We start from the raw sequence: 60,948 nt of genomic DNA, 5'->3' as shown, positions 1-60,948 counted from the left end.
AAGAGGTCGATCTAGTCTCTGATGAAGAGCTAATAAGTTTAGGCAACTGAGTACCACTTGTTGATTGATAGAATACGATTGATGGATAGTTTGGGATTGATAGGTAAGATAGATTATTGGATTGATAGGATATATGATGTGATTGACTTAGACACACTTGGTTGCGAAAAAAGGAGAGATTAGATGTTCTGCAGTGTCGTGAGCAGTTTTCGTCGATGAGACACTTAGTTCTCAAGCTATATGTTGCATCTATTAGCCATATTGATGCATGTGAATTGAGATATCTCCTGTATATGCCTAATATTAGGATAAACAGGGGATTTTTGACAACTCTTGCAGAGAGGTCGCATAGTGACCACAACTCCTTTCACCCACCCACTGGTGAGATCAATGTGACTCTAGAGGATGTATATAGGATTCTTCATATTCCCATTGTTGGAGAGCTTGTACAGTGTGATTATTGAGACATGGGAGGAGTAGCAACATTGAGGATCATTTTTGGAGATGAGTTTGTTGATGGCTCAGAGATCAGATGGGAGGATATGTTGATGTACTATGACACTCTTCCTTCCATTATGGCCAGATTAGTTGGAGGTTTCATTTGCCCAAATAGGAGATCCCGAGAATTGTCAGTTGGATGGGGCATGATTTTGTTTAGCATGATGCAACACAAGATGAGATACACATGGGATGTCTGTGTGTTAGCTCATTTATATCACGATTTACATTAGGTTGTATATGACGGAGCAGCTAGTCTTTCCATAGGAGTGACTCTCTTACAGGTTTGGTGTTGGGAGCATATAGCTATTAGCGGACCTGTTCATGATAGGGTACAGGCAAATGAGCAACCATATATTTATTTGTATAATGGCACACTTACCCAACACAAACTGGGTAAGCTCGAGTATTGGCAATGGGTTCTTGACACTATGGTCTCAGTGATTTGGAGGCCTTATGTTGATTGTGAGCCTTGGTATGATGATGCTAGATCTTTACCTTTTATCATGCAGACTAGATGCTTGACTAGCAGGACCCCTTTTGTTATTGAGAAACAATTGATTTTTTGAGTCCTAAGGCAGTTCGGTAGACCACAAGGGATGCCACAGGTTATTGCCTTGTATGCTCTGACATACAAGGACAGGCGAGACTGGGGTCCTTTTCTTTCATTTCATGCAACTTACGCAGAGTTTATTTCATTACACATGGTTCCATTTGATCTACTACCACATATTTTGGATGCGGGTACCACTGAGGAGTATGCCCAATTTCTAGCAACACATCCTTTCCCTAGGATCGCAGATCCAACAGATCCTCCACCGAGCTCTGGAGATAAGCATGATCCTCGATGAAGGAGGAGACGACGATGATGTTGTGGCAAAGGAGGGGATGGGGAGGAGGGGGATGATGGAAGAGGAGGCAGGAGGGATGGGGGGAGAGGTGTTCATCCATGGGTATGAGGAGGACCATTTGGTTTTCAGGGCAGAAGTGGACCACTACCTTTGGCAAGCAGGGATGGCAGAAAGTATGGAGGTTGGGGAGAGGGGGATAAAGGTTGAGGAGATGGCGATAGAGACCAATTGGGTGGGAGAGATGGAGGCAGACTAGTTGGGAGAGTTAGGGTTTAGGATGAAGGCAAGGAGAGAAGGAGAAGAGGCCGAGGAGGTATTAATTTTGGGCAAGTTCATCCTAATCCTGGTGTATTAGCTTCTCATGGGGGAGTTGATGAGGAGAGCTCAAAGGATGATGTACCACTGATTTGACAGAGAGTTACTCAGATTCCCCAACAGAGGGACAAGCAGGAGTTATGGCACAAGGTGAGGAGGAGGGATCTATACCAGAGGTACCGGTAGGGGGTGATGATATACAGATGCATGATGATGCTCCCGGGATTCTAGATGACATTGCCAGCTTGAGAGCATAGAATGCATAGCTACAGCCACAGGTTTTGGCTCTAACTCTTGAGAGGGATACTGCCATTGAGAGATATGGTCGAGTGGAGAGTACGCTAGAGAAGATTCAACGGTTTGGGTTAGGTACTCTCTCAAGTGATACAATTAGATCTTTGATTCGCGTTGGGAAGGAGATCTCACACTAACGTGGGCTATATGAGAGTGTGGTTCTGATAGGGAGATTGAGTGAGAAGTTGCTCAATAAGCCTAAATTGGTCTAATTTGTCAAGTGGACCCAAGGATATGCTTTTCTATTGTATTCAATTAGTGTTTGGCAACATCAAACTCCAATACCTAGACCTCTCCTCAAACAACAACCCTAATGTGTGTTATGCAACTTTGTTCTAGCTTGCTTCTTCAAGTTACTCAAGCCCTCCACCAGAGGTCCAAACTCCAAAATTATGTCTTAACTGTTGACATATGTGCAGAACTTGGTGACATGATGATATTGTATGTTGCCATTGATGTCAATATGCTGAAGTATGAACTGGTATATTGAAGTAAGCAAACTGGCAAGAGAACTGGTATGATATTGTGAACCGATACATGTGAGAACCTATATGATAATGTGAACCGGTATATGTGAAAAAGTGAAGCGGTATGTTGGAATGAGAACCGGTATATGGGAAGTTTTGTATCGGGGTTTCATTTGGCATGACTACCGGTTGGTAGTCTCAACTTTAGGGTTTCCGATTGATGCATTCCAAGCTTGTGTGATTCAACCAATGACATCTTGTGATGAGTTAGCATTGTAATGAAGACCAGATAGTGTTGTCATGTCAGCCTTGTGCGCGTGAAGGATTTCCTTAAGGATCTTCCAAGGAGATTGATCCTATCTACCTCGGGAATGTGCAAAGTCTTTGTAAACGATGGAGAGCACGTGATGGGTTATCAACTTCTTGAAGCGGCAAAGAATGAACATTCGAGAACATCTTGAGATATGTTCAAGACTATTGTATTCAATGTAGTATGATTAACGGTCAGGATTAAACCGATTGAATTGTTAAACCTAAATGTTTAGGGTTTAGGGTTTAGGGTTTATGCTACCAACCTATCTATTTCCTATAAGGTCGATGATGTTTTTCATTTTGAGGTTGTTGGCAAATGCTATGTGTGTATCCAAGTGAAGAGATACTTGATTCTTGCCAGACCAGAGAAGTGTATTGATACCTATAGAGTGTGATTGCAGAAGCAAAGGAGCTAAAGTGGATCTGCCTTGGCATTGAGTGTTGTTATCAGATTAGTGTTTACCTATTGACTTCTAACCATTTCAGTAGTTGGAAAATCCCTTAACCGGGTAGTTTTAACAGGCTTTTGTGTAAATCCTTTAACAGGGTGACTCAATTCAATGAGTTCTTCAAATCCTCTTGCGAGGTAACCTTTAACAGGGTTCTAACCTTTAACCGAGTATTTAGCCATCCCTTAACCGGGTGATCCCTAGCAGGATCGGTTCCTAGCAAAACCTATTGTAAGTCTTTAACCGGACTAGGCTCCTAACAGAGCGGACTTCAAAAGAGTTCAAAGAACAACTTGTGGGTATTCATCCCCACCGTGGTTTTTCCCAGTTGGGTTTCCACGTGAAAAATCAGTGTGTCATGTGTGATGCTTTTCATGTGATGCTTTAATATTTTCTGTCAAGTGGTAAAGCATGTTGAACTGGCAATCATTATATTTATGATGATATATTACTTGTTTATGCATACGGGTGAATTGGAAATGAGATATTAGATTGTGTAGAGATCTAAGTGTTTACCAGTTTATGTCATCCATACTTTCACTGTGTGTAACCGGTAGTGCCCTGATTTAGACCGGTGTTACTGTTTACCAGTTAAGTGCAGTCTTTGCAGTCAAACTGGTTGAGGGAAAGTTTTTGTCTGTACTGATTCACCCCCCCCCTCTCAGTACCGGTTTGGTACTAACTGTTCATCATTATTCATCAATTGGTATCAGAGCATCTTCTAGGTCCTCTATGTTGAAAGCTCAACTGCTTGAGGAAAAGATCCTACTCTAATGATGAAGAGGGAAGGTCCAAAGTTCAACAGAGATAACTTTAAGATATGGAAGGACAAAATGAAGATCTACATCATAAGCATCGGTGCTCAACACTGGAGCTATGTTGAGAATGCTTATGTTATTCCTACTGGTACTCTCACCAATGATCAAAAAAGAGAGATTCAAGAGAATGGGAAATTCATGGAAGCCCTAATCAACAGTCTATTTGACATTGAGTTTATTGATGTTCAGGACAAAGATAGTCCCAAAGAAGTATGGGATGCTCTGGAGAATATCTATGGCAGTGATGACCATGTGAAACAAGCTAAGGAAGAAAGCCTTAGGGGAAAGTTTGAAGACATGTGGATGGTTGAAGGAGAGACCATTCAACAATATGGAATAAGAATCAAAACTATTGTTGGAGACATCAAGAGTGCAGGAGGTAAAATAGATGATTCCACTGTTGTTAGCAAAGTCTTGAGATCCTTATTACCGGTCTATGCAATAAGGGTTGTTGCTATTCAGGAGTTGAGGTCTATAGACAAGACAAAGGTATCCCTAGACTCCATCATTGCTAAGTTGACTGCATATGAGCTAAACAATTATGATGGCAGTATTCAGAAAGTTGAATTAGCCTTTAGAACATCTGTTGCACCATCTAGAAAGGGAAAAGAAGCTAGTACCAGTTGTGAACCAAGACAAAGCAGAGAAATGGATGATGAAGAGATCCTGATGGAATTTGAAGCTCTTCTTTCCAAGAGACTTCCTAAGGGAACTGGTAAATACAGAGGTAAGCTCCCTTTGAAATGCTTTTCTTGCAATAAGATAGGACACATTGTTGTAAACTATCCTAATGGTGATAATAAGGATAAAACAAAGAAGTTCAAGAAGTTCAAAGGAGGAAACAGGAGAAATTGTTTTGTAGCAGTTGATGAAGGTGTCACTGATGAGGAATCAGAAGATGAAGAAAGTGAAGACATTGTGTTTGTAGTCATTAAGGAAGATGTGTCAGACAAGAAGGCTCTTGTCTCCCGCTTTGACAATTCCAATGAGTGGATTACTGATAGTGGTTGTTCTCACCACATGACTGGTGACCAGAGTAAGTTTCTATCTCTGGAAGAGTACGATGGTGATGTGGTCAGATTTGGTAATGATGCACCATGTATGGTAAAAGGCAGAGGGTCCATATCTCTAAATGGAAAAAGCAGTGCTGATAATGTGTATTGGGTAGAAGGTCTCAGGCACAACCTTTTGAGTGTTGCCCAGTTGAATGATAATGGACTCACTCTGGAATTCAAAGATGGAGTGTGCAAAATAAAAGGAAAGAGTGGTGAACTAATGGCCACCAGTATGCAGACCAAAGGTAACTTATTTCAGCTAAATGCAAATATCAGTACATATCTAATGGCTAAGTTTGATGATAGCTGGATATAGCATAGGAGACTCTGCCATGTAAACTTTGATAATATTGTGAAGGCCAGTAAGATCAAGGTAGTCAGAGGATTGCCTGTGCTGAGGAAACCGGAGAATCCTTTGTGCAGAGAGTGTCAACTGGGGAAAATGTCTTCCTCAACCTTCAAAGGTAAACCTTTCACTGCAAACAATTTGCTTGATCTTGTGCATACTGATTTGTGTGGTCCTATGAAAACTAGGAGTGTGCAGGGAGATAGGTACTTTATGATTCTCACTAATGACTGCTCAAGAATGATGTGGGTCACATTCTTGAAAGATAAGTCTAAAGCTTTTGGAAAGTTCAAAGCTTTCAAAGCACTAGTCGGAAAGTAAAGTGGTAAGAGGATTAAGTGCCTAAGAACTGATCAAGGAGGAGAATTCACTTCCGGTGAATTCAACAAGTACTGTGAAGAGAACGGCATCAAGAGGCAACTGTCTGCCCCCCAGACTCCATAGCAAAATGGCCTAGCAGAGAGGAACAACCGAATTGTAGTTGAAGCAGCCAGAACAATGTTGATTCAAGGGAAGGTTGCTCACACCTTCTGGAGAGAAGCGATGAGCACTGCAGTCTACACTATGAACCGGGTACTCATCAAGAAAGGTAAGGATAAAACACCTTATGAGTATTGGACCGGTAAGACTCCTGTAGTAAGCTACTTTAGAGTGTTTGGTAGCAAATGTTATATCAAGAGGAGTGAACATCAGAGCAAGTTTTATGCAAAATATGATGAAGGAATATTCCTAGGATATTCCACCAAGAGTAAAGCTCTTAAGTGTTTCAACAATAGGACTCAGAAAATTGTTGAAAGTATTAATGTCAGAGTTGATGAAATCTCTGAGAAACCTGAGGAAACCAACAGTGAGTGAGTGGTAGATGAACCAGTTGTAACCTTCTGGGAACCGGTTGCAAAATAGACTAGCACCAGTAATAGTGCTCCTACGCCGGTAGATGCTGATGCTGATGAAGATGAGGATGAAGAAGAAAAGCAAGAAGAAACAACTAAGATCATTCCTAGGTATGTAAAGCTGAATCATGATCCAAAACAAATCATAGGAGACAAGGATGCAGGAATTCTTACAAGAAGAAAGGTCAGAGAAAATTCTTGCATGATCTCTGAATTTGAGCCTAAAACATTTAAAGAGGCACATAACAATGAAGACTGGATCAAGGCAATGGAAGAGGAACTTGACTAGATAGAAAAGAATGGTACATGGTCTTTGGTACCCAGACCTGAGCATAAAAATGTCATTGGCACCAAATGGGTTTTCAGAAATAAGTTGAATGAAGATGGCACAGTGGTAAGAAATATAGCTAGACTGGTGCGTAAGGGATATGCTCAAGAAGAAGGAGAAGACTATGGAGAAACCTTTGCTCCAGTAGCTAGATTGGAAGGAGTTTGTATGCTTCTTGCATATGCAGCCTTCAAGGGATTCAAAGTATATCAAATCGATGTAAAATCTGCATTTCTGAATGGAATACTTGAAGAGGAGGTGTATATAGAGCAACCAGATGGGTTTGCCCTATCAGAAGACAGTGACATGGTGTGTAGGCTACATAAAGCCCTGTATGGATTGAAGCAGGCACCTAGAGCATGGTATGAATGTTTACACTCTCATCTTGTGAAGATTGGATTTGAAAGAACAAGTGAAGATAGCAATATCTATCTAAAGTCAGAAGGAGATCAGATTCTGATCTGTGAGGTATTTGTTGATGACATAATTTTTGGTAGAGATGACAAGATGAGTCATGATTTTGTAGATGAGATGAAGAAGGAATTTGAGATGTCACTTATAGGGGAGATTAAGTTCTTCATTCGACTACAGATTCAACAAATGAAATATGGTATCTTTATCACTCAGTCCAAGTATGTCAAAGAGGTGTTGAAGACCTTTGGCATGGAAGACAACAAACCGGTTGGTACACCGATGGTGACTGGTGTAAATTATCAAAAGAGGATGACTCAGTGTTGGTGAATGAGAAGGAATACCGATCAATGATTGGTAAGTTGCACTATGCAGTACATAGCAGACCGGACATTGCACATGCAGTAGGCATTACTGCACAGTTCTAGAAAAGTCCAAGAGAATCCCACTTAGTAGCAGTCAAGTGGATTCTTAGATATCTGAAGGGAACTATTGACTATGGATTATGGTATCCATACAGTAATGATTTCAACCTGAAAGTGTTTACAGATGTTGATTGGGCTGGTAATGTGGATGACCAGAAAAGCATAACCAGTGGTGCATTCTTTCTTGGTGGTAGATTGGTCTCATGGATGAGTAAGAAGCAGAGTTGTATCTCTCAGTCTACAGCAGAAGCGGAATATGTTGTAACATTTATGAACTGCACCCAGACAATCTGGATGAAGCATGTATTTAGTGGCTTCAAAGTTCTTGTATCTGAACTGGTAAGTATATTTTGTGACAACACAAGTGCAATTAACATTTCCAAGAATCCGGTTTTACATGCTAGAACCAAGCACTTCGAGCTCAAGTATCATTTCCTGAGGGAGAAGGTTCAGAACAAAGAGGTTGTATTGGAACATGTTTCCAGTAAGGAGAAATTAACAAACATATTCACCAAGCCTCTACCGAAGGCCAATTTACCTATTTAAGAGGTGAATTAGGGGTGCTACCCCTTCAAGAGGTGAACTAAAGGTGTGTGCTCCACATCAGTCAGGTATTGCAATTGATAAATCTTTTTCGGGATTGGTGTGTTGAAGGATGCTACTCCTTAGGGGGAGCCGCATAGTGGAACATAGTTGTTTGTGCCTCCACTTTGGCATTATTGTCAAAGGGGGAGAAGATGTGAAGTGGAGAAGATATTTGTAGTATTGGGGAGGAGATGTGAAGCAGAGAGATATATTTGTATATTGTCATCAATGCCAAAGGGGGAGATTGTTGACATATGTGCAAAACTTGGTGACATGATGATATTGTATGTTGTCATTGATGTCAATATGCTGAAGTATGAACTGGTATATTGAAGTAAGCAAACTGGCAAGAGAATTGGTATGATATTGTGAACCAGTATATGTGAGAACTGGTATGATAATATGAACTAGTATATGTGAAAAAGTGAAGTGGTATGTTGGAATGAGAACCGGTATATGGGAAGTTTTGTATCGGGGTTTCATTTGGCATGACTACCGGTTGGTAGTCTCAACTTCAGGGTTTCCGGTTGATGCATTCCAAGCTTGTGTGATTCAACTGATGACATCTTGTGATGAGTTAGAATTGTAATGAAGACCAGATAGTGTTGCCATGTCAGCCTTGTGCGCGTGAAGGATTTCCTTGAGGATCTTGCATGGAGATTGATCCTATCTACCTCGGGAATGTGCGAAGTCTCTATAAACAGTGGAGAGCGTGTGATGGGTTATCAACTTCCTGAAACGACAAAGAATGAATGTTGGTGAACGTCTTGAGATATGTTCAAGACTGTTGTATTCAATGCAGTATGATTAATAGTTAGGATTGAACCGATTGAATTGTTAAACCTAAATGTTTAGGGTTTAGGGTTTATGCTACAGACCTATCTGTTTCCTATAAGGTCGATGAAGTTTTTCATTTTGAGGTTGTTGGCAAATGCTATGTGTGTATCCAAGTGAAGAGATACTTAATTCTTGCTAGATCGAAGAAGTGTATTGATACCTACAGAGTGTGATTGCAGAAGCAAAGGAGCTAAAGTGGATCTGCCTTGGCATTGAGTGTTGTTATCAGATCAGTGTATTACCTGTTGACTTCTAACCATTTCAGCAGTTGGAAAATCCCTTAATCGGGTAGTTTTAACAAACTTTTGTGTAAATCCTTTAACAGGGTGACTCAATTCAATGAGTTCTTCAAATCCTCTTGCGAGGTAACCTTTAACAGGGTTCTAACCTTTAACCGAGTATTTAGCCATCCCTTAACTGGGTGATCCCTAGCAGGATCGGTTCCTAGCAGAACCTATTGTAAAAGTCTTTAACCGGACTAGGCTCCTAACAAAGCGGACTTCAAAAGAGTTCAAAGAGCAGCTTGTGGGTATTCATCCCCACCGTGGTTTTTCCCAGTTGGGTTTCCACGTGAAAAATCAGTGTGTCATGTGTGATGCTTTTCATGTGATGCTTTAATATTTTCTGTCAAGTGGTAAAGCATGTTGAACCGACAATCATTATATTTATGATGATATATTACTTGATTATGCATACAGGTGAAGTGGAAATGAGATATTAGATTGTGTAGAGATATAAGTGTTTACCGGTTTATGTCATTCATACTTTCACTGTGTGTAACCGGTAGTGCCCTGATTTAGACCGGTGTTACTGTTTACCAGTTAAGTGCAGTCTTTGCAATCAAACTGGTTGAGGGAAAGTTTTTGTCTGTACTGATACACCCCCGCCCACCTCTCAATACTGGTTTGGTACTAATTGTTCATCATTATTCATCATTAACTATCAAAATTGATGGGAATAGGTCCATTGTGTCTCTTTCAACTTCTTTTCACAAGTTTGGAAGGTTCTCACACCCTTAGGGCGATCGGGTTCAACTTTTAGTGAAAACGGGGCTAAAAGGCTGCTAGCCCGTGGAGGCCTAATTGAGTGAATTTCTCTTGCATAGGATAATGATGACCATAACCATCATGAAACCTGACTTGGATGGTGTCAACAAGGTGTACAATCAAGGATTTTCATGGTTTTGGCCCCTGAGAAGTTGGTATAATGACTGTCCACATTTTTAGGCAAATAAGTAGGGTTTTGAGAGGGTTTTATCCATGTAACAAAGGAAGTGAATTCTAAACTACAAACCAATTCCCCAAATTATTGTAGCACCTCTGCCACATCATTTGAAAAAACTCTCCATCCCTGCCCTGCATGACATTATGACAAACATTTGCCACACAAACAATTAATTGACTATTTTATGCACTATCACTGCAATTTCACTATTTTTACTGCACTTTCAAAGGTTAGAGTAACATGGAAACCTTCACCAAGGTATGTAGTAAATTCAAAAAAAATTTCAACACCTACCACAAGATTCCAAGGCATGAACATGTCCACAAAGCAAGTTTAGACCCAAAAAGTCATTATATCCCCAAAACTGGGTACTTACTGCCAGCTAAAACTAACACACACTTGCAAGGTGAAAATCTCATTTTTTGGAGCTCCAAATACATCCAAAACTCCTTGAAGACTAGTGTAGACCTATGCCTCAAGTTTTCTCACCCAAATTGGTCTTTGAGCACAAACAAGTTTGGTCTTACTCACATTGCTAGCCAAATCCATCTCCAGTTTGCCTAGCATATGCTCAAAAACACTTCTTTCTCGCAACCCTAGCCAAAATGTGAAATATTTACACTATAAATGTGCAATAAAACTTTTCTAATTCCATCCATGGGAGCCCAAACCTGGATTTAGACAAGTTGATGCATTTTGGAGGCCAAAACCCTTGACAGGGCAGTCAAAGAGCCAAAAATGAAACTAATTTGTACAATCAAATTCAAAATGCAAAACCAATGAAACTAATACATCAAATACCTTGAAATTAAATTTAAATAAATCTCCAGCAAGTACAATATGGAAGGAAACTGTCCAGTACGGACTGTCGCAAGAAAATGAGTTCAAAAACCATTAAAAACCAGATTTTTTTTATATTTCCAATTGAGAATGTCTTCAAATACAATTGCCAACACTATAAAAAGAAGAGGGAGGAATATTTATATCATCATGATTCAGTTATAAGGTCATGTACGGACAACCAATTGTAGGAGGTTTTCTTTTACAACCTTGTCTTAAAAATGACAACTTTTCCAAACAAGAAAACAACTTTTGTTGCTCCAAATGACATTTTTGAGCAACCTAACTTATCTATCCCTCCTAGACACTTAGGAATATTTTAAACCACTCATAAAACATGTTCCAAGACTTTCCCAACCATTTCTAGGCCTATAAGGCAATTTCCCACTTTTTAGCCCTTTTTGGCCTAGAAGCACAAAATTGACAAACTCAAGCCCTAAGAAGCAAAACTTGATCTCTCAAGAACAAAATAAGATCAAACACTTAGAAAAGACTAAAAACAACCTATAACAACATTAAAAACCTTTTACAAGACTCACAAACACTTAAGCATGAAAATACCAAAAATGGAGAGTATAAGCAAAACTAGGTGCTCCTACACCAAGTTCCTCCCAGTCAGAGAGAAGGAAATTATGTCTCTACACAACGATTGGGAAGATAGGGCCAGACAAAGAGTGGTGGAGTTATGGGACCACCTCGTCAAGACAGAGATCCAGATCCTAGGGCAGGACCATCAGGTGGGGCACACCCTACTCAACAGAGACATACAAATTATATTGGCAGTGCCACATGATTTACCTTGAGACTTTATTGTATCTTTATTGTTTCAGGGGACATTGTATACTATTGATGATTTTTTGTTGTTGATATCATTGTATACTTGGACAGTTTTATGATTTATGATGATATGAAAACATTGACAGACTCTATATGATGCTACTCTATGATGGTTACTTTGTTATTCATGCATGATGATGTGATGATGACTTTATTGATTTATCTTGGCGATGATGATTATGTGATGATTCTATATGATGCACCTATGATATTGATGATTATGAGATGATGATGCAGATTAGATCCTTAGATGAGCTACATGATTATGATATATGATGACGTGTATGCATTTATGATGATGATTATGATCTTTATATATTGTTAATGAATGATGCTATGATGACGTATGTATGGATGTTGATGTCACATGATCTATGCATGATGATGCTTTATAATATGCATGTGATGCCTATTGATGATGTATACGTATATAGATGATTTAGATGATGTGTATAGATGATATGATGCTTATAAATGAAATGATTTTGATTTAAATGTTATTTTTTTTAAATGATGAAAATGATACTAAATGCATATAATGATGATATGATGAAATATTGCAAATGCAAATGGTATTTAAATGAAAATGAACCTAAATGATTAATAAAATGAACCTAACAGATTAATGCACCTAATACAATTTACAATGTTGATGATTTAATGAAATGCACTTAATGCAATTAATAATGAGATGATCATTAGAAAATGCAAATGAATCTAAATGAATGAATGCAAATGTTTTTGTTTGTCCAAGTATACTCAATCGTTATTTCAACCGTTAATCTTGAATGCTACTGAATGCTTATAATGCAAATGAAAATACAATGGAAATGCAAAGACCTTTAAATGATATTGCCATATTTTGAGCATTTTTGAAACAATGCTTAAATTCATCATTGAGCTTTTAAAATGTTGTAAGAAAATACAAGCATCTTGATATAAGGATTCAAGATGACCCGAGTCTTTCTTACATGGATTTCGATATAGAAAGTTAATACAAGCATCTGGGTATAAGGAACCAAGATTGCCTGAGTATTTCTTGCATGACTAAGAAGGATTATCCCCTTCCATATATGACTTGGCATGTCCTCGATGATCTTTTGTCGATCATGTCCTTAGACAAGTACATACATTACTAAGAGATAAAACACAAGCAACAGACAAATAAAAAATAACCATGCCCCATCATAGCTCCCTCTAGTCTCAAACATCCTTGAGTGCATAAGGTACATCATTATGAAAATCAAGATACAAACATTGAATCATGCATGTCACATGTGCGTTCTCAAAAGCATATATAATCATCTTGATTAATGATTGTTGATATGTATTGTCACTTGCTTGTTGAATCTCCAAATTTTGAGTTTCACAATTCGATTCGTTGGATATGTCTTGATTTTGTTTAAGCCTTGCTGCTTGTCACATGTTTCAAAATCCAATTGTTTTTTGTTTTTCTAAGTTTTCCGATGTTTTTGGATTTTCTACATTTCAATGTTGCCCCCAACTTAGAACTTTATTATGGGTGTACAATGATGATCCAAACCATGGTGGGATACAATGTAGATAATTGTTTAGATAATAAAGGATAGTGACTATGCTAAGTATGTCATGTTTGATAAGCTTTGTCAGCTGCAAATTTCTATTGATGGCTTAGGTCAAATGGATGTGAAAGAAAAAGGCGAACTCATAGATAGAAGAGTCAACTGTTAGATAGCGCCTGTTGCCAGGTTTTCACCATCTAAATTTATTGCATTTTTCCATATATTTGATTTTTTTCATTGTTTTTGTTGTTTTCCACTGTTTTCATTGTTTTTGTATTTTCCTCTTTTCTGTTTTTAGGGATTTTCTCTTTTGTACTGTTTTGGGGATTTTGTTGCTTTTATACTTTTTATGATCTTTTACTGATATTTTAGGCATATAAATTATTGGTATGTGTGGTGTTGATAGGTTCATTGAACCATTCACCCTCTAGTGTACACAATCTATATGCTCCCGATCCATATGCTGCTACCACGACAAAAGGACCCAGCTAGTTTGGCTCAAATTTGCCCTTTTTCTCTCTATCCTGCTAGTTGCATGGATTTTCTCTCAGAACAAGACCTCCTAGCTGAAATAATATTGTCTTGACCTTGTGATTGTAGCTTCTCTCCATTCTTTGTTGATAGGCCTTCAAGTGATTCGAAGCATTTTGGTGGCGTTCTTATATCAGTTCTAATTCTTGTAGACAAGAGACTCTTTGTTCTTCTTCTGGGATAAGTCCCTTCAATGACACATGTAGAGAAGGTATATCTACTTCAACTGGTAATATTGCTTAGGATCCATACACAACTCAATGTGGAGTTGCCTCCGATGGTGTACAAATGCTAGTGTGGTATGCCCATATAGTAGGGTTTAACTGAACGTGCCAGTCCCTACCAGCCTCATTGACTATCTTCTTCAGAATCTTGAGGATTGTTTTATTTGATGCCTCGGCTTGACCATTTCCTTGTGGATAATATGGTGTTAAGAACCTATGTTGGATCTAGAATCGCTCACATAGTTCTTTCACATCTTAATTTTTGAAAGGTAGTCCATTATCAGTTATACTGGTCATAGGAACACCATAATGACAGATTATGTAGTTCAGGATAAATGATGAGATATGATTTCATGTCACTGTTGTCAAGGGCACTGCTTCAATCCATTTATTAAAGTACTCAGTTGTAGTCATAATGAATTTGTGTCCATTTGAAGATGAAGGATTTATCTTTCCTACTAGCGTTAGGCCCAATATGGAAAGCTAATGTACTAAGAGGGGAGGGGTGAATCAGTACTCCAAAACTTTTCTTCAATAATAACTTTACTGTTATGCAAAAACAGAATAGTGCAGTAACATAAAATAAAGTTAAAACATACAGATAACAATCATGCATGATTCACTCCATAACACATATATTTTGGTTACGCAAACACTCTTGGTTAGAGAGAAAAACTGCGATTGGGATGGCACCCACAACTTCACTACTACAATAGTAAAGAATGCTCGGTTAGAGCTACATTTAGCTACTTCTGATAGCTTACCCTGTTAGGAGTAACAAGATCAGTTAGATCTACCTTGCTAAAGGATTTTACAACATTTAATCTGAATGCTACACCTGGTTAGAGGCTTTACAATTTATAGACTTGGTTAGAGCCTTTTACCCTGTTAAAGGTTTCTCTTTCAACTTCTCAATATTATAATAAAATCATGACAAATATCTGCAACTTTACATCTGAAATGTTATAGCAGATTCTATGTGCTCAGAATAAGATTACCTTGCTTATAGCATACCTCGGTAACCCTTATAGTAACTCGGTAAACCCTTCTGTTTACTCTGTTCTTTGATTGTTCTTTGAAAACCTTCTTGGTGACCTTTGTGTCTCTATAACAGTCTTCCTTCACTCATACATGCACACTCACACCTTGCTCTTTTTCTCATGTTGTATAAATAGATCTCTTAAAATGGTGATCTAATTCATTGCTTCGATCTTACAAACAAAATTCCTCGAATGAATAACTAAACAAAATATTTCATTGGTTAGATTGACCTTGTAATCATACACAATCTTCTAGTGCAATTTCCAATGTAATAACGGTTAGATGTGCCTCGATCTTGTAACACGTTTTCATATGCATGTCCAGGTTCAATGTATCTGGTAACACGTTTCACTCGGTGTGTTATCTTAACTACTCGGTAGTCTCAAAAAGATACTCGGTAGACAGCTCGGTGTATACTGCGTTCTGTGACTGCTTTCTTCTATAACCGACTAGACTGTGCATACCGACTTCTCTGTTTATAGCGACTGCATGATTCGGTAGTGCTAACCAACTATAATATATAGTATGATTTTGAGTATAAAAACTAATGGCAATTTGATAAGTAGTAACAACTAGATCTAGTCCCCATTAAGAGAATGGCCATGATCCTGCCAGAGGATGCAGTTCTTGCACTGGTGCATGAATGAGATTCCCACGAATCTGACATCGTTTACACTTCTTAGCATATTTGAAGGAATCTCTTTCCATAGTAGGCCAATAATACCCCAATTGAACAAGTTTCTTGGCCAGCGTAAGACCACTCGAGTGTGTGCCACAAATACCTTCATGGACTTCATTTAGAAACTTTTTCAGATTCTTCACGTTCGAGACACCTTAGGAGAGTGTTATCTAGACCTCGTCTATATAGGGTATCAACAATGATGGTATAATGGGCTGACTGTCGGATAAAGTTTCACTTCTGGTTGCGGGATGGGTTTTGAGGAAGGATATTCTCTTTTAGGTACAAATAGGTTTGGCCATATATGGAGGCATTAGTTCCAGATATGTTGCAAACGATTTGGGTATTTGGGAAATCAATGGTAGGATAAAATATTTCTTCCACCAAGAACTCGTAATGCTCTTGATTTTCTTGAGTTTGCAAGAGAGATGCTATCATTTCCATGGCATCAACAACTTTATTCTCATTCCTTGGGATCTGAGTAAATGTCATTTCAGTAAAGTGTTCTTTGAAATCTTAAACCAACTTCTTGTAGGGCATCAGTTTGTCATCTTTGGTTTGATATTCATTATTGATCTGGTTGATTATTAGCTACGAATCACCATACATATGTAACTCCTTAACGTTCCATTCAATAGCCATCTTAATCCCAATGACTAGCCCCTCATACTCTGCAGTATTATTTGTACATGGAAACCGCAGTCTATATGATTTTGGAATGGTGTGACCCTGAGGCGTTATGAACAAGATCCATGTTGTGTGTAGGATCCATCAAAATACAACTCCCAAAACTTTGTTTTAATTGTAAGAATATCTGCATCAGGAAACTCAATGTGTAAAGGTGCATCATCGCGTAGGGGCGCTTCAACTAGTTGATTATCAATTACTTGTCCTTTTATAGCTTTTTGATCAACATATTCAATGTCTAACTCACTTAATACCATGACCCATTTAGCCAATTGACCAATTAATATTGCCTTGCTAAGTAAATAGTTTCATGGATCAATCTTTGCAACTAGCTTTACAGAGTGGGTAAGCATATAATATCACAATTTTTGAGTTGCAAATACCACTGCTAAACATGTCTTTTCCACTGTTGTGTAGTTCAACTCATAACCGACCAAAGTTTTGTTGATTTAATATATTGCTCTTTCCTTTCCTTCGGTGTCATGTTGTGCCAGAAGAGCCCCTAATGATACATTTGTTGCCGATATATAGAGTTGTAGACACCTAAAAATGTCTCACTGATCATGTACTAATTATTCCTCTAATTTATTAAATAATTATTTAATTAAGTTAATTAATCTTATTCTTCTAATTTCATATTTCCTCATTATCTTACTAATTATTCAAATTCCAGTTTATCATCATTTAAACCATTTTTTAATTATTAATTAAATATTTATTATTTAATTAATTCTGATTAATCCCTCAATGTAAATAATCTTTATTATTTAAATAAATTCCATTTTCAATTTCTATCTCTATTCATTTAATCATTAACCCTTTTCTAAATATTAATTAAATATCTATTATTTAATTAATTGTGACTTTATTCATTTAATTTGAATAATCTTTCTTATTTAATTAAAGTCCATTTCTAAATAAATAAATAGTTTCTTTAAATTATTTAATTAACTAATTAATTTCATATTTCTTCTAATTTCATATTTTCCAAATCCCCAAATTCTAATTTAATCTAATTTCATTAATTCTTATAATTTCTTCTAATTTCAAATACATGTGCACGATTCAAAGATTAAATTGAAAATCAAAGTCAAGTTCTAAATATATTCAAATACCAAAATTGATTTAAAATAAATTCAATATTTGAATTAAAATCTCATGTAAATATTAAATTGAAAATCAAAGTCAAAGTGCAAGCACATGCTAAATTAATTAATTAAATTATCTCTTCAATCTCTATTTCTATCTTTTAGTTAGCCTTTTTCTAAATAAAGCTCTCAATCAGCTTTCAACCAGTTAACTATCTCCTCCTCTTTATTTCCTCCAATCACCCTTTTCCATCCCTCAGTCGGCTGTTTTCTCAATCAGTTAACTCAATTAATCTACTCAATCAATTATGTTTCACCTCGTCCAAGGGGTTGAGCTTAACTGGTTAAAACACTGGGTTCTCATTGTGGAGACCCAAGTTCAATTCCCAATAGGGACATCTGAAGTGGAATTCTAAGTTGTGACTCTTGGCCTTCCATAGGATGGGGAAGGTTTTGGGGTCAATCTAATCAAACATAATAATAATAATAATAATAATAATTCAAAGATATGTAATGGGGATGGGGCCCCCTACTGTGTCCCCACTGGTTCATAGCTCCAGTCAAAAGCTATTCAGGCTTCGGCCAATTACCGATCAAAAATAAAAATAAAAAAATAATGTTTCACCTCCAATTCAGCAGTTCAACTATCAATTAGCATGTGAGCTCACTTGAGTTCCACCTCTCAATCAATATCATCCAATTATCTATAAATTGAGCATTCAATTCCTCACAATTCCTTTGAATCACAAACTTTGAATCTTTGTGTCATTTGCAGGTTGCCAACGCAATATCTGAGGACCACCATACCACAAAGAGGAGAAGAGCAATGGAAGCTATATGCAGCCTTGTAATAGGGGGAATTGATTGATTTATCTTATATTCCTATTTCTTGCTTTTGTGTTGTTTTATTGTTTGTTTGTTTGAATTCTATTAGGATAGGGATTTATGATTTCTCCCTTTGATTTCTAGTTAATTTAATGATGAATTTTACATATGACAATAGCAACAATGGTTTTCCTTTGATTGGTGTTGCTAGTACTGGTGGATTTACCAGATATTGTTTGATTTGCATGAATGCTTCCTCACATTTATCATCCCATCTGAATGGAATATTTTTATGTAATAAGTGAGTAAAAGAGTGGCATTTGTCAGCTAATTGAGCCATGAACCTCCTAATTGATTGCAATCTCCCTTGTAGAGAACGTAATTGGCTAATATTCTTTGGAGATTCCATCTCCATGATAGCTTTTACTTTTGCTGGATCTACTTCTATTCCACGAGTTGATATGATATAACCTAGGAGTTTACCTGATGTAACCCCGAAAGCACACTTCTTTGGATTCAACCTCAATTTGTATTGTTCCAGTCTATCAAATATCTTGTTTAAGATTCCCAAGTGCTTTTCTCTTGTATGTGATTTTGCCAATATATCATCCACATAATCCTCCATGAAAGTATGCATCATATCATGAAAAATGGTTGTCATAGCTCTTTGATATGTAGCTCCTGCATTCTTGAACTCAAATGGCACGATGTTCCAATAGAAAGCACCCTAAGGGCACATGAAAGTTGTTTTCTCTTGATCTTTAGGAGCTCTCTTGATTTGGTTATACCCCGAGAAGCCATCCATTAAAGAGAACATTTCATGTCCTACTGATAGATCTATAATGATATCAATACTTGGTAATGGAAAGTCATCCTTTGGGCATGCCTTGTTCAGGTCCCTGAAATCTGTGCACACAGTAATACTTTTATCTGGTTTTGATACAGGCATAATAGTTGACACCCATTCTGGATATGCGACTGGTCTTATGAACCCTACATCTAATAACTTCTTCAATTATGCTTTGACAAGAAGAGCAATATGAGGGTGCATCTTTCTAAGTTTTTGTTTAACTGGTTTGGTTGTCGGAGTGACATTGAGATGATACATAATAAGATCTGGATCAAGTCCTAGCATATTAGCATATGACCATGCAAAGTTAATTTTCCTCTTCTTGAAAAACTTGGTAAAGTCCTCTCTTTCTTATTCTGTTAAAGATGTTGTAGGATGAAGAATCTTAGGACTTTCTGGAGTACCAATATTAACTACCTCTATGGGTTTTATTAGAATAGATGATCTCTCTTGAAATTATTTTGGTAGAGTATCAAATCTTCCATCTTCTAGCACCTCAAGGAGGTTTTCATCATCCGATACGTCCTTTATTTTGTATTTTGATCGATCTAATTTTTCCATAAAATGGTTTTCAACATTAGACATTTGTCTTTGTTTTGTTTCTTCACTTTTGTGACTGGAAGATTTGGCAACCTCCTGACTACAAGAAGTGTTATTTGATTCACTAGTGGAATCTCTCTTTGGTATTACGACTTCAATAGCATTAAGGTATACAGATATGGCATGGTTGTCTGGAAAGATATCAAGTTCAGGGATTTCGTCATTTTCCCAATCAATCAGTTCTGGGTGGATTAAGGGTAAGTCATAATCTTGATCAATTTATGTGTTTTCAATTGTTATAACATAATTGTCAAAATTTCCAAGTGTATTAGTCAAGTTAAGGATAGCACTCTCTTCAGAATATTATCTCTCGATCATTCTCCTATTAGTTCTGGTGAAGTTAGAATGAGTAATTTGTGATTCACCTTCGAGTGATCTATCTTCTGACGTTTGTCCCTCAAATGAATGGATCATATGAACATACACATCTTTTGTGCTACAAGTTTCTTCAAAAGATGTCTCTGAATTTGTATCAAACTCCCATTCATGTGAGTCAGTTTCACTACTAGCCTGTAATCTACATATTTGTTCATATAAATTATTGGTAGCTTCTATTGATTTCCTTGTCATTTCTTTTCTTCTTTCATATTTTGCTTCCTCCAAACTTATTGTTTCTCCTACTTGGCTTGCTATCAATTCTTCTATGTTTCTACCAAGTTTTGGTTCTTGATGATTAAGGATTGATAGAGATCTTATGTCCTTTTGTTCTTTTGACTATTGAATAGTGACCATATCTGTATTTTGGATTGTAACTTCTTGTTTTCTCTTATTTTATTCCTCCTATTTTCTAGCATATGCTTCTTTTATTTGGATTTTGATTTCTTCTTGTCTTTTGTCAAGCTTTTCTTTGTGTTTCTTGGAAGATGTGTTATCTTTTGAATTAGCATCCTTGTCTTCAATTTCTCCACTTGATAAATCAGATGGTGGATCTGGACCCCTTTCATATTCATGCGAGTTAGTTTCTGAATCACTTTATAGGACTAAATCACTGTATTTGACAGGGATATTGTGTGGCGAGAAGAGTTCGCTAATAATTGATACAAGTTTTATCGCCTATTCTAATTTGGGTTCTGTAATTGCTTGCATTCTTTGGATTTGTTTATAAGAAGACTCTTTCCTTTGAATGGAAGGTTCTTCTTCTTTTTGCTTATATTCTTCTTCCCTTTGTTTTCTAACTACTTCTTATGTTGTTGATTCTATACTGGCTTGATCTAGTTCTATATTTGCTTTCACTCTTTGGATTTGCTTATAGGAAGCCTCCTCTCTTTGAATGGCGAGTTCTTCTTGTTGCTTCTCATATTCCACTTCCTTTTGTTCTCTATTTGTCTTTTTAGCTGCTTGATGTATCACTTCTTGCCATGATTCCTCTTTATGTGAACTACTTTTCTTCTCCATTGGGGATTTTGATGATGACCTCGATTTTGTATAGGTTGAGTATGCTTTTGTCATATCCAAGTCTAGATTTATCTTTAAAATGTTGAGAATGAGCTGTGATTGGTTTTATGATACCTTCTTGATGCTTTCCAATAGGGCCTTTTCCTTGGTATCCCATTCTCTACACAATTCTGAATCCATTGCCATACTGCTCTATGGGGATAATGATATCTAAAGTTGTTGCTCTGATTTCTACTTCATCTTTGTATGGCCAATAAAGGATGTCCTTTTCTTCAATTTCTTCTGAAAAATTTTCCATCAAATATTTCAATAGGTTTTTGTCAGATTTGCATTTTTGCATTCAAGTTGGTTTTCCATATGACTTTGGAGAAAGTGGTAAAGTCTGCAAAGAATACTTTCCCATTCCTGCATCATTTAATTTTAGATTTTTCTCAAAACCTTCCAAAGTGGATGTGAATGATGCCTCTTGAGATGCTTTGGTAGGAGATAATGCTTCTATGTTTTGAGGAACCCTTGCATCTTAAGTTGGTTTCATATTGTTGCAATACTGATTGGAATCTACTGATATGGTTATTCCCCGTCCATTATGAGGAAATTTGACACATTGATGATATGTAGGGGGAACTGCTTACATATCATGAACCCATAGTCTACCCAAAAGAATGTTGTAAGATAAATTCAAGTCCAGAACTTGACAAACTATATCTCTCTCAGCTGGTCCTATTTTGAGTGGTAAAACCATTGTTCCCCTAGAAGAGCGTTCTTCTTCGTCATAGGCCTTGATTGTTATTTTCTTTTTAGGATCTACTATATTTTTTGAATATCCCAAAGCTTTTATCAAAATCAATGCACAAATGTTTAAGCTAGCTCCTCCATCTATAAGAACATGTTTGACGCGGATTGTATGAATAGAGACTTCAATGTGTAGAGGAGCGTTATGGGGATGTTGCAATGATACATCATCATTTTCTATGACTGATAAGCAATGAGGGGCTATGAGATGTCCCACCATGTTTTGGAATTGATCAACATCCAAGTCATTTGAGATTGTTGTTTCGACTAGAGCCTTTTCCAATATTTATTTGTGCATTGGTGAGATCTTGAGAAGCTCTAAGATTAATATTTGTACGAGTATTTTCTGTAATTGATCCACTAAGTTATACTATCTTGAAGTGGATGTTGTTTCATTTGTTACACCTGGAAATGTTACCTCTTCTTTACTTCGAGTAATGGTATTCACTGGTTCTACAAGTGCTTTGTCTTTAACAATGGTGACATTCACCACATTGTCATATGTGTAGGTATAGTTTACCTTTTCTTTGCCCTTGTCATCTTGTGTATTTGAGGTTCCACCCTTTTCATAGTTAAGGAGTGGAGTTTTGAATGCTAAGTGTGATTCATTCATTTTATGACCATCCACTGTGATAACCTCATTATCAATCAAGTCTTGAATGACATGTTTCAGTCTTTGACAATCATTTGTTTGGCGTCCTTTGTTTCTATGAAAATCACAAAAATGATTGTTATTCCACCAAATTGGTTTGACCTTACGATCAAAATCTCTTACTTTTGGTAATGTGATCAACTTGTTTGCAAGTAGAGTTTTTAAAGTCGATTCCAATGGTTCCCCAATGCTTGTAATTTTTTTGCAGGGATTGGAATAAAAGGACTTTGGATTAGTATTCTCTTGATTGTTTACTGGTGCTCGACTTGAGAGATTGAAAATGGGTTGTTGTGGTTCAACATCGTTGTTATTAGATACTCCCTCATTGGCAACATTTATGTTCTTCATCCAAAATTTTGGTTTATCGTTGTTCCTATTATTGCCATTGTTGTTGTTACTATTGTTGTTGTATTAGAGGAATTGTAGAGTTTTAATTCTCCTTTCTTAACCATAACGTCCTCTATTTTCAAACTATTTTCAATCATTTTTGCAAAACTGGGAGGGCAATACATTTTGAGTCTATAACTCATTTCACTGGTAAGATTGTTGATGAATATATCCATTTTCTCTTGATTTGGTACATCTCTAGGGTACACCTATTAAACAACCATCTCCATCGTTGTAGAAAGACCATGAAAGGTTCACCATTCTTTTGTTTGATGTTGCATAGATCTAGCATTGTTATCTCATGTTGTATGTTATATGAATATTGTGAGATGAATTTGTTTACAAGATCCTCAAATGATCTAATCCCAGATGACAATTTGGAGAACCATTCCATTGATTGACCACTTAAACTTCTAGGAAAATAAACACATTAGATAGGTTTCATTGTGTGCAAATTCCATACTCAGTGTGCAAAATTCTCTGATATAATCTTGAGGATTAGATTTCCCATCATGTTTATTGTATATTAGGATTTCACAATGTAGTGGGAATGGCACCATGTTCAAACTCCTATCAAAAGGATATGGACAAATTCCTCCAATGAATATTTCTTGGAACTTGTTCCATTCTGCATATCCTGTGTCTTTTGTTGCAAAGTTTGTTAGCAACAATCAAGAAGGAATACTCAGAGGGGGGGGTGAATCAGTCTTCACTAGATCTCACAATTAAACTTCAAGGCATAAACTGATAAACTGCAACAATAAATAGATAAGCAAATTAATAGCACAATGCCAAGATTTTTGACATGGAAAACTCAGTTAAGGGAAAAACGTCATGGTGGGAACGTACCCACATTAAGATGATACTCTGCAGTAGTATGTGAAAAATATTACAATAGGGAATACACATGCATTCAAACACACTGCCTAGAGCTCACTGCTCAAAAATATATTTGCTCAGAAGGCTACAACCCTTAGGGAAGTCTCACTGACTTACAATATCAGTCAGACTACAATCTAGAAGAAATGAACTGTAATGATAGCATCTACAAATGCCCGATGATAGTTCCGGTTAAGCATAATTTTCTGCTCTGCAACACCAGTCTCACCTTAATACTTTACTAAATGATAAATCTCTTGTTCACGCATTCACCTCTCTCTAATAATGCAAACACTATATCGACACCAAAACTAAGTGAATAACACACCTATATATACAATTCATCAACCTTGATAACAAGGTCGGCCAAACCCTCAAACCTCAACTCATGAAATTACATTACATGATATAAAGATTAATCACCGAACCAATATAACGATTTACATTATATAGCATGGACCTAATTCAAATTTCAAAATGATCTCATCCACGAGAAATCACACCAAGATCAATTGCAACACACTACACCATCAGAAGTACCACGTAACACAAAAATTAATACCGATTGACAAAAACCACCAAAAATTTGCATAACGATCAATGTGGATTTCCAAAACAAATAGGACAAAACTAGGAAACACCAACAAGCACATTAGAATCATCATCAATAGCTGCACCAACACCACTTATCAAATCTTCATCGATCAACATCAAAAAGCTCAAGAACACAGCCAATCAACAACTGCAACAAAGAAAAATAAATTGTGGGCCACCAAATCATAAACCATCTAAAAATAAGATACACAAGATCATCCCAAACAATATCCCAAAACCTCAACACAAGATCTAATCACATAAGAATATACCGGCGGAAATACCGAATTCTGCAAAGTAGTGATCAACATAACCGAACTACAAAACCGGATTAGAAAATCTTCCCAAACTCACCAAAATAAACCATAGGAATATGTTGAAATCAATGACAATAGAATATCCTAGCAAAGAAAGGAGGAGCGCAGGAGAAAGCTAGGGTTTTCAGGTGGATGTGCGGCTCGATCGCAAGGATGGGATCACGACCTTGGACAGAGGGTGTATCGGCGGCCATGGTGTCCACCGAGTTCAAACCAGTGGCATTGGCAAGAGTCGAGAAGGAGTCAGAGGGAGGATTGTAGCAGGGGAAACAACCGATTCCCTTTTGAGCACGATAAAGCCAAATGGGGCCATTCAAGGTATCTGAACTTTTCGAAATGGAACAAACAATAGTCAAAGGAAAGGATAAAGAAGAAACTCCAGCTCCCCCCGAAAGACCCTTCCCTGGGTGGGATACCGATCACAACTGAGATGTGATCGGTGAGTATCTGCATTGAATCAGAGGCCTGGAAGGAATTGGTACTATTTTTGCGCGAAAGGGCCTTCTTCATGAAATGGGGAGGTGAATGGCCAGCTTTTCCTAGAGTGAGAAATTGGGTCAATGAAGAATGGGGTAACCACTTTGAGATAAAAACTCTTACTAATGGGTTTTTTCTTATCATTGCTAGTTTGGCTGAGGAGAAGACTACTCTGATGGAATCAAGGCCAGTTTTGATGTTGGGAGTTGGTTTTTATATCAGGGATTGGACCCCTAATTTCGACCCAAGACAAGCTTCCATTGAGGAAATTCCTGTGTGGATAAGATTGTACAATCTTCCTCATGAATATTGGAAGGAGGAAATCTTTAAGAGTGTAGGGGAGAAAATAGGTAGATTTATCAAGTCAGATGAAGCAGTTGATAAGCTTAGTTCATGCATGTATGCCCGTATCTGTGTTATGTGGAAGCCGCATCATGGGCTCCCGAAGGTTGTTGAAATGAGGTCTCCAGAAGGAGTATGGAGACAAGATATAAAAATCAAAGAAATCATAGTCAAATGTAAGATTTGTAAAGAATGGGGCCATGAGGATCGAGATTTTTTGACTGGGCAAAAGGGTAAAGGAAAGGCAGATCATGCTTTGGAGGAGCAGCTATTAGTTGGTTCAGTAGTAGACCAGAGCTTGGGAAATATCAACCTGAGTTTTGCTCTGGAGGCCACAAGGGATGAGGTTATTCGCCATTGTTCAGATAAGTAAGTAGGGGTGGAAGAACTTTTTGACTCCAGCCCAGGTTAGGAGAAGCTGCATTAGGCCATTGTGTTGGATGGAGATAAGTTTGTTGTGCTAGTGTCAGGTGGATTGTCTGAGCAGGTTGTTGAGTTCTCTCAGAATCAAGGAATTAGTTTGGGAGAAGAGAAAGAGGATCAAGTGTGCAAGGGCAGTGGTTGGGGAGGTGGTTCTCGATTTGAAGGGAAGCTAATGGAGGTAGGATTTGGGCTCATTTTAAAGGAGAGTGAAATCGGGGGAGGTTATCCATCACAGCATAGGTTCTACAACACCTTGGTGGATGGGTTGAAGGGTCAGGAGATGGGTGAAAGTGCTAAGTCCCTGGTAGCGGCAGAGGATTCTAGTGTGAATGCGGATGGTAACATAATCAAATTCAAGGACATTCACATGTCCCCAAGCAAGGGTAATGGAGTAGCAAGAGAGATGGAGTCTGAGGAGGAGGAAGGATTAAGTGACAATTCTCTGGGACTGTCGGCAGAAGTAGGGGAGACAAAAGTTCGGACTATCAAATAGTCTAAATTAAACCCCCCTAAGTCTAAAGGGAACTCGAGAGGAAGAAAGAATAGGCAGAGATTGCTTGAGGAAGTAGGCAACATGAAGGGCCAGACAAGGCTTCTGAGATCCGGGAGAGACTTATTCTCTCCTGGGCAACAATGAAGTTCCTAACCTGGAATGTTAGGGGTTGCAATGCCCCTGACAAATGACATCTGGTCAAAAGAGCTTTTGATCAGGCCAAGCCGGAAGTAATTTGTATTCAGGAGACTAAGTTGGGTCATGATGCTGCTACTTGCATTTTCGGGGTTAGGCAGAAATGGTCGGGTCACTTTATGGACTCAGATGGGGCGTCAGGTGGTCTAGGCATTCTGTGGAATCCTTTGGCTGTTCATGTGGAAGTTGTGTCCAGCTCTAAGTATTGGCAGATGGTTAAGGTGATTTCGAAGACTATGAATTTCTCTTATTTTCTTGTTAATGTCTATGGGCCAACTTTGGCTATAGATAAGTGAAAATTATGGGAGGATGTCTCCAGGCGCCTAGAGGAAGTGAGGCATTTTTTAGCCATTGTTGCTGGAGATTTCAATGCCACCCTCTCTTCTTCTAAGAAGTGTGGAGGGGTGAGGAGGCTAAGTCGGTCGCAATTGGACTTCCAATCCTTTGTTAACGAGAATGCTCTTTTAGAAGTGGTTGCTAAAGGAGGGGATTTCACTTGGACTAATAGGCGTAGAGGTTTTTCCAATATTGCTGAGAAATTGGATAGATTCTTCCTCGCAGGTGATTGGAGTGTTGCCCCTATTGTTTTTGAGGCTGAGGTACTTGCCATCTCAGGGTTAGACCATTTTCCGGTCTCCTTGGTTGTGCAGAATGATGCTGTTCCAATTCGATGTCCCTTCAAGCTGGAAAAGATGTGGCTTAGGGAACTGAGTTTTAAAGAGCTTGTAGTGGGGTGGTGGAAGGAGGCCCTAGTGGTGGAAGGGTTCCTAGCTTATCATTTTTTCAAAAAGCTTAGTTATGTGAAGCAAAAATTAAAATCTTGGAATAGGGAGGTGTTTGGTAATATTTTTTATGAAAAGAGAAGACTCGAAGGAGATCTGGGGGCCTTGAATGCTAAAGTCATGGCAGAGGGAATGGATGAAGTGGACTTCCTTACGGAGAAAGACCTTCTTAGCAGGTATGGAGAAGTTTTGCAAAGGGAGGAGATCTATTGGAAACAGAAGTCGCGTGTTAATTGGCTGAAAGCGGGTGATAGGAATACGAAATTCTTTCATAGTTCAGTGAAAGCTAGGCGAAGTCTTAACATAATTCTTTCGTTGAGGCTTGCGGATGGTTCGACTAGATCGTATAGGTAAAGAGGCTATGGGTTTCTTTGAAAATTTGTGGAGGAGTAGTGGGATCGTTCAGTCGGGGGTTCAGATGGAGCTTCTGGAGATGATCCCTCCCTTAGTTTCCAAGGAGGACAACTCCATGCTGGAGGAGCCTGTTTCACTGAAGGAAGTTAAAGCTGCAGTGTTTGGATTAGGTGGGGAGAAAGCACCAGGCCCAGATGGGTTTCAAGCGTTCTTTTTTCAATCCTTCTGGGAGGTGCTTGGTGAGGAGTTGCTGGCAGTGGTTGAAGAGTCTAGGTCCAGAGGCTTTGTTTTGAAGGAATTCAACTGTACGCTGGTGGCGCTTATTCCTAAAAAGGCCAAGCCGGTTGGGATGGAGGAGTTTCATCCTATTTCATTGTGCAACGCCATCTACAAAATCATTTCAAAAGTTGCTGCCAATAGACTTAAGTTAATTCTTGATAAGTTGATCTCCTGTGAGCAAAGTGGTTTTACCCCTGGAAGGAATATTGTGGATGGGGTGATTGTGGCCCATGAAGCTATTCATACGGCTATGAAGGGTAGACAGAGCAGAATGATTTTAAAGCTTGATATCCAAAAAGCCTATGATAGGGTGGATATGACTTTTCTTGTGGCTGTGTTGGAAAGATTTGGTTTTGGTAAGTCCTGGATTAAGTGGATTTCCAGTATGATTATGCAGTTCTCAGCTTCGGTTTTAGTTAACAGCAGCCCTCAAGGCTTCTTTTCAACGTTTAGGGGTATTCGGCAAGGGGATCCAATATCTCCCTTTCTTTTCATTTTGATGGCTGAAGTTCTTGGACGATCGATTGTTGTTAAGAGAGATCAAGGGTTGTGGAAGGGTATTGAGATTGCCCAAGGGGTTGTCTCCACAACTCATTCTCAGTTTGTGGATGACACTTGTCTATTCGGTGTTGCTTTTATGCGCGAGGCTTCGGTTATGAAGAAAGTCTTGGACAGATTCACGTGGGCTACTGGTCAGGAGATAAACTAGCTCAAAACAGAGGTTTTTTTCTTTCATACGAAAGGTTGGTCCCAGAGAGCTATTGCTAGAGTGTTCAGGATAAAGATTGGTCAACTCCCTGGTAAGTTCCTTGGCATGTCACTCTTTGCTGGAGCAGGAAAGTTGGATATGTGGAAAGGGTTGCTTGATGGTTGTAAAGCTAAGATGGAGGGCTGGAAGAGTAAGTGGCTTTCGCTGGGTGCATCCTAATGCTGAAGACAGTTGTTTCGGCTATGCCTATTTTCCCGATGGCTTGCTTCAAACTCCCAGGCTCTATCATCAAGAATATGCAGCAGAAGATGAGGAAGTTTTTGTGGAATGGTAACCAGGATCAGGATAAAGTCCCGCTCATGGCTTGGGACAGAGTTTGTAAACCCAAAGGTGGGGGAGGGGCGGGACTCCATGATTGGAAGATTATTAATGAGGCCATGGGGGCTAAGTTGGTTTGGCAAATGTATAGTAAACCGGAGTAGAGATGGGTCAGAATTCTACAAGCTAAGTATTTGGATAGTAGGGAAAAGGAAAGGATCCTAACAATGAGAGATCCCCCAAGAGGGTCAGCTTTGTGGAACTTTTTGGTGAGTTGTAGAAGCCTGATAAAAAATCACATTTCTTGGTGTATTGGTGATGGGCGTAAGGTGAACTTTTGGCAGGATTCCTAGGATGGACATCCATCTTTAGAATCCCAGGCTCCTCAGCAGATAGTTTTAAAGACTTGTCAAGTTTGGGTCTTTAAGGTGTGTGATTTTTTGTCGAATGATATGCCCTTGCTGAGGCAGAGATGGAGCTGGAAAGACCCTCAGGATTTAAATTTAGGGGAAGATGAGGAAAGATATCTGAGCAAGATCTTGGGTAATCGTGAGGTTTCATTCTCGAGGAAGGAGGATGAAATCATCTGGTGCGGGTCGAAGAGCGGATGCTACTCGGTGAAAGTGGGAATCACTCTTTTGGAAAGTGATGCCAAGTTGAAGGAGTGGGAATCTAAGATTTGCTGGAACAATGTGTGCCTTCCGAAAGCTGGAGCCTTTGCGTGGCTAGCTGGCAATAAGCGGATTCTTTCTAGAGATCGCCTAAAGAAAATAGGGTTTGCAGGTCCTTTTCATTGTGTGCTATGTGAAAAGGCTAAGGAGGATGTGGATCATTTTTTGCTAAATTGTGATTTTGCTCAGAAGGCGTGGCTTTTTGGGCTATAGAGATTGAATTGGATGTGCCCCATGACCGGGAATTTGTGTGAATGGCTGGAATCTTGGCCGAGTTTGGATAAAAATTCTATCTTCGCCACTATTTTGAAGATTTTGCCCTCTATCGTGTTATGGGAACTGTGGAAGGAGCGAAATCGGAGAGTGTTTGAAGGTAGAGCGGAAAATTGTAAGCAGTTTTTGACTAGATTCGAGAGGGCCATCTTAGAATTGGTTTCGAATGCTGCCTCTAATGTAAATTTAGCCAAGACTCCTTTCTCACAAGCTGATGATAAATTTTTGTTGAGCTGGCCTCTTGTCAAATTCAAGCCTGTTAATGGGCTGCTAAGGGCTAATCTTTAGAGTAAGGGCAATTCAACCCTAGAGTGGACTCCACTTGAGAAGGGGTGGATTAAGATTAATTTTGACGGAGCATCAAGGGGCAATCCAGGACCCTCGGGTACTGGGGTGATTACTCGAGATGATCGGGGAAACATTCTAGCCATTGCGGCTAAGAGATTGGTGGATGGGTCAAACAATGTTGCCGAATATCAAGCTGCGTTGGAAGCAATCCTTATGGCTGGGAAATTGGGAGTCAAGAAACTTCATTTAGAAGGTGATTCTCAGGTTGTGGTGAATGGGATTGCATGAGGGAGAATGGAAGCGTGGTTTCTAGATAAGCAGGTGCGTAGGATGCAATTTCTGCTGAACAATTTTGAAGATTTTAAAATAACCCATGTCCTGCGGGAAGCTAATTTGGAAGCTAACAAACTTTCTAATGTGGGAGTAAATGGTTCCTTGGAAAATTTGTTTAGTATGTTTGAGGACTTTAGAGATTGTAGTCTTCTTGAGTAAAGATTTGAGTTGATGGCTTTTTGGAAAAGTGAACCCAAGTTCGAATAGTTGTGTTCGCTTGCAACCTTGGCTCTGTGGGAATTTAAGTCCCTCGTGGTGTGTGTTCTTCAAATTTGTTGCAAGTGGCCTGGAGGTGTTGGTTGATGATGGCGGTGCGTGGAGTGAGCGACTGGAGATGATGTTGGGAATAATGCAAAGCGTGTGAAGCTTTCATGACAAGAGATGGAGGCGACTTTTAAGACCCTTGTGTGTTGATTCCTGGCACTTTTTTCTTTCTGTGTAGCGGAGAGTTAGGATGGAGGCAAATTTTTCATTGGAGTCAGACGGACAATTGCCTTCTTTTCGAGGGCCTGTCTCAAGTATCAAGCTTTCGAACATCTTCAGAGTGGATGGAGACATCTTCTGGAGGGCAGTTAGGCTTCTGTTGGGAGAGGAATTTCTTTCTCAGGATTGGCGACCCATAACAAATCTAGACATCTCGTCTCTGTTTACTACTTTGACCCTACAGGTGGGGAAGTCGAATGAGGAAGTGCAATAGATTTCTTCCCTGGTTTTACGACCCAAATGGGCAGGAGGTTTGCAGGATGTGGTGGCTCGTTCTATCATTGGTGTGGGGCTGAGGATGGCGAAGGGCCCAAGCAGGAGGATTGGAGCAAAAGTTGGGGAGTTGCAGCCTTTTGTTGTCTGGTCGGCTTCTCGGCCAGTCACTTCGCAGGTGGAGGACGTAAGAATTGGCTGGGCAGAGATCGTGAACTTTGTTCGCTAGTTGGGGCCGACTGAACGTTTCAATATCCATGGGAAGGTGACTCCCATTCGGTCCGAGGCCCCCCTGGATGAGAATGGGATGTTGAAATGTGGTGATAGATCAGAAAAGTATTGTACACTTAGCATGTATCCTCACCGGGGTCCGAGGTGGATACCCCTAACTTGTCTCTCGAGTAAATATATGTATCTACAAGCAAAGGCTTAGTGAAAATATTAGCAATTTGTTACTTTGTATATACATATTCCAGCTTCACCTTCTCTTCACTGACTTTCTCTCTCAAGTAATTGTGTTTAATTGATATATGCTTAGTATTTGAATGTTTCGCGATATTTTTTGACATGTTTATAGCACTGGAATTATCATAGTAAATGACAGTAGGCTCGTCATGAAAAACTTTGATATCTTTCAACATTTTCTTCATCCAAACTATCTGAGTGCAATTACTAGAAGCAACAATGTACTCAGCTTCAGCAGTAGATAAGGATACCGAATCTTGTTTCTTACTTACCTAAGAAACCAACTTCTTACCCAAAAAGAATTCTCCACCGGTAGTACTCTTCCGGTCATCAACATCACCAGCCCAATCTGCATCAATGTAAGCACACAACATGAAATCATCATTCTTCGAATACCATAAACCATTATCCACAGTTCCCTTTAAATATCTTAATATCCTCTTAACCATAGTGACATGAATCTCCTTTGGATCAGCTTGATATCTAGTAGCTATACATACAACATGCATAATGTCAATCCTAGTCTGAGTAAGATATAGCAGTCCACCAACCATAGATCTGTACAAACTCTGATTAGCTTTCGGAGATTCGTCATTTTTGGACAATTTACAACCAGCCACCATAAGAGTTCCAATCGATTTGGAATCATCTAGTCCAAAATTCTTCAACGATTCCTTCACATACTTAGTTTGAGATATAAAGATACCTTTTCCTATCTACGCAATATGTAAACCTAAGAAAAACTTCATCTCACAATTCATAGATATCTCAAATTCTTTCTGCATATCACCGACCAAATTCATACTCATATCATCACCACCACCAAAGATAGTGTCATCAACAAAGACTTCAACAATTAGAATGTTATCATTTTCAATCTTAAAGTAAATATTACTGTCAACAACGCCTTTAGTAAATCCCAATTTCAACAAGTATTTGTCTAATCTAGCATACCAGGCTCTAGGAGCTTGTTTTAATTCATAAAGTGCTTTCTTCAACTTACATACCATGTCTGCATCATCCGATAGTGAAAATCCATCAGGTTGCTCAATGTAAACTTCTTCCTCTAGATCACCATTCAAAAATGTAGATTTGACATCCATCTAATATACCTTTAAATCTTTAGAAGCAGCATAAGCAATTAACAGTCTAACAGCTTCAATTCTAGCAACCAGAGCAAAAGTTTCTTCATAATCATTTCCTTCTTGATATGAATATCCTTTGCAGACCAGTGTAGCTTTTTTTTTTACTACTTCACCGACTTCATTCAATTTGTTCCTAAAAAACCCATTTAGTACCAATAACATTTTTATCCTTAGGTATAGGCACAAGTTCCCAAGTGTTATTCTTTTCAATTTGATCTAACTCTTCTTCCATGGCTCTTATCCAGTTATCATCTTTACAAGCTTCATCAACATCTTTAGGTTCAACTTTAGAAATCAAACATACTTCTTCTGCAGCTAACCTTCTTCTAGTCATCGCACCTTTATTCTTATCACCAATAATCTGATTCTTAGAATGATTCAATTTAACATACCTTGGAGTCTTTTGTTTGTTATGATCCTGAGGTTCCTACACATCATCACCAGCATCAACAACAACATCCAGATTAACAGTCTCTACCGGATCATTCTGCTTAGGCTCTTTAGGTTGAGTAGGAGCTAAAACAACATGTTGACCATCATCATAAGCTCTGATCTCCTTCCCAAGGTTCTCATCCACCTTCACATTTTCACTCTCAACTATCTTTCTTAGTCTCTTATTACAACACCAGTAGGGTTTGCTCTTTGTAAATATCCCAAAAAGATACCTTCATCACTTCTAGCATCAAACTTCCAATATCCTCATCTCTCTTGATATAACTTTCCAATATCCTCATCTCTATGATATAACATTTTCTACCAAAAACTTTGAAATATTTCACAGTAGGAGCATGACCAAACCAAAGCTCATAAGGGGTCTTACCGGTATCACCTTTGATATAAACTCTATTAAATGTATAGATTGTAGTGTTAATAGCTTCTCTCTAGTAGACCTTCAGAACATTTCCTTCAATCAACATAGTTCTTGCAACATCCAAAACGATACGGTTTTTTCTCTCAACAACTCCATTCTATTGTGGGTTTCTAGGAGCAAATAGTTGTCTTCTGATTCCATGCATCTCACAGAATGAATTGAACTCACTGGAATATAATTCTCCACCTTTACCAGATCTCAGACACTTCAACTTCAATTTGGACTTAGTTTCAACTTTATCTTTGAATATCTTAAATTTCTCAAATGCTTCTGATTTTTCCTTCAAAAAGACAACCCACATAATCCTGGAATAATCATCAATTAGTAGCATAAAGTATCTATCACCCTGCACACTTCTAACATTTATAGTGTTGGAATCCAAGAACACTGAGAGCGGGGGGGGGGGGGGTTGAATCAGTGTTCTATCGGTATGATCAATTTTAACCTTATTAAAACATACATACACCAATCGATATACCGATACATACAAAATTGAAAGAAGTAAAGCAACCAATAAGCCAATCACATAAATGAGAACCATAACACACAAAATCATACATGGAAAACCTCAAAGAGGAAAAACCACAGTGGGATTTGTGACCCACAATATCAATTCACTGGCCATATGAAGAGATATTACAAAGTATAAGGGGCCTGCACTTACAGGAAGGCTTATAGCCTAGAGTACACTGCTCAATCACAAAAGTAGCCTCACTGACTACATATAAATCCATACTACAATCCAAAGAAATGAGTGAACTGCTAAGATAGCATCCTCTATACCAGAATACAGTTTTGGTTAAGCTCTATTTGTTCTGGTCTGAAACCCTAAACCCTTTACCGGAATAACCCTTTACAATAATATCCTCACATACATGATCTCTCTGATGTATTTCACATCTCCTTCATTATTTCCTTCCAAATACATATTCACATGATGCCACATCCACATATTCCATAATCTCTCATATTAAAATTATCTAACCATCTAGCCTATATACCCTATACAATTTATCATGCCTTATGTCGGCTTAAAAAGATAATTACAATAGCAACATACATGTCGGCTAGATAACATAGATACATGAATATCAAAAACAATTGTCGATGTAGGATCCAAGAGATGTCGGCCTCCAATACCGATAACCTTATTCTAAACCATGTCAACATGCATTGCCGGTAACAAAATAAATCCTTCCGTCTTGTTGGTGCCGGTGCCGGTGAAGTGCTTGCCAGTACACAACTAACCCAAAATATGAAGTCAGAATAAGCTGCCATGTTGCCATCAATGACAACATGGTGAAACCAACCAATTGAGTGTCAATTTCCAACATGTAGGTCCACACAGGTCAGTATGCACAAGATCCAATAATCCATCAGATGTATACCATTTATTCTTGAAAGAAATCCTTGTTTGCTTACCCAGCTAATATTCTTTACACACCAGATTAATAGGTTTAACAATCTCAAGCAGATCTCTAACAACTTGTGTAAAACTTATCTTAATCAATGAATCAAAGTTTACATGACACATTCTTTTATGCCACAACCAACTCTCATCTATCTTAGCAATCAAACAACTTTTCTCACAAGCATTCAAATGAAAAATGTTACCTTCAGTCTTAGTTCTGGATGCAATTTCTATACCAAAGGCATTCAGGATCTTGCATTTACCATTCTTGAATTGTAGATCATAACCCTTATCAACCATCTGTCCAACACTCAAAATATTATGCTTCAAACCTTCAACATACAAGACATCATCAGTGTTATGCTTACCATCAAAAGAAATAGAACCTCTCCCACGGATTACACAGGCTTTGTCATCTCCAAATCTAACTATTCCACCATCATACCTTTCCATGCTTACAAATTTGCTTTTATCATCGGTCATATGATGTGAACAACCACTGTTAATCATCCATTCACCCTTTTCTTCTCTCTTAGAAGCCAAATATTTATCCTCAACAAAACAACTAGTGGAATCAATAGGTACATGTCTATCTTCTTTAATGGTAATAAACACAACTTCATCTCCTTCTGATTCATCATCTGTAACACCTTCATCTTCAACATAATAACAATTCTTCTGGTTCCTAAAATTCTAGTTAGACTTATAAGGCTTATCATGCTTCTCATGCTTCTCATATCTATCATTCCTATCATGCTTATCAAACTTATCATTATGTCACTCTTAGCCATTCTCTCTGGGCATATAGAAGCAAAATGTCCTATCTTATTACAAGAAAAAACATTTCAAGGGTAAATTTCCATCATACTTACCAACACCTTTAGGCAATCTCTAGGCAATCAACGCTTCAAGATCATCAAGCTCTCTTTCTTGCTCTGCTATTCCTCTTCTTTCTCTTTCATATCTGAATATCTTGCACTCATCAAGATCAAATTTCTGCTTACCAGATACAGATGTTGATGCTCTAAATGCAGTCTTAGACTTTCCATGTGATTCTCCAAATTCACTTAGCTCAAATGCAATAAGTTTTCCAACCAACATATCTCTTGTTACTGTAGTCACACTCCAGATCTCATCAATAGCGACAACCTTATGTTTATAAGCAGGAGGCAAAGATCTCAACACCTTAGCAACAATCTCATCTTCTTCAATCTTTCCACCATCATGCCTGATACCAAGGACAAGTTCATTCACCTTAGCCATGTATGAATGTATGTTCTCATCATCTCCCATCTTCAATGTCTCCTACTTTCCTTTCAAACTCTGCAACTTAGCAACTTTCACTTGACTGTCACCTTCATACATGATCTCAAGCTTCTCCCAGATCTCATGTGCAGTTTGAAGTCCCATAACATTTGTCATTTCATAATCAATTAGGGCACTAAGTAATGCTTCCTTCACTCTAATGTTATATTCTACTTCCTTAACCTCATCAGAAGTGGATGGTCCATTATGAGGAACAACATAGACATTCTTAGTAAACTTCCACTAATCATCTCCAAGACATTTCAAGTGCACTTCCATCTGGCTCTTCCATACAGTATAGTTACTTCCATCAAACCGTGGATTGTCCTTCTTGAAAAGAATACCTTGAGCTTCCATCCTGGATCTCCTCAAGCGATTAAGCTTCTACCGAAGGATCTAGCTCTGATACCAATTGTTAGCAACAATCAAGAAGGAAGACTAAGAGGGGGGGTGATCGGTCTTCACCGAATCTCATAATTAAACTTCAAGACATAAACTAATAAACTACAACAATAAACAGATAAGTAAATTAACATCACAACACACACTTGCACCCAAAATTTTGACGTGGAAAACCCAGTTAAGGGAAAAAACATGGTGGGAACCTACCCACAGTAAGATGATACTCTGTAGTAGTATGTGAAAATATTACAATGGGGAATGCACATGCATTCAGACACACTGCCTAGAGCTCACTTCTCAAGAGATATTTGCCTAGAAGGCTACAACCCTCAGGGAAGTCTCACTGACTTACAATATGATTGGGACTACAATCCAGAAGAAATGAACTGCAACGATAGCATCTACAAATGCCTGATGATAGTTATGGTTAAGCACAATTGTCTTCTTTGCAACACCAGTCTCACCTTAATACTCAACTGAATGATAAATCTCTTTTTCGCACATTCACCTATCTCTGATAATGCATACACTATATCGACACCAAAACTAAGTGAATAACAAACCTATATATACAAGTCATCAACCTTGATAACAAGGTTAGCTAAACCCTCAACCCTCAACTCACAAAATTACATTACACATTACAAAGATTAATCACCAGACCAATATAATGATTTACATTACATAGCATGGACCTAATTCAAATTTCAAAATGATCTCATCCACCAGAAATCATGCCAAGATCAATCACAACACACTACACCATTAGAAGTACCGCATAAAATGAAAAATCAATACCGGTTGACAAAAACCACCAAAAACTTGCACAATGATCAATGCGGATCGCTACAACAAATAGGACACGACCAGGAAACACTAGCAAGCACATTAGAATCATCACCAACAACTGCACCAACACCACTTATTAAATCTTCATCGATCAACATCAAAAAATTCAAGAACACAACCAATCAACAACTGCCACAAAGAAAAATAACTTGCAGGCCACCAAATCACAAACCATCTGAAATGAAGATACACAAGATCATCCCAAACAATATCCCAAAACCTCAACACAAGATTTGATCACACGGGAATATACCAGAGGAAATACCAGATTCTGCAAAGTAGTGATCAACATAACCAAACTACAAAACCGGATCAGAAGATCTTCCCAAACTCACCAGAATAAACCACATAACTATGTTGACATCAATGATAACAACATTTCCTAGCAGCATCAATGAGCAACCATATCCAACAACTCCAACAAAGTTTGCATTTGTTGAGTGAGAGTTAATAGAGGATTATCAACATGGGTTCTCCTTATATCCTCATAAGTTCTTCTTTCACCATGATCCCTTCTTGTTTCATCTTGGTTCTTTGTATCATCTTGGTCTTTTCTTGTTTTATCTCCTCTTGTTTCTTTGTGGTTTACCCGATTCAAGTCATCATCATTGTGGTCATCAATATTTTGATTACGACTCATTTCAATATTTTGCTTCAAACTTTCCATATTAAAACCTTGTGGCAATTTTGCTCTTGAATTTGCCAACATTAGGAAATATTTTTGCTTTTCTTTTTCCAAGATTCTTTCCATTAATTTATCAAATCTAGAATCTTGTTGAAGGTCTCTAATGGTATTATTGATTGCTTGTTCATCAACATTTCTATGTCCAAATTCATGGAATATTGGATTTTCTTCTTCCATTTATTTTTGTTGTTTTCTCAATTGCTCGTATTGAGCTCTAGTCCAAACTGGCATATGATCGATTTGAAACTTCTCAAGTTTTGATTTTCTATATGCAACTCAATAGGTGATCAATTGTTTAGGCAAATAAGCTAAGTTGATTATACCACCTTTATTGGTACGTTGAGATAAAGTGTCTCTTTGTTGAAAAGCACGTGATTGTAAGGTTTCTTCATCAAACTCTGATCCACAACCATGCAAATAGTTACGAAAATGGTGTAGGAAGCGATGCTTCAATAGAATTTTGCGGTTTATGTATAGAAACCTTCTCTTTTTCAAGAGTGCTTTATAACTAAGTTTCCTCTTCTTGAGATGACACGAAATGGTCATACAAGTATATGATAGTTGACAAGTTTTTGATCCCAATGAGAGTGCAAATGTTTTGTGAGTTTTGATATAACCTAGTTAAAAAAGAAACAATATATCTAAGATAATGAACAAGGTTAATCTAATCAAAAGTTTGTATTTTCATGATAATGGATGATATATCCTAATGAGAAACTATGTTTATAAGATTTAGATTATCAAAGGATAAGTGTTTGTGCACTTGAGATGTTAAATCTAAGACTTGTTGAAAGTGAATCTTGTAAGGATCCTAAGCGTGATCTATTATTATGAGTAAATTGCTCAAGAAACCTGTTTGTTTGACCAATTATGAAATCTGTGACAGTTGAAATGAAGTCTTCTCGAAAATGGCTATCCAAAAATGTTTTCAAAATTTTGAGTTGATAAGGGGAGGTTCCCTCTGTTGTGGATGCACTAAAATAAATGCGCTAGAGGACTGTGTGAATGAGCTACCGAATTTGACAAATGCGCTACTATGCATTGTAAATGCACGACTGTTTTCTATGCAGGCGCTAACATATGTTGTGAATGCGCCAATATTCGGCAAATGTGCTACAGGATTGCGTGTATGCGCTATATTGTTGTTTAAATACACTGTACAATGTTTCAAATGCATTGTTTTGCATTTCAAAGAGATGATTTTTCTATTTTGATTTGAGAATGTACTGCAAACACAACAGACACAATGTTTGGAAAATACAATTGAAAAGACAAGCACAATTCTTATGGCAGCCCATGACAATAGTTGTTCAATCTCACGTGGGTTTCCCCGAGGCTACGCTATTCAAAGAGAATACTTAGATGCTTGACCCCATTGGCTCCACCCTTGACACTCACTTCTCCGAGGCAACCAAGAACCGATTCCCATGAGAACTCCTCATGGAAAAATTTGTATCTCTATTAAGAACCGTATGTATGTGAGTTGCTTCAGAGGTCCGACCTCCTGTGCCAACAACTAGAAGGATTTGGGCTTCTATACAAAAGAATTTTTAGTCAAGGCATCTGGTTGAGTGGCCATATATGCAAAACCTTACGTTCTGTTAAGGAAGGCTCCCATCCTATAGAGGTTGCGCTCTATAGGGTTTATGGGGAGACATGGTGCCAGTATGAACTAATTAGCACTCATTGCCTGTAACTTTCGTTACAAACATGATTTATTTATAGTGGATCGGAAGAGCTTGGCGTTAGCCCATTTCCACTTGGGTCGTCCCCTCTCACCGAGCCTTGAGGGCTACTGAGGAGGCAAGCCCTCTAAAGGTTAAACATTCTAGAAAGTGGGTTTGGTTTTTTGATCACCTGGTTGAGGTGAGAGCATAAAAACCAACCACTTTGACAAGCACAGTGAACAAAGGATAATTTTAAACCCCTAAAAATTGATCTAAGTGCAACTAAGCTAAAGAAGACATAAAGATGCAAGTTGCATGTTGTTAATTGACCTTCTTAGTTAAACTAGGTGAAGCAAGAGATGGTAAATTACAAAACCCAAAGTTAAACTAAATGTGAGAAATGCATGAAAAACAACCTGCAAGACCACAAGTTAGTAGTTTTGAAAATTTTGTTCTTCGATGGTCGAATCTACAAAAAGTGTTAGTCAAACAACTTGTTTTAAAAAAATTGCAAACTGCCAGAACAAAAGTGCTAAAATTAAAAATGCGCTATAATTGACTGCAAATGTGTTATAACTGACTGCAAATGCATTATAACTGATTGCAAATGCACTATCTGAATTAAGAAATGCACTACCCTGCCTAAAAAATGCGCTAAACTGCGTGTTAAATGCACTAAAACATGATAAAGGTGCTGCTAAAATTAAAATTTGAGCTACCCTGCATGACAAATGTGCTATAGAGAGTCACAAATGCGCTGAAAAGGCTTACGAATTCATTAACAAAATGAATAAAAGCGTGACTCTGCTAATCCTCGAGAATGAAAGACAAAAAATAGAAACTGAGGCCTGGGCCCCATGGTGGGCGCCAAAATGTGTCAACCTAGAATTTATCTTCAGAATAAGCTTGCAACTTGTTAGTTTTTCAATAAATATTGATAATGAAAGCTACAGGAAAACTCCAAATATCAACCAATGAAACAAAGTAAAGGAACAAAGCATGAAAACATAAAGATTATACCTTTACCCTCCTATCTCATTGTGGCCTATCCCCATTGTTCTTGGTTGCAGATGATTGCTCTCAAACATGCACTGTGTGGCTTCCAAGATGGAAAGTGTGGAATGGACAGATAACTGATAGCTGGATATGATTATGCTAAAATGAATTAAGCTATGATGCAGGATAATAACATGATAATTCTAAAAGATTCCTAAAATGCTCAAATACTCAAGATGCTAAAATTCATGGATGCAAGATATCTATTAGATGAATTATAGTGTCAAAATGCTGGAGAAACTCTCTTTTTATAGATTTTTGGTGTGCAAACTCCCATGTGGCAGAGATCAACAATTGAGATTGAATCATGTAGATTGGATGACTCTGAAAAAGATTGGTTGAGATGTGAGAGATAAAGGAGGAAGATGTTCCCACTACACATGCATGATGGAGGAAAAGGTGGAAGAAAAATCCAAGTGTTAGAAGGCTCACCTTGACTGAGGATGAAGTATTGAGAGAATATAGGATGGTTGGAGAAGATTTAGGAATATGAGGACAAGTGGACTCAACTCCCTCCAAAGATGTAGGAAGGTTGGAGAAAATATAGGATTGGTTGAGAAATGTGTGTACATACACATTCTTTGATTTATGAATTGAATGTTGAAGATAAGTGATCTATTAATATTTTAAAATATTAATATCTTTAGCCACATGATTGACGAGTTGTCAAAAGAGGAAGTGATGTGGAGGTGAGATGAGTTAGATTTGGATATTAAATAATTAAGAAATTATTTAATTGACGAGACTATAGAAGAATTGGATAGGGGATGATTAAATATTAGATATTTAATTGAATTGATTTAGAAGAAAGTGGTAATGAGTTAATTAAGAAAAATGTTTCATTTAATTAATTAATAGAAGAATAAGCATCCAAGTGAATTAAGTAAATTAATATTTTTAAATTTATTATTTAATAGAAGAATTAAGTATTAAATAAATAATTAATATTTAATTATTTATAGCCAATTTTGAGTGTATAGACCAATGATCAAATTGAGACACCAAGGAAGTCCACCAACCTATTTAAATTAGGTCATGTTTGAGGATCAGGATACCCCGGGCGCCATGGTCCACCAAAAAATAGGGCACACTAGCTGGAGATCAGGGTGCACAACCTGAGGCATAGGTTATGTTCTCCGTGTAGATGATGATATCAAATTCTAGGTGAAAAGACCAAAAGTGGACCTAAGAGAGGGCTATGATAGGACACACTATGGAAAGGGCACAAAAGGTGGTGTAAATTATGTAGGGTTACAATTTACTATGCTACAGTTAGCAATCTCCTCAATAGTCTTGTCATATTTTGAGTATTTATGATGCATAGGTAGGTCAGATTGAGGAATTGGGGTAGGGTCCATACTCTCCAAGTATAGCTCATTCATGGAAACTTGACTAGCACCAATATTGTTGAAGTGACCCGCATATTCCTCCATTTCCTTTAACTCTTCCTCATCTTTAAGGTCCTCCTTAGCCTCCTCAACATCATTTATCTCCTCTTAATTGGTATCAATGGTGTTAGGGTAGCAAGTCAGTCTATTGGACTACTTTAGATGGGTGCACACCACATTGACAACATCATCCTCTTTGTCATTTAGAGCCTTAGTCAAAATTGTATCATCCTCGTAATTAACTTCTACCACAAAGTATTGAATCAAGGCTTTTTTCTAGTTTTTAGTTTTGTGGTTTTTATATTTCCCTATGTAACCCCTTTTATCAGAACCAAAAGTTGTAAAAAGGGCTATTCTTTTGGACATAGAGGCTTTTAGCTATTGTTTTCTAGAAGGAGTAGGGAGTTTTAGGGGAATTACAAAGCATAGGGCCACGAGGGCTAAGGTTACTAGAAGAACTAGGGGAGGGGTAACGGGAGACTTACAAAGTAGTATTTTTAGGTTACCCTTAGCGAGCATAAGGGATGAATGGGAAGTGACCTACAAGGAGGTAAGTTTCTTTTTTCCTTTTACAGACAAACCTTTATTTTTACCAATAGGATTTGGGAGGAGCAAAGGGAAAAGTGTTATCCAATGGGTAATCTTCAATAAGTGTTTCCTTGATGGTGTTTTGGGGGAGAAAGTGCTAGGTGAAAATGGTACAAATGAATAATAAGCCCTTGGTGAAGAGGGATTGGGGTTTTTTCTAGGGGTTTGGCATACAACTCCATGGCTTCTTTTGACCAATGACTTTAATGAGGATAACAGAAAGAAGAGGAAACTAAATGTAGCATTATGTCAAAAATGGTTTAGCAGGGGAGAGTGTAAAAATAATAGCATTTTAATCTTTCCTCTATAGTAAAATACTTTACTATCAAAAGACATACCTTTTCCAAAGGGAGCTCCTCTTTGTCAAAATCACCCTAGAGATTTACCAACATTTCACCTTCTTTTAATAAGAGTGGTGCAGGAGCACCTAGCTCATTCTCAGCTTCTTTTTCATCTCAGGTTTGATTTGTGTTATTTTAAGTTGGAAAGTTGTTTAGCATGCTTTTTGAAGTTGTTCTAGGTTGTTTGGATGAGTTTTGAACTCATTGTGTGGTTTCGGTTTCCTGTTTTCAACTTTTGCTCAAAATTGCCAGTTTTGGTGTTGCCTGGCAAAATGTTGTAAAAAGTGAGTTTTTAGTGTGTTTTTGTTTTTTAAAGGTTTTAGACATGTTTTATGTTTGGTTTTAATGTATAAGAAGTGTTTTTAGATGATGGTTAGTTTTGGAGGTCAATCTTGCATTTTCTAGGCACCAAAAGTTGTCATTTAGGCATCAAAATGTCAAAATTAAGTGCCTTTGGACATGTACCTGTCCGTACAGGGGGTTAACCAACTTGGAGAGGTATTTAAACTCCTATTTTAACTTTTGTAAGGGTTGATCATTCGAAGTTATGAGAAGTTTTGCAAACTTGCACTAGTTTTTACTTGGTTTTCTCTAGTTTTTGGCTCCATGTGAACAGCAGTCCGTACACCTGCTGTACTTGGCCATACTGTTCTTGTATTTTCTGATTCTAACATGTTTTCCTAAAATTTTCCCTTTGGTGGCATTTGATTTCATCAAGTTTTGAGTTTTGTGCAAAAATATTTGGTTTTGACAGTTTCACTGCCCAGTCTAGGAATTTGGGCAAAATGCTTGACCAACTTGGTTTCTTGGAGTCCTAAAGTGTTCATGGCTTCTCAAGAACCAGTTGGTCAATTTTTAAAGTATTTAAATATAATTTTTGGTTTCAAGAGTGCAGGTACAAGGAGTTTTTATGGCCATTAAGCCCTAGGCAAGTGTGCCATTTGGCTAGGGTCTTGAAGAAACTTTAATGCTTTCCTCTTCTATAGCAAGTGCATTTAATATTGGAACAGACTTGACTTGATGATGAAGCTTGTATGCCAAGGAAAAGATGTTTTCCAAGCCATGAGGAGAATGTTTCCATGTTTAGTTTGTGAAAATAATGTAAAAACAGTGAGTCACTGTTTTAAAAAGCAATCTCCTTTCATTAGCCTACTCTCCACCATGTGTTGGAGCTTGTAAGGTTGTTGTACCTCCTTCTAATGGCTTGAAAACAAGCACAAGGATTGCTATTTATTTCATCCATGAGTTTGGAGTTTCCAAGATCAATCAATGATCTTTGAGGCAAGATTTTTGGAATGCCCATTTGCTATCCCAGTCAACTAGGACTGAGTTTTACTTTTTTTTTTCTTGAAGTTATACTTGTATTCTTCTCCTCCCAAATGACAGGTATGAAGGAAAATAAGTCAGAAAATATTGAGCCTTGTTAAGGAGCACTAAACAAACTTTTTGTGAGGAGTTCTAATAGTGAAAGTGCAGGTCACAGTGAACTACAAAAAACAGTGAAAGACAAGGGGCAACAACAGTCAGCTTAACAGTGGATTAATTCCATTTTGTAATTGCCTAATGTTTGTATGTAGGGCTAATAAGATTCTCTTTGTTTCTAAATGATAGGCATGCTTACATGTTGAATGTAATTGGTTTTGGTTGCAAAAGATGTGTTTGAAAGAGGCAAAATTGGAAAAGTTGTAAAACGTTGCATTTTCCTCATAAGCAACTTTTTGTAAAAACTTGTTCTTTAAACTTGGAAGTGTAAATCTTCTTATTTGTGGCTTAATTAGTTAGTACTATGATGGCACTAAGGTCTCTTGTCCATATTGGAGCTTTATAGGTAGAATCTTGGTTTTTCACCATCAAAACCCTTCAAGACCCTCCTTTTTCACCTATTTTTGGGATAGTCATGGAGAAGGACTTAGGGACCCCCAAACTTGATGAATCTTCAAGAACTCCCAAAAGGGTATCCAAAAATATGAACCTTTCAGTCTGGAAGTCCATCACTTGAACAGGGTGAGCACAAAACCCCAAAAGGAGGGCTAATTGCTTGTAGCCTTTTTAGGCCTTAAAATTGAATTTTGGTCAAATCGGGTACACAAATGGTGAATGAAAAGCACAAAAGACATCAATGCCAGTTGAAACAAGTTGTCCTCACATGAATTTGACACCTTTTGTGGGACAAACCCCAAGAACATAGTTTTAGCAAGCCAGAGTGGTTATGGGGTTGAAGTCTTTTAGCATACAAGAGGTCTTGACTTAGGGAGGTGAAACAAGAGGAAGTTTGAGATGGTCTATGAACCTTTGCACTCTGATTACATCAACAATTCCTTGAAAACAGTAAGGTCCTATACTTAGTGAACATATGAGTCACTTGAGCATTCCACTTGCATTGCCTCCCTATCATAGTGGTATTAGAGCACAACTACACTTGGGACGAAGTAGCAGTTTGACAACCATGGTGACAAATGCAAAATTAGCAAAGAAAGTGGAAGACCAGGAAGAAGAAAATAGGTTACTCAAAGAGAAGTTAGATCTCTTAGAGCAGAAGTTGGGTGAAGTAGAAGTGAAGGCAGATGAAGCCAGCAATAAGATAAAGGGAACAAAAGGTAAGGGTAAGCTATTAGCTATAGAGGATGAGACCCCTATACCAGACCCTGTGATAGAGAATGAGCCCTTTTTGAAAGCCTTGAAGGCTACGAGTGGGAGAACACTAGAAGGAGTACCACTATTCAGTGGTAAAATGGACCCAGAAGTGGTCATGGAGTGGATTGAGGGGCTTGAGAACCATTTTGAGTGTGATGGTGTGACAGAGGCCCAGAAAGTGAAGGTGGTTAAGTCCAGGTTGAGAGGAGCTGCCTTAACATGGTGGAAGTTCATTCAGGATGAACGTGAGAAAGAGGGCAAAAGGCCCATAACAACCTGGAAGGGAATGTTGTCCAAGATCAGAGAGGCTTACATTCCAGAGGACTATGAAATATAGCTCCATAGGAGAAGGCAAAACGTTAGGCAAAAGGAGTTAGATGTTAGCACCTACACCGAGGAGTTTCAGAAGTTATGCCTTAGGTCAAAGATTCAAGAGGATGAGAATGTCAAGGTGGCTAGGTATCTCAATGGTTTGAGATGGAACATACAGGAAGAGCTAAGTTTGTTGTGCCCTACAACAGTCCAAAAGTTCTATCAACTTGCACTCAAAGTAGAGGAAAGGAGTAGGAAGAAGCAAGAGTATCATAATGGAGGCAGAGGAAGAGGCAGAGATGGTCAAGGCCATCGAGGCAGTTTTGGGGGAAGACACATAGACCAAAGGTCCCGGGGGGAATCTAAGCTTATTGAGCAAAGTGGGGATTCTCAGAGCAAACCTAATTTTAGGGGAAGGGGATCAAGCAACCCAGGAAGGGGTAGGTCTAGTGGCCCAGGTAGAGGGTCTTATTTCTCCACAATGAAATGCTACAACTGTCAGAAATTGGGTCATCCTGCTTATAGGTGTCCTGAAAAGCCTAGTTCTTCCCATGGAGGTGAAAGAAAAGTGAACTATGTTCAGGAGGAAGAGAGTAGTACAAGAACTCCAACAATACACCTAGCACCCGAAGATGGTGAGAGTTTAATGATAAGGAGAGTATTGATGCAAGAACCTCATAAGTGTGAAGTGTCTCAGAGAAGAGCCTTGTACAGGATAAAGTGCAAAATCTTGGGCAAGGTATGTAAGGTTGTTATTGACTCAGGCTCCACAGATAATATCATCTCAGAGGAGGCAGTTGGCAAATTGAACCTACCTAGAATGAAGCACAGTGAACCCTACAAGGTAACCTGGTTAAACAAGGGGCAACATGTCCTAGTGAATGAACAAGCATGGGTAGACTTCAATATAGGTGAGTACAAAGATAGGATTCTATGTGACATCCTTCCCATGGATGCTTGCCATCTACTATTGGGTAGACCTTGGCAATTTGACAGAAAGGCACACCATGATGGTGAAAAAAACACATATTCCTTTCAAAAGAATGGCATTGTCTACAAAATTCAGTCCCTTAGTGAAGAGACAGAGAACAACAAACCACAGGCACCTAAAGTGCTATTGGTCAATGAAAAAGAGTTCATCCAAACCATGAAAGAGGGAGATGGGATTGGCTATGCACTTGTAGTGAAACCTAAGGAGGATAAGAAAGAAAAACAAGTAGAGATCCCACAAGAGGTCCAACAAATTCTTGATAGTTTTAAGAACATCATCAGTGATGGACACCCAGCAACATTACCTCCTCCTAGAGCCATTAGTCATCAAATTGACTTTATACCAGGAGCTTCTTTGCCAAACAAAGCAGCATACAAGATGACTCCTGAACAAAACAAAGAGGTAGCTAGATAGATTCAAGAGTTATTGGGTCAAGGATTAATCAGAAAGAGTATAAGTCCTTGTGCAGTGCCCACTATGTTAGCACCTAAGAAAGGGGGCACATGGAGATTGTGTACAGATTCTAGAGCTATAAACAAGATCACAATAAGATATAGATTCCCCATTCCCAGGATAGAAGATCTGATGGATTGTTTAGGGGGTGCGACATATTTCTCCAAAATAGACTTAAAGAGTGGTTACCATCAGATAAGAATAAAAGAGGGTGATGAGTGGAAAACTGCTTTTAAAACAAATGAGGGTCTTTATGAATGGTTGGTTATGCCTTTTGGACTCTCTAATGCTCCCAGTACCTTTATGAGGTTAATGAATGAAGTATTGCAGGATTTTCTCAGTAAGTTTGTGGTAGTCTACTTAGATGATATTCTCATCTTTAGTAAGACTAAAGAGGAGCATTTGAAACACTTAGCTATTGTTTTACAAAGATTATCTGATGAGCAGTTAACCATAAATCTTGAGAAATGTGATTTTGTGCAGCAAGAGCTAGTCTATCTTGGTTTTGTTGTGTCCAGTGGAGATCTTAAGATGGATCAATCTAAAGTTGCAGCCATAACAAGTTGGCCAACACCACAATCAGCCAGTGAGGTTAGGAGTTTTCATGGTCTAGCCCAGTTTTACAGAAAGTTTATTAGAGGATTCAACGAAATTTGTGCACCCATGTTAGATACAATAAAGGGTGGTCATAAGGTCAAGTTTCAATGGACAGAAGCAACCAATAGGGGGTTTGAGTTACTCAAAACTAGAGTTGCTACACAGCCAGTGTTAATCCTTCCTAGCTTTGATAAGCTTTTTACTATAGAATGTGATGCCAGTCACCTTGCAGTAGGTACAGTCTTGAGTCAGGATAACAAACCAGTTGCCTTTTTTAGTGAAAAACTGAATGATGCAAAGAAAAAGTATTCATCTTATGATTTAGAGTTATATGCATTGGTGCAGGCACTCAGGAAGTGGAGGCATTACTTGCTTCCTAAAGAATTTGTTGTGTATACAGACAACCAGGCAGTCAGTTTCTTGAATTCTCAGGACAAATTCAACCATAGGCATGTGAAATGGGTAGAGTACCTACAAGCATATACCTTCACTCTTAAGCACAAGAAAGGCCAATGTAACAAAGTAGCTGATGCTTTAAGTAGGAGATTGTTGACTATCCAGGAGATCCAAGTAAAGAGTGTTGGGATAGATTGCTTTCGAGATTTATATCCTAATGATGATGATTTTACTGCTGCTTATAAAGTTTGTCTTGCTTTTGAGAATCATTTTCATAGTGAGCATGCGAACTATACATTGTAGAATGGTTTGTTATTCAGGGGAGGACAACTATGTGTTCCTAAAGGTTCCATGAGAGAAAATCTCATTCAAGAGAAACACAATGGGTGTTTGAGTGGCATTTGGTCTCAACAAGACCTTAGAGTTGGTTCAACGTTTTTATTACTGGCCTAAGATGCATAGAGATGTTTGGAGGTATGTTGAACAATGCATGATATGTCAGAAGGCCAAAGGACATAGCACTAATGCTGGTTTATATCAGCCACTTCCCATTCCTTCTAGGCCATGGGAATGCATCAGTATGGATTTTGTTGTAGGCTTACCGAGGACAAAAACAGGGCATGACAGTATCTTTGTGGCTGTGGACAGATTTAGTAAAATGGCTCACTTTATTCCTTGCAAAACTACTAATGATGCTAGTCATATTGCTTTTCTTTTCTTTAAAGAGGTTGTCAGAATACATGGTTTGCCATCTAGTATTGTATCAGATATAGATGTTAAGTTTTTGGGTCATTTTTGGAAGACTTTGTGGAAGAAATTGGGTACTAACTTGTCTTTTGGCTCAGCTTACCATCCACAGATAGATGGTCAAACAGAGGTGGTGAATAGAGCATTGGGTAATCTACTCAGATGTCTCACCAAGGAGTATGGACAAAGTTGGGATTAGCTTATCCCACAGGCAGAGTTTGCCTACAATGACAGTGTAAACAGATCCACTAGTAAGAGTCCATTTCAGATTGTTTATGGTATGCATCCAAGAGGTGTTTTTGAGTTACATGATGTGACTAACTTGCAACATGTTAGTGGGACAGCAGAAGACATGGCACAATCTCTCAAAGAGATACATGAACAAGTTAAACAGTCTTTGCAGGATACCACAACAAGAGTCAAGGCAAGGGTGGATGCTTCAAAGAGGGATGTCCAATTTACAATTGGGGATTTTGTGATGGTGCATCTCAACAAGTCTAGATTACATAAGGGAGTTCCTACCAAGTTACAGATGAGAAGAATTGGACCTTGCAGGGTTTTGGCTAAGTATGGTCCAAATGCTTATAAAATTGATTTACCTACTGATGTTTCTTTATCTCCTATCTTTAATGTTGCAGATTTGGTACCTTTCAAGGGGCAGCCTCTAGCAGAGAATCAAAGAGTTTTAGACATTTCAAATTCCCTTTCTGATCTACCTCTCCCCTCTTCTTCTTCTCCCATTCCTGAACAGGTACTTGAATCAAGAAGACTAGAAGGCATGACTACTTTGAGAATTTGATCAAATGGAAAGATCAACCAACTTTTGAAGCCACTTGGATACCTGAAAGTGACTTCACCAAGGCTGGTATTCCTCTCTCTATTCTGCCCAAAGGAGTCACATGACTTCTTTGTCACCGGGGGAGTATGGTGCAGGAGCACCTAGCTCATTCTCAACTTCTTTTTCATCTCAGGTTTGATTTGTGTTATTTTAGGTTGGAAAGTTGTTTAGCATGCTTTTTGAAGTTGTTCTAGGTTGTTTGGATGAGTTTTGAACTCATTGTGTGGTTTTGGTTTCCTGTTTTCAACTTTTGCTCAAAATTGCCAGTTTTGATGTTGCCTGGCAAAATGTTGTAAAAAGTGAGTTTATAGTGTGTTTTTGTTTTTGAAAGGTTTTAGACATGTTTTATGTTTGGGTTTAAGGTATAAGAAGTGTTTTTAGATGATGGTTAGTTTTGGAGGTCAATCTTGCATTTTCTAGGCACCAAAAGTTGTCATTTAGGCATCAAAATGTCAAAAATAAGTGCCTTTGGACATGTACCTATCCATACAGGGGGTTAACCAACTTGGAGAGGTATTTAAACTCCTATTTTAACTTTTGTAAGGGTTGATCATTTGAAGTTATGAGAAGTTTTGCAAACTTGCACTAGTTTTTACTTGGTTTTCTCTAGTTTTTGGCTCCATGTGAATAGCAGTCCGTACACCTGCTATACTTGGCCATGTTGTTCTTGTATTTTCTGATTCTAACATGTTTTCCTAAACTTTTCCCTTTGGTGGCATTTGATTTCATCAAGTTTTGAGTTTTGTGCAAAAATATTTGGTTTTGACAGTTTCACTGCCCAGTCTAGGAATTTGGGCAAAATGCTTGACCAACTTGGTTTCTTGGAGTCCTAAAGTGTTCATGGCTTCTCAAGAACCAATTGGTCAATTTTTAAAGTATGTAAATATGAGTTTTGGTTTCAAGAGTGCAGGTACAAGGAGTTTTTATGGCCATTAAGCCCTAGGCAAGTGTGCCATTTGGCTAGGGTCTTGAAGAAACTTTAATGCTTTCCTCTTCTATAGCAAGTGCATTTAATATTGGAACAGACTTGCCTTGATGATGAAGCTTGTATGCCAAGGAAAAGAGGTTTTCTAAGCCATGAGGAGAATGTTTCCATGTTTAGTTTGTGAAAATAATGTAAAAACAATGAGTCACTGTTTTAAAACGCAATCTCCTTTCATTAGCCTACTCTCCACCATGTGTTGGAGCTTGTAAGGTTGTTGTACCTCCTTCTAATGGCTTGCAAACAAGAACAAGGAGTTTTATTTATGTCATCCATGAGTTTGGAGTTTCCAAGATCAATCAATGATCTTTGAGGCAAGATTTTTGGAATGCCCATTTGCTGTCCCAGTCAACTAGGACTGAGTTTTACTTTTTTTTTTTCTTGAAGTTATACTTGTATTCTTCTCCTCCCAAATGACAGGTATGAAGGACAATAAGTCAGAAAAGATTGAGCCTTGTTAAGGATCACTAAACAAACTTTTTGTGAGGAGTTCTAATAGTGAAAGTGTAGGTCACAGTGAACTACAAAAAACAGTGAAAGACAAGGGGCAACAACAGTCAGCTTAACAGTGGATTAATTCCATTTTGTAATTGCCTAATGCTTGTATGCAGGGCTAACAAGATTCTCTTTATTTCTAAATGATATTCATGCTTACATGTTGAATGTAATTGGTTTTGGTTGCAAAAGATGTGTTTGAAAGAGGCAAAATTGGAAAAGTTGTAAAATGTTGCATTTTCCTCATAAGCAACTTTTTGTAAAAACTTGTTCTTTAAACTTGGAAGTGTAAATCTTCTTATTTGTGGCTTAATTAGTCAGTAATATGATGGCACTAAGGTCTCTTGTCCATATTGGAGGTTTATAGGTAGAATCTTGGTTTTTCACCATCAAAACCCTTCAAGACCCTCCTTTTTCACCCATTTTTGGGACAATCATGGAGAAGGACTCAGGGACCCCCAAAATTGATGAATCTTCAAGAACTCCCAAAAGGGTATCCAAAAATATGAACCTTTCAATCTGGAAGTCCATCGCTTGAACATGGTGAGCACAAAACCCCAAAAGGAGGGCTAATTGCTTGTAGCCTTTTTAGGCATTAAAATTGAATTTTGGTCAAATCGGGTACACAAATGGTGAATGAAAAGCACAAAAGACATCAATTCCAGTTGAAACAAGTTGTCCTCACATGAATTTGACACCTTTTGTGGGACAAACCCCAAGAACATAGTTTTAGCAAGCCAGAGTGGTTATGGGGTTGAAGCCTTTTAGCATACAAGAGGTCTTGACTTAGGGAGGTGAAACAAGAGGAAGTTTGAGATGGTCTATGAACCTTTGCACTTTGATTACAGTAACAATTCCTTGAAAACAGTAAGGTCCTATACTTAGTGAACATATAAGTCACTTGAGCATTCCACTTGCACTGCCTCCCTATCAAAGAGATTCAGGCTCTCACTATATGGGGCCTTTCTATGTTTTTTAAATTTTCAAGCCTTCAAGGATATACCAGTTTTCTGACAATCATCTCTTTGTCCACCTCAAAATAAATCTCACCCACATGCACGTAGCAATTATTTTAAGTGCTAGCGAACTGAATTGAAAGGTTCTCATCATGCCTACTAAGGCATTCTAACAACGAGGAGATCCCTTCCTCATTGTAGATATGTCAAATGGTTGCATCACTTTGGAAGTCATCACAAGACCTCCACTTGGTTTTCACCCTATCACCCCAATCTTACTAAACATAAAGCAAAAAATCTATAGAATAGAAATTTTGTGGATATTGTAACATTCACCCTAGGGAAACAAAATAAAACCAATATGGAACTACAAAAGGAAGTGGAATTCACTAGAGGTTTGTTTAATAATTATATTACAAGGCACAAATTTGTAATTTTTATCAAATAAATAAAGATGAATGTTAAGGTAAATAGAATTATTACCTAGCACCATCATATTTAGAAGGTTTTTTTGTTTCACATGCAAGGAGTCCTTTGCATATGCAAAAATTTAAATCTTAGAAGGGAATTTGTGCCATTAGGTACAATTGAGAGTCTATCATTTAAAAATTAGGTGGTAAGATGGGGGTTGTAATTATCAAGGAGTACCACCTTTGAGACTTCACAAGTACCATCTCCATCATTATGAGGTAACCTCCATGAGATCTTAGCAAACCAATTCTAGGTCATAGCCACATTGACACCTTTTGAGTTCATAGTCCATGTCACTTTTAGCCTCAAATAAATGAGGTAAAAAAGGATAGAGAACATAAAAATAACAAGGGCCATTGAGCCCCAACTAAGAAAAGAGTTATCAAATTTTGTCATTAAAGGGGGTGATGTTTTGAGAATCCATAGTAAGGAGGCTTTTAACATTCTCTAGAAGGTGTCTATAGTTTCTCCAACATCTTAAAGTTTTGTAGCTAGCCCCCAAATTTGCCTTGGCACTCGGTACCTTGTTACCTTCTTTGTAGATATGGGTAACTCGTACCTATCAAAATCCAAAAGAAGATTTTGGATATCATGAATTATATCCTTAATAGCTTATCCCAGTTCGACGTTACCCTGCATCAAGTCAAGGATATGATTGAAACCTCCTTCAATCATAAGGTCTATTATCCATATCGAAAGAGTAAATTAATCCCCCAAAGCAGGCCATTCTTTCAACCACATTATTAGTATTCACTCCTAGACTATTGGCATAGCCAACAATAATACCCCCCCTTGAAGATCACATATTACCCCCTCCACTAGCCATGCTAAGGTTACCCTTGGCCATCCTATCAAAGTTTAGTTTAACCCATCCATCTAGGGGGGGGACTCCATTTGGTTCTTAACTGAGAAAGTTTCTTTGTGTTGTCAACTTTAGAGAAGTCTAGGGGTAAACCCCATGAGGAGTTGATGTTAATATCAACATGGCTAGGGGTGGTATCTAAAATTTTCCAAGTGCTGACAAAGATATTCTCCAAGTTAGCTATTTAAGAAAAAAATAAACACTTCCTCAAATCTTCTTTTAATATTTTTTAAGATCTGATTGATCCTTTCCTTCCATATGCTCCAAAAAATATGGGGCACAATTTGGTTTCACGATTCTTTGATTAGGGGGCGAGGAAAAGGGCAAGTCAAACTCTTAATGAAAGTAGTCAAGTCAACAATTGTAGTCTAGTAAGACATTTGGTTTTTTTAGGGAAAGTCCTCAAATATCTCTAGAAAAAGTAAAATGGTGAAGAAGGTTGGACATAGTTTCTTTTTCATTACAACATAGAACATACATATTTAGTATCTGCAATCCTCTCCTTTTTAGGTTACCTTTAGTGATAATTCAACTATGAGAAGGCATCCACAAGGAAAAAAATGATTTTAGAAATGGGCTAGTGGTTCCAAATTCTTTTCAAGACCGTTGTAATTAAAGGAAATTGCATTTCTTAGGAAAACAATTCATCAAAACATGCATATCACTCAACCTTAATTAACTCACACATGTACTACATCTTTTGTCACTTCATAAAATAAGGGATTTTGTTCAATCATGATACTATTACAATTTTAAGCTTGGTATGTTCTACACTATCTACTCCCTTGTGCATTCTATCAATGTTCATGACGAACATGATAGAGAACAACACTTTAACACGACATATAACCAACATTGTCAAACATTTGTAATATCCACCATGAGAATCAAAAGTAAACTCAAGAGGAAGAATCATCAATTCAACATTAAGTCATAAAAATACCGACAACTTCAACAATAACTCAAGTGTGAAAAGTGTCACAAAATAGACAGAGGAAAGAGTTGGTGACTAATATGATCATAATAAAACTTAAATAGATTCAATGTTAGTCCTTACATCACAAGAAACATTTCATCAATAATCGAAAATAAGTCAACAACTTGTAACACTTTCACATAACTATGTGACTAATGCTAGTCACATGGAGGGTGTAAAAAACTACATGACACCCAAGAACACAACTTCCCAAGTGCATTAGAGGATGTACCCAAGCATGCCACGTAAACAAGTTATCTATGACTTCAATAATATGTCATAATTCAAGCATCATTACACACAACTATATACTCACTCAACTTGTATACATTTCAATTTCAATGCAATGCAGTCACTTATTATGCAAGAAGACACGAGGAAAAAGGTAACTCTCTCACATAGATAAATGTAAGGGCGACCAACACTCAACCACATAGGAACTTCCTACACAAGGGACATGCTTATACTCACATCACAACTTATTATGATAGGTTATAATACAATGATGGTATCCACATAGTTGACAAGAACAACTCAACCAAGACACTTTGTATCATTAACACAATGATGTCACGACAAAGGATTTATGCTAACAATACAAATTGCACACTATATATGATAAGATCAACACAAGACCATGACCAACTATGCCGAATGATGTCAAATATTCCGTAGAATACTTAATTCATTAACTTATACAAGGAATAACTAATCCACTCAATCATGCAAGTACTACCCTCAATTGTAAGAAATAACTTATCAAACCCTTGTAAGACACTCTTCCAAATCTACATTAGTTTAGAGTATATAGGAAATTTTAATCACTAACAAAATAAGCATGATTTTATATTTTATTTAATCTTATTTTACTTTGAGAAACAATTACATTATTCTTAATACAACCCTAAAATTATAATTATATCTCTAAAATTAAAAAAAATAGCATTGTTTTTTATCCTACTCCACGAAACCCTCTTAAAACTACAAAAGTTTAGGTCACATGTCACAAGTAACCAAGTTTATTCTTAGTCTTCAAAATAGATTGCTCAAATTGGTTTATAAGTTAATTTTTTAGTTATGTCTCTTGTGAATGTCATTTGATATGTACTTTTAAGTTAAAACTTATTTAAAATTTTGAAATATATCTCCCTCTATAAGACTTGCTTATGTCAATAATTTAATTTTACATATAAAAATCACTCAATAGTACTCTATGACATATAATCTCACATATATTTTCTGTTGATATAACCTTTACACCTCCATTCTTTTAATACAAATGCTAGTCTATATATAATATGTCTACATTATCTATCTGAAAAAACCAAAACCTAAATCCGAGGAACGAGAAAAAAAAACATTAATATGTAATTTTCGATTACACTCACATGCAAAACTTTAAAAAAAAATTGTAGAAAAACTCATCAATTCATTTCCTTTATCGAAACCTGTAAAACGGCCGTCCAAAAAAATATTAATATTATTAGAACCAATCTTAAAATAGAATAGAAAGAAAAAGTTAAATTATTCGGCAAATTATAGTCTGTACCTATATATATATCTCAAAAGTCCCTTTGCTTAACCAAAGCTGTTGACGGGCAAAATATCATCGAGGTCCAGGTCCAGGCCAGCGGGGATTCGAGCCTTTGACCACGGGCAACACCATGACCTCAAATCTACCACTATTATAGCTAGGGTAGACGAACGAAGTCGATTTACTTTCTCAAACCTCTCGGCGTTCCTGCTCTTGCCCTTTCAGGGGAAGGGGCAATTCGTTCAAATTCCCTGTAGAGGGTTTGATTTCTTGTTTATGGAACACAATTGAGACGCCATTGCTGATGTTATGACCATTAAAGATAAAGACTTTCTGGGGAGTAAGAAGGTCTTCCTTTGTAGCAGCTGAAAATTGAAGGCGGATGGAGTCGAGGAACGAGCCTGTGGATGACCAGGGAGCTCCCGATTCGTGGGAGCTGGCCGATTTGGATGACAGTATGCAACGATTGTTGCTCTCTTCCAAGACTTGCGCAAGCCAGCAGGCCGATGCGTGTACGGCACTCGAGGAAAGTAATGATAATGACATCAACAATAATGTTAGTAACGGCGTAAAGGATTCCGACCTTGAGGAGCGCATAAATCAGGTGGATCTTTTTCTCAGAGAAGCAATTCAGAACCCCCGGGAGCGTTTATCCGGTAAGCTCTCTAAAACCCCATTATTAGGGTTTAAATTTTTGGTCGTTGATTAAAACACCCGAAGCAAAGATAACATTTTGGGCGTTTTTGGAGGGGTAGCAGTTGAGGGCGGGCCGTATGATTTTTGAAGACGAGGCGGTAATTAGGGTTTTATTATTATTTAGTTGGTTGTACGGTTAGAAAAAATTCCTGGGTATGTTTGCTTCTTCGTTTTTAGTGCGTTTTCTAATAAGTTACAAGCACCTAGCTTGTAGGGTTTGATAACGGGTCCTCTGGAGTGCAGAATTAGGCTATATAGTTTCTTAGGAATACATTATTTTTGGTAGTCGGATGATTTAGTGAAACAGCTGGTGAAAGAAAATTTTCTAATATGCCTCGATAGAAGCCAAATTTCAAGGGTAAAGCAATTGTGGTTTGTCACTATTGAGCGCAGCTGGAGTAGGGATTTGCTGTGTCATTGCCTTACACGGTGACAGAAGGTTCATCTTGTTTAATTGCCAAATCTATAACTCTATAACCATTGAGTAAAATCGGAGTTGAAATTTTTATGGACAGGATATTGTTTGCTTGGTAAGCCTTGGGTGAGGTTATAGGTTATCTGGATAAGCTGGGGATTACATTATCAAGATAATAAATTTGATTCTCAATTGAATGCTTTCTAAGTTGATTACTTGTCACCAAATGTATCTTCCTGGTTTGGAGGCTGCCGGGGGGGTGTTTGATCCTGGCCGACGCTTGAATACATTTAATGTTCAGGAAACGGTAGACCACATGCCAACTGGATTAGGGAGCATTTGATTCTGGTCGCATCAGTGAATATTCATGTTCATCACGCCTCACCATTTTTTCACTTGTGGGTTATGGGGCACCTTAGTGCCATGATGGGGTTTGCCTTTTGGTCACATGTTACCTTTACACCATAAGAACTTGAGAGAAAATATAACACTCTACTGAATGGCAGTGCAATGCTGATTTGTTCATGTGCAGTTAGAATTGCTATATAGAAGATGGATAGAATTAAAAAAAACTACAAATATGTCTATATTAATTTTGATATATGTTATTTAGCTTGTCATTGGCATTCACTTTTGTCAATAATGGTTGACGACTTTACATAGTAGAGGTCACGAGTTTTAAAACCCCAAGATCTTGATGGGAGTCCATGTCCTTGAGCTCTTGGTTTTAGTAGCTTTGATTTTTTTAATATTTGAAAGAAAGAGTGAAGATTACTTCAATGATCAATCTTCAGAATTGTAATTTTGACTTGTTTATGGCATCTCTGGAAGACGCTCCCATAATATCTTCATATGCCATTAACTTAAAGTGAGCCATATTTTGCAGTAATAAAATTTGTCAAGGCTCTTCTAGATACAGAAGAATTTTGGAAATTGCCTTCCTGTGGAAATCGTTGTTCTAAGAATCTAAAGTAATATTGTTTATACTGTATGATGCTTAAGGTTTGTTTTCAGTACAAGTTAGAGAGACTTCAGTTTTAAATTATCTTTTATTTGTATCAAAGGTTACATTCACAGCTTGGGTGGTATTGTGTGGTGTTCAATATGTCCCAAGCTCATATTATGAGATGATTCAAAATAAGGAGGAGAAAATAACTTATTATATTCACACATTTAGGTACAAGTATAACAAGAAGAACAAAGTAAATGATTAGAGAGGAGTTTAGAAGCTAAGATGCAAGCCATAAAGATTGCAGAGCTTATTGAAATAATTTGAATACATTTCATAGTTTGTATAGCTATCACCTCCTGCATTGCCTGCTGTTTACACATTCTTATCTGTTAGTAGGTGCTATTTCATGTTTCTTCTCATACTTAATCTCATCTGCATTGCCGTCTGTTGTATGTGCAGTCTTTTCATTGATATTGCACTTCTGGTTAATTGCTTTTTTGCAATATTTTTACATGTCTTGTGTTCTGCTTTTGATTTCTTATCTGTAGTCATATCTCATCTTTATGTAGCAGATACAATGCCTGGACAACGATATGAAATGTAACAAATGTTTCATGAATGAAACAGACAGAAGTGTGAACTCATATAACTACCATGCGGGTGTACAATTACAGATATTGATGCCTTTTAGTATTTTGGATCCCCCTTGGTGTAAGGCAGATTCGAGATTTGGATTGATTTTTTCTAGTGAAGCTAATGCATGAGGGGGAATGATTTAGTATGGGTCCTTTAATGCTTCTGTTGTGCCCTAGAGTCTAGCGACAAATGCTAAAAGGCTTTACAGTGGGACAGGAATCACTAAAGTGTGGTGGTGAGCTGCAAAACTTAGCCATGAAGGTGATGTGTAATGTTTTGACTGTAATAGCAAAATTGTTCTTGGTAATAAATTAGCAAACCAAAAGATGAAATGCTTTTCAAATAATGTCAAAAAAGTGGAAAAAGGAGTAAAAATTGCTGATTTGCAAATTTGAAGGCACTTTAATTACATAGATATATAGAGCAAATGAAAATGAGATTTGAGCCCATGAATTTTGGAATACAGATTTTATTTATTTATTTTCATATTGCTGATTACATTGCATTGCACAACACATATGGCATACTGCATAACTACTCACTAATAGATTGTCATGCCCCTGCTTTAAGATCGCTGCCTTCACATAGCAGACTGCAGCATCAATAGCAATTAAACCTATGTGATAATAGCTATTTATTGTGAGGAGGCGATCAGAGTAAAAAGGGATATAATTATCAGCAAATAATTAAAGGAATGATGAGCAGTACTTTATGGAAGGATGCATCCCTTGCAAAGTGAAGGGGTGTGCCTTCTCCTTATTAGAAGATAGAAAAGGGTGGACAGTTCATTTGTAAAGGGAAGGAAGAAAGAATGGACCATATGAGTCAGGGAAGGATTAGTAGAAAGGAATGGGAAGGAAATTAGGAAGTGATTATTTCAAAGGGCAGATATTATGAAAGGTTGTACTCTTTCAAAGAGCACTTATCAATCATCACTCACCAATACCTCAAATTGGCACTCATTCAATCATCACTCATGAATCCATCAAAACAATTATCGATTATTAAATTAAGCAAACAATCAATCAACAAATCATCATCATAAATTATCAATTCATTCAATCAATGAAACATACAAACATCCATCAGCCCAACATCAACTATACAAGCATCAACCATTCTAGCATCAAATCATTCAATTACCAATCACTAAGACATCAATCATCCAAGACATCAATTTGGAATAGAAATTAAGAGCAGCAATTAAGTATTTCAGAAATTAAGTTGTTGCAGTTGTTTGAGAATAAATTTCTTGCTTCATCAAGAGATTATAAATATTCTAGCAAATCCCTTGAGAAAGCATGTCTTGAAGTTGTGAAGTGTCTTGCAAAT

General features: G+C 37.7%; 2 protein-coding genes across 2 annotated transcripts in view; both read left to right on the top strand.

Annotated features, from left to right (window-relative positions):
• Window positions 1-1,335: 1,335 nt before the first annotated feature.
• LOC131860412 (uncharacterized) lies at window positions 1,336-27,933 on the top strand. Its single transcript, XM_059214825.1, has 5 exons — window positions 1,336-1,604; window positions 25,495-26,032; window positions 26,174-26,569; window positions 26,821-26,999; window positions 27,117-27,933. Exons 1-5 carry the CDS (start codon window positions 1,336-1,338, stop codon window positions 27,931-27,933), a joined length of 2,199 nt encoding a protein of 732 aa, XP_059070808.1.
• A 28,982-nt stretch (window positions 27,934-56,915) lies between these two features.
• The window catches only part of LOC131061300 (uncharacterized), a 17,805-nt gene continuing 13,772 nt past the window's right edge, over window positions 56,916-60,948 (top strand). The window contains exon 1 of the mRNA XM_057994913.2: window positions 56,916-57,573. Coding sequence (XP_057850896.2) covers window positions 57,300-57,573 — 274 coding nt within the window. The 5' untranslated portion in view covers window positions 56,916-57,299. The remainder of the gene's footprint in view (window positions 57,574-60,948) is intronic.

The sequence above is a fragment of the Cryptomeria japonica genome, chromosome 11 (genome assembly GCF_030272615.1).
Source record: "Cryptomeria japonica chromosome 11, Sugi_1.0, whole genome shotgun sequence".
NCBI lineage: Eukaryota > Viridiplantae > Streptophyta > Pinopsida > Cupressales > Cupressaceae > Cryptomeria > Cryptomeria japonica.
The sequence above is the reverse complement of the archived record's forward strand: the minus strand, read 5'-3'. Positions and strand labels throughout refer to the sequence as shown.

Excerpts from the sequence above, each read along its gene's own strand:
- LOC131860412 (XM_059214825.1), top strand. The coding sequence starts at position 1,336 with ATGATCCTCGATGAAGGAGGAGACGACGATGATGTTGTGGCAAAGGAG. Across the intron at positions 26,033-26,173 it reads TGGAGGCCACAAGGGATGAG|GTTGTTGAGTTCTCTCAGAA; the intron begins GTTATTCGCCAT and ends TTGTCTGAGCAG. Across the intron at positions 26,570-26,820 it reads CTCTGGGACTGTCGGCAGAA|GCCAAGCCGGAAGTAATTTG; the intron begins GTAGGGGAGACA and ends GCTTTTGATCAG.